Source organism: Girardinichthys multiradiatus, chromosome Y (genome assembly GCF_021462225.1).
Source record: "Girardinichthys multiradiatus isolate DD_20200921_A chromosome Y, DD_fGirMul_XY1, whole genome shotgun sequence".
Lineage (NCBI taxonomy): Eukaryota > Metazoa > Chordata > Actinopteri > Cyprinodontiformes > Goodeidae > Girardinichthys > Girardinichthys multiradiatus.
The window spans coordinates 37,696,773-37,768,063 of record NC_061818.1 but is presented as its reverse complement, the minus strand read 5'-3'; the positions used below and the strand labels follow the sequence as shown (position 1 = coordinate 37,768,063).

At 41.7% G+C, this 71,291-nt stretch overlaps 4 protein-coding genes and 1 long non-coding RNA gene across 7 annotated transcripts in view; 4 read left to right on the top strand and 1 right to left on the bottom strand.

The window, feature by feature from the left end:
* Positions 1–1,654, top strand: part of LOC124864257 (phosphatidylinositol N-acetylglucosaminyltransferase subunit Q-like) — a 25,786-nt gene extending 24,132 nt beyond the window's left edge. For all 3 annotated transcript variants that reach the window (XM_047358950.1, XM_047358949.1, XM_047358951.1), the window contains one exon: positions 1–1,654. This exon is cut by the window's left edge and continues 616 nt beyond it. The gene's annotated coding sequence lies outside the window, so the exon portion shown is untranslated.
* Positions 1,655–7,388: 5,734 nt separating this feature from the next.
* On the top strand, positions 7,389–26,122 carry LOC124864590 (ras-related protein Rab-40C-like). Its single transcript, XM_047359427.1, has 6 exons — positions 7,389–8,496; positions 18,148–18,208; positions 22,340–22,400; positions 22,487–22,564; positions 25,469–25,691; positions 25,848–26,122. Exons 1-6 carry the CDS (start codon positions 8,355–8,357, stop codon positions 26,120–26,122), a joined length of 840 nt encoding a protein of 279 aa, XP_047215383.1. The 5' UTR covers positions 7,389–8,354.
* Positions 26,123–31,098: 4,976 nt separating this feature from the next.
* On the top strand, positions 31,099–35,431 carry LOC124863663 (zinc finger protein 83-like). The gene is made up of 2 exons (XM_047358081.1): positions 31,099–31,522; positions 32,496–35,431. The coding sequence occupies exons 1-2, from the start codon at positions 31,327–31,329 to the stop codon at positions 34,397–34,399; spliced, it is 2,100 nt and encodes a 699-aa protein (XP_047214037.1). The 5' UTR covers positions 31,099–31,326; the 3' UTR covers positions 34,400–35,431.
* Positions 35,432–44,636: 9,205 nt separating this feature from the next.
* LOC124864183 lies at positions 44,637–70,944 on the bottom strand. The gene is made up of 8 exons (XM_047358847.1): positions 70,801–70,944; positions 68,710–69,198; positions 60,686–61,197; positions 59,385–59,487; positions 51,661–51,862; positions 49,066–49,154; positions 46,573–46,680; positions 44,637–45,230 (listed from the first exon to the last, which is right to left on the bottom strand). The coding sequence occupies exons 2-8, from the start codon at positions 69,180–69,182 to the stop codon at positions 44,738–44,740; spliced, it is 1,980 nt and encodes a 659-aa protein (XP_047214803.1). The 5' UTR covers positions 69,183–69,198; positions 70,801–70,944; the 3' UTR covers positions 44,637–44,737.
* Positions 54,319–59,335, top strand: LOC124864199. The gene is made up of 2 exons (XR_007037273.1): positions 54,319–58,616; positions 59,122–59,335. It is a non-coding gene; the product is annotated as an uncharacterized LOC124864199 (long non-coding RNA).
* Positions 70,945–71,291: the final 347 nt, after the last annotated feature.

The window sequence follows — 71,291 nt, the reverse complement described above, 5'->3', positions numbered from 1 at the left end:
TTTTCACTGGAACACTGAGAGATTGGTACCTACAGCTTTTTCCAACTGTTTGCTGCTTTTCCATCATTCTGTCCTCTTCAACTCGTCTCAGCCAATCAGAGGCCGGGAAGGCCTGGTCATGTGACACTACACTAAACTTTTTGGAACAAATCAGTGAGGTTCATGAAAAAAGTAGTAAAAGTTCAACTTTTAATTTGCGTAATTTTATTCAGTGGAGGAAAAAAATCCTAGGTTACAAATGACCTGTTAAATAGTTACTGGCAACCTTAACAAGTCCTCTATTTATAATTAAGATGATCAGTGTGTCTAGGAACTTTTAACTATTGATCCCCAGGATATAAATATGACGTGGCGCAGAGCCCCACGTCTCTTAGCCACTGTTCAAGATGGGAAAGACAAAAGAACATGCCATTCCAGTAATTCAGATGTGTGTTGATCTTAATGTGAAGACATGGTTAAAAGAAAAAAGCCACTCATCTAACACCTGCCCAAATCTAGTCAAAGCATTCATTAAAAAGTTTTTAAAAACTTCTGAGTTCAACTTGGCATCATGCACAGTGAGGAGGAACTTCTCTGAAGCTCACTGTTAGAGCAAAGAGTGGCGTCTTGGAGTCACAAAGTCTCCATAACCACTGTTGGATACACATGCTTGCATGGAAAAAAGCTATTCCTGGTGGAGGATCTATGATGCTGTGGGCCTGTTACTCTTCCAAAGGTCTTTGTAACCTTGTTAAAGTTCATTGCATCATGAACTCTTTAATATAATCATTTAATATCAGGAGATTTTAAACAAAAACCTGGCGTTCTTTGCTAGAAAACATCCACTTAGAAATATGTTTACATGCTCCACAATAAACTAAACACAAAACATTTTAATAAACCAAGTAAAGTAGTCTTGTCTGTCGAAAGGGGATCTGTAAATCATTGTGGACCCGAAACATAAAAATGGTCTCAGAGCTGGCCCGTTAAAAAACAGCATAAAATGTCCTAAATTAAAAATTAAAAGCAAAAACATGGTGGATAAAAGGTGAACACATTCTGTTGCACCTTATATTTCCCATTTTAAGAAGATTTTAATTGCACTCTGACATTTTTTAGGCATGTATCTGCATCAACTTCTTGTACTGTGGTCGAGGTCTGCAAATGGCCCCCGAGCCACACCTTGGACACCCCCGATCTAGAGAGATTGTACAAAGAAGAAAGGTCAAAGATCTCTCTGAATGCTCCAACCTTATGAAATGTTATACAAAGAGCTAACCTGTTGTACAAAGTTATATCAGCAGTGGGTGTGGCGCCAGTGGTGTTGCGAAATAAGATATGGGATTTATCTCTCCACTGGTTAAATATTCAGATAAAAAGTTGGATTTTCCATATTTTTTAGTTTGAGATTATCCTGCTGCAATAAAGGAGAAATGAATAATTATTAATTGTAATTGATTGTAGTTGCAAAACATAAAAAGGGTCGGGCATACAGGTTCCTAATTCTTGGGGTTGTTTTCTTAGCCTGAGTCTGTTTCTGAGTAGAAGTTCCTGGATGTTTGTGGATCTTTTTATCTCTGCTGATAAATGCAGAAACCTGGTTGTTGTCTGTGAAAATGTAACTTAACGCTAAGTATTAAAAGTTAACAGACTTCTTGCAAGTCAAAAGCCTTAAGTTTAACATTTGTTCATTTGCATCGTTTAATTTTTTTACTTTTATTTTTCTTCCATTTTAATTGTTTGCTTTTTAAACCTAAAAATTTGAGTCAGGAACTTTCAGACGAAGATGTGGAGGAACCCTGTGGTAGGAAAGCTGCTCTAAGACCTGTTCTGGTTCATTCTGCTGCGGATGGGATGCAGGGTTGCTGCATTATTTCTTAAAAGGAATGATGGTTGCAAACATTATGTGAAAAGGACTTCCCTCTGCTCCTGATGTTAACATTCAGGCTGTTTCAGGGGTTGGTTTGGAGTGAATACACTAGAAAACCTCTGAAACTGATGCAGAGAAGAATCTGTGGAAAGACATGCTGGTTCTGATGTTGAGCTCCAGTAAGAGGTGATGGAAACCTGAAGGATTTTTCAGTTTATCTTTCAGCTGTTAACTGGAATCCAGAACTTGTTCATTTGTGCATTTTTCTTCTTTGAACTCCTAGTTTGCTTTAAATGATTTTTAAATTCGTTCCCTCATCTTCATCGAGTAGCACCTGCGGTTCTCAGCCCTCCAGGTAAACAGATGTTAACTGCTGACAGTAAATGAAATATTTTAATTTATTTTACTGAATTATAGAGCTGAATTATATAAGTTTACCTTCTTCAGATTATGCAAAGCTTGTCCTCTTTGGTGTTGTGTATAATTAATCAATTACTCTAACGTAATAAACGTATTTTAAATAAAATGTACATTTTTGTCTTGTTTTTCTATGACTAACAGTTATTATCTTGGTAAATTACTGTTACAGAACAAGAAAAATCATCAGGAATCAGAAGGCAGAATCTTTTTCTGCCGCCTTCTGTAATATGAGTGATATGGCTCACCATCCAGGGTAGCACTTCTTCACAGGGTGGCATGAGTCTTTGAAAGAAAAAAGTTATTAATTGCACCCGGATCATTTTTTCTGTTGTTGCTTGTTGTCATGACCAGTCTGTGGGATTCTTGCACGAATGCTGCCTTTCCATCTGCACCTGATATGTATTCTTCGGATAGATGTTCTGGGTGCAAAGCCAGGGGCTCATCCAGGGTGGCATTTATGTGAGAGCCTGCAAAGTAGTAATCAAAGCAAAGGGGGGCAATTTGGAAAATGATAAAAAATATTTTCAGTTATTTCTCTATTTTTTGTTTGCTACATAATTCTACATACTTTTGCTTCATAGTTTTGGTTTCTTCATTATGTATCTACAATGTAGAAGGTAATAAAAATAAACTACTAAATGACAAAAGTGTGTCCAAACATTTGACTGGTTGTGTACAGGTCCTTCTCAGAATATTAGCATATTGTGATAAAGTTCATTATTTTCTATAATGTAATGATGAAAATTTAACATTCATATATTTTAGATTCATTGCACACTAACTGAAATATTTCAGGTCTTTTATTGTCTTAATACGGATGATTTTGGCATATAGCTCATGAAAACCCAAAATTCCTATCTCAAAAAATTAGCATATTTCATCCGACCAATAAAAGAAAGGTGTTTTTAATACAAAAAACGTCAACCTTCAAATAATCATGTACAGTTATGCACTCAATACTTGGTCGGGAATCCTTTGGCAGAAATGACTGCTTCAATGCGGCGTGGCATGGAGGCAATCAGCCTGTGGCACTGCTGAGGTCTTATGGAGGCCCAGGATGCTTCGATAGCGGCCTTTAGCTCATCCAGAGTGTTGGGTCTTGAGTCTCTCAACGTTCTCTTCACAATATCCCACAGATTCTCTATGGGGTTCAGGTCAGGAGAGTTGGCAGGCCAATTGAGCACAGTGATACCATGGTCAGTAAACCATTTACCAGTGGTTTTGGCACTGTGAGCAGGTGCCAGGTCGTGCTGAAAAATGAAATCTTCATCTCCATAAAGCTTTTCAGCAGATGCAAGCATGAAGTTCTCCAAAATCTCCTGATAGCTAGCTGCATTGACCCTGCCCTTGATAAAACACAGTGGACCAACACCAGCAGCTGACACGGCACCCCAGACCATCACTGACTGTGGGTACTTGACACTGGACTTCTGGCATTTTGGCATTTCATTCTCCCCAGTCTTCCTCCAGACTCTGGCACCTTGATTTCCGAATGACATGTAGAATTTGCTTTCATCCGAAAAAAGTACTTTGGACCACTGAGCAACAGTCCAGTGCTGCTTCTCTGTAGCCCAGGTCAGGCGCTTCTGCCGCTGTTTCTGGTTCAAAAGTGGCTTGACCTGGGGAATGCGGCACCTGTAGCCCATTTCCTGCACACGCCTGTGCACGGTGGTTCTGGATGTTTCTACTCCAGACTCAGTCCACTGCTTCCGCAGGTCCCCCAAGGTCTGGAATCGGCCCTTCTCCACAATCTTCCTCAGGGTCCGGTCACCTCTTCTCGTTGTGCAGCGTTTTCTGCCACACTTTTTCCTTCCCACAGACTTCCCACTGAGGTGCCTTGATACAGCATTCTGGGAACAGCCTATTCGTTCAGAAATGTCTTTCTGTGTCTTACCCTCTTGCTTGAGGGTGTCAATAGTGGCCTTCTGGACAGCAGTCAGGTCGGCAGTCTTACCCATGATTGGGGTTTTGAGTGATGAACCAGGCTGGGAGTTTTAAAGGCCTCAGGAATCTTTTGCAGGTGTTTAGAGTTAACTCGTTGATTCAGATGATTAGGTTCATAGCTTGTTTAGAGACCCTTTTAATGATATGCTAATTTTGTGAGATAGGAATTTTGGGTTTTCATGAGCTGTATGCCAAAATCATCCGTATTAAGACAATAAAAGACCTGAAATATTTCAGTTAGTGTGCAATGAATCTAAAATATATGAATGCTAAATTTTCATCATGACATGATGGAAAATAATGAACTTTATCACAATATGCTAATATTTTGAGAAGGACCTGTATTTCCTGAGATTTTTCTGCTCAACACAGAACGTCTGATTCATTATTTGCTCACTCAGAGAAATCAAACAGGTTTGTAGAGTAAATAATAAAGCTGTTGCCGATCTAACTGCAGCTTAATTCCTATATTTTCCTTCAACAGTCTTGTTCAAGCTGCTGCTGTCAGCACAGGTTTGCATGGTTTATTCATTATGTGTGTAGGTGTTCTGGCAGAGCTGAAGGTAGAGAGATGAGTCATGATGATATAAATATTGATTGCACACAGGTGGAAGCTAACGCTCCATGTGGGACCACCACCAGCAGGTAGGTACGTTGAGGTCGGGTGCTATCTGAGCTGGGTGGCTGGCGAGGGCAATGAGCCTGGGCATGCTGATTCCCCGCCATCATAATCTGGCTCTACAAATATAGGGTGTCGGCTCACTGGCCACAAATGAGCTGGAACAATGTGTGAAGTTAAGAGATACCAACTTGATTGGAAAGCTGAGGGGGATAGTGTGGAAGGAACATTCTGAGCATCTTCTTAATCAATCTCTTCTGAGGAGAAGGTAAGAGTTAACACTATGACAGCGGATCCTGAGGTGTTTTTAAAGCTCTGTGGCAGAGCAACAACAGTACAGGAGAGCTGCCTGTTGTTACATTGGCCACCTTCAATGGGACTTAGAAGGTTAAGGCAAACAAATTAGCTTCTGATGTAGAGCTAATAACTACTCAATACCCAAAAAGATGAGATTTACAAGAAATCAATCTTTGTCTGTTGAGAAGTATGGTGAGAAAACTGCCATTAGGAACTGAAGTAGGTGATCCCATCAGAATCAGCTTTACTGGCCAAGATTTTGTGCACAAGTGAAGACTTTGACTTCAGATTCATGTGCTCACAGTGTACAGCCATTATGTATAAATATATAAACTTTAGAGGAAATAAAATAAAAGTTTAAAAAATATGTACATGTATCTGTATGTATACCCAATGTTTATTTTCCCCTTTTTTAAATAAAGACAGGTTGTGGTACACAGCAGATTAGCTGACTACTCAGGCTATAAGTAGTCTGGGGAGAAAACTGTCTCTGTGGCAGCTGGGTTTTGCAAACAGAGCTCTGTGGCGCCAACCTGAAAATAAAAGTCTAAACTTTGTGTCCGGGATGTGTGGGACCTGCAGAGATGTTAGCTGCTCTATCTCTGACTACCTGTACAAGTCCTGGATGGAGGGGAGGTCAGCCCTGATGATCTTCTTTACAGAGATAATTAGGTGTTGTAGTCTGGACCTGTCCTGTTTTGTGGGTGAGACAATCTACACAGTTATGGATGTGTACAGGACAGAATGAAAAATCTGGAAATTGCTGGACTCACACCTAGCAGCACATGCTTGCTGCCTAAGCGGCTCAACAAAGTGAGCCAGACTTAGGAGCATGTGCTAATGGTTCGTTTATGATGCCTTCATTTACCTCTGAAGTTGGAGCTTTTTGTCAGGAAGTGACATCGGACCCAACTAAACCAGGGTTAAAAACCTTAAAACCGGAAGTTTCCAAGGTAGGATGAAACCCCAGTGGGATGTGTTAACCATGCTAACTACTATTAGCAATACAAGCTAATAACATTGAATTTCTCTGATTTTTGTACTACTCAAACATTGTAGCAGCAGTTTTCCTAGAGGACGTTTTCTGGTACTGTGTGTGTGAATGGCTTAATTCAATGCAAACTAGTATGGCTGCTTTGCATCACCTTGCATAGGAGCCATGCAGTGCATATGGATAAAAAAATATATATATATTTGCTGTTATAACAAGCTTACAAAGTCAAAGCCCTCTTGTAGCACTACTGAACTGTTACATGGTGGTATACATACATAGATACAGACAGACAGACAGACAGACAGACATATTAATCATATTTAATATTAATTAAATAATCCAGTTCTGTGTTATATTAAAGAGCTGGTGATTCCATGTGTTCCTAACAGAGCACTTTGCTCCTGTATTGCAGGTTTACTATTGGTTCCTTGGTGAGCCACATGACAGTTAATCGTGGATCCGGTTCTACAGGAGTTCTAAGGGAGTCATTCCTCCACACTGTCACCCTGTTCTTGCTCTAGATGCTAAATTGCAGATGAGGCAAGATTCAGTGCAATTAACCGGTTTTTATATATAGGCAATATTTGACTAACTGGGCTGAATCTGATTCTTTCGAATCTCATTTTTATTTATTTGAATTTGAGTTTTTTATTGGATTGAATATGAATGTGACTCAATTAAATTTTTTTGGTTGCAACAGGATTTGAAAGGGAACTGTTTGTTTTTATTTTATTTTATTAAAACGCTCTGTGATCAGGCACAATAAAAATACATTTAAGGGAATTATGATCTCCTTTGTTTAGAATTGATCATATTTGCTCATTGTGATAATGATTATTAAAAGTAGATAGTTCTTTAATGAGCTGGAATCAGAATCAGAATCAGAATCAGAAAAGCTTTATTGCCAAGTACGTTTTTGGACATACAAGGAATTTGTTTTGGCGTAGTCGGTGCAAGAAAATGAAGAATGTTTAGAATAAAATAATCTAAATAGGATCCTAAATGACCCTGTAGAACATCATGTTTATCCACATGATGAGATATCTTCGTCTTTGTTCCAACAGCATTCTGAGAAGAATGGAGCATCTTTTTGTCCACATACCCTCTCACCATCTGCGCATTGTTGACAACAATGCGTGATAGACATACCGCTTAGCCAATGGACGCGGCTGTGTGTTTCCCCCGCGAACTAAGCGTCCAATCACATGCAGGAAAGGGGCGGAGCGTTTGTTGCGAGTAGGCGTGGTTAGAGTTGTGTCGGGAGAGCGGCGGAGCAGCAGTGTTATTGTGGAGCTTTGAGGAGGAGGAGGAACATCTGTGATTATGACAGAGAACCATGAAGAGAAATGGAAACATCGCGGGCTGAGATCACCGACTGCAGCCACACGGATTTAAACTGGATGCAACAACCCTTCGGCTGCATGATTTCCGGGCATTTCTCCGGCGACGGATTGTTTTGTTCTCGGACTAAATGAAGAGAAGGGGGCCTGAAATTATACAGACGTTGGGGGAAGTTGGGCTAGCTGGAAAAAAGCCGAAATAGCGCTGCTCTAAGTCTTTTAGATACATTTCAGAAGCACATTTGAACTCATTAAGTTTCTTATCCTGAAGCCGTCTTTATGTAAATTTAATTTTGATTTGAGAGCTGCTGTGGCAGAGCTAGGCTAGCTCGCTAGCTCCCACGCAGAGCTAGCTTCTTGTTGCTAAGAAAGCGTCTCTTAAAATGAAAAAAAGACGACTTGCTTCTGGTCTGATCGCTTTCAGCCGACAGTGAGAGGCGTTTTAAAACAACGCCTATGAGCTTTGAATCGTCACAAAGCTGTGACACGTTTATTAAAACTGCAGACATGTTTTTGCTCCTTATATAGAGTTTCGGACTGGATTCACAGAGTAATTATCAGTTCCTTCAATCGGTATTTAAAGGCAGACTCAGCTTCAGTTTGTGATTACATAATGTCTTAATCATTAGTTGTTTGCATGGGATTTTTTTTTCTCCCAGTGTGCACTAGTTTAAATCAAGCTTCACAACATTGAGCTCATTTATGACACCCGCTTTATTTTAAAGCTGTTGCCAGAAATATCGAGCTGTTCAGCGGGTAAAACAGAGCCTACCCCTGCTGGACCCATATCCAGGTAGTTCATGGCATAACAGACTGTGTTTTGGATCAAGCCAGGCAGAAGGAAAGAACATATAAGGGTGGGAAGTCTGCCTCTTGGGCTTGGAGGTGAAGATGGGCAGCCAGGGAAGCCCGGTGAAAAGCTACGACTACCTGCTGAAGTTCCTCCTAGTGGGAGACAGCGACGTGGGTAAAGGGGAGATCCTGGACAGCCTGCAGGATGGATCAGCAGAGTCTCCGTATGCTTACAGCAGCGGTGAGTCACAGCTGGATCTCTGTTGCTTGTTTACCCTCATTTCTGATGTGTCATGCTTCAGGAAAAAGTCCTGAACATTCGTGCTGTGTGTGGAGATCACAGCAGGTTCTCCTGGCTGTCTGTATAAAGTCACATTCAGTGGTTCACAGTGGGGAAGTCATTGACCCATGATGCTCATGTTGGGCAGCTGCCTCTGAAAGACTTTCCTCAGTTGCTTTAACCTGAAAATTACTCTTCAAAAGAGGGTGAAATTTCCACCTGATCAGAGTCGGCTTTATTCACTGAGTTTGTGACACAAACAAGGAATTTGACTTCAGTTCCACTTTTATCTTTATGAAGACAATTTAAATACAAATGTATTTAAAAAGGGACATCATTTTTTTGTAACTATTTATGTACATGGCTGATTTATTGCAAACATGCATGGTATCGACCTGGGACGGTTAATTGTTCTTCAGAGGGATGAAACGGTCCCAGTGGCGACTGGTACAAACCCGGGTCTATGGTTGCAATCAACCCAGAAAAGACAGATGTTCACATTGTTTAGAGACGTATCGCGAGTTTGTCAGCATGAAATTCGCAAACTTTATTAGATATCGAATGTTTTCCTGTTGTCATAAAAATATGATGATAGTTTGAACTAGTTAGTCCAAATAAGACATAAAATCATGTAAATCATACATTTTATAATTCAGACGAGATCACTTAGACCCAGGCTTTTAAATATCTGTTGGCTGATTTTTATCAGGAAAACTGGATGATATGATCCTTCTGGCAGCTCAGAAGGCAGGAAAGCATTCAGGAATGCAGTGAGCAGCTGGAACACAGCTGGACAAACACTCAGACTAATTAGTCTTAATTCCTCCTCGTTAAGTCACTGATGTCAGAGTTTTAGGTGCAGAAATACATGCCGACTCCTTATGGTTTAGATGCTGCTGCAGATGAGTCATTCTTCAGATTCCCCTCTCCTCCTTTCAGCAACAACAGCAACAGTTTATAAAAATACATCAGTCAGCAGGATGACCCCTTTTTTCTGCAGCGATGAAAAAAGGGGTCATCCTTTTTTCAGCCGAGGGGTTAAGCTGCCTGTTGGCACAAGGAAGCTGTGTGGAGACCCTCCCTCAGGTCCCGTGTTTGCACACACAAACACACACACGTTTTCTGGAAGCGCAAACAGCGTCTGAACGTAGAAAAGGCCTCAGCTGAACTGCTCTGTTTTTTCAGGCTACTGCCTCTTTGTTTTTAGTTTTGTCAGGTAATCTGGTAGCCTAAAATCCTGAGCTAACAGAGGATTATACTTCAGGCTAATTATTTTATGCTCATTTATTATGAATGATGGTTTGAGTATGATTGATAAATGCTCAGTCTTCAGATTAAACTGTGACTCACATGTGTAGCACTTTGAAAGTGTTTTCTTTTGGTTACTATTAGAGAAAATTCCTTAATAAAGGGAGAAGATATTCCTGTTTCCAATCTTTTTAGATAAAAATACTGAGTATATGTCGCAGATAATTTCGCCCTTCCTGTGTTTGCATTTCATATGGAGTTCAGAAAGTTTCTGCATAATTTCCCTATTCCAACACATAACTAAAAGTACCAGAACAGAAACCAGATCATCATCTAAACCCAGCAGGAAGCAATGAGATCAAACTGAACGGATCGCAGCTGAGCACACTCACAGAGGCGCTGGTGCAGGCATCATCTCTCCACCAAAGAAGGTGTGGGTGTTGGGAATCCGTCTGTGTACCCTGAATATTTCAGGACAGCAGATTCTGATTGGTTGAGGCTATGACTGGGAGCCAGTCAGAATTGGCTGAGACGTGTCCCTCTAAGCATTGAGTGCTTTATTGATTATTGATCAGTGCCTCTGGGTTGGTGAAAACATCTTTGTTGCAGAAAATAAGACACATTTATTTTTTCCCCCAGCCTCAGTGTTATTTTAAAGCTGAGGAGGCTTTAAAATATTAAAGCCTAATGTTAAAATGTTTGAAGATGAGTCGTTTCTATATCATTGCTAATAAGATGTTACTTAGAGATGCACCGATCAGCCTCTTCCTGGACCATACTGATTTCTCAGGTCTGATCTGCTTATTCTGGTATGATTTATGCGCTGCAGTGGATTTGATGGCGATACTAGTTTTAAATCCAAAAGAAAATGAATGGAAGGAAAAAGTTATTCCTATTTATGCATCAAATAATATGTCCCTAACCTCTGTAATAAACTCCAGGGAGGTGCATCAGACTGTAGGACTGAAAATGGTTGATGGCATTTTTTTTGTTTTTGAGTCGGCAGTCACCAATCAGAGCCGATCGAGACTCAGCCGGCCAATTCTGATCACTGGCCAGTTAACTGGTGCGTCTCCAGTGTTAATATGTTTCCAGAAGCTCTAAAGTCAGTAATGTTTTACTCTTAAACCATTTTTACTGTGTGTTTTAATGTGAAACCCAACGCTATCAATTGATACAAACTTTGTCTTTCTTTTAAAGTGGTCTTGATCAATAATTGTTCTGGTATTCTGAACGTTTTCCAGTCTCTATTTATGCTTTAGTTTCTTTTCAGTCCTTCTACCTGAGCTTTTCTTCAGAAAGTCTTTGAACTCCAAACCAGAAACCATTCAGAACCTTCTTCTAAACTGAAAAGGATGAACCAGTGTTGTTGACACATAACAAACCAGCCTTATATAGATTTCTTGTTCTCGTTTATCATATTTCTAATTTCTTTACTTGAATCTTTGTAAAATCCAGAGATAATTTTGTGACAGAAATAAGAATTTAGCTCCAACACTAGAAGCTCTCAAACAGCCTCAACCTTACTCTCCTTTGAAATGGTCCAGGTCTGATTATTTATAATACTTTTATTTTTGGCTGCAGACCAGATTTTGATCCATCTTGGAGCCTCCAGACTTGGTATTGACAACGATGTGGATGCAGCATAAACCCTCACTTTATCAGAAGACATGGATTCAACCAGGTCGTAGAACATTCCTCCGAGGTTTTGGTCCATTTTGACACACCTGCTGCAGATTAGTCTGCTCAACGTCCAGAATCCCCTGTTCCACCACATCTCAAAGATACTCCTTTGGATCTGGATCCTTTGACTGTGGAGGCCACTGGAATATGGGAAAGAAACCAGTTTGAGATGTTTTTAACTTTGTGACATGGTGCATTATCCTGTTGGAAGCAGCCGTCAGAAGATAGACACACAGCATCAGACTCAGACAGGCTGTGAGGTTCAAATGATGCTCAGTTGGTACAACGCCGGCCCAAATGTGCCAAGAAAACATTTCCCACACCAGTTCACCACCAGCAACCAGAGCTGTCTTTACAAGGCAGGATGGATCCAGGCTTTACACCAAATTCTGACCCAACCATCTGACCTGGCTGCATGAAATCAAGCAGCTTTTTTCTGATCTGTTATCTAGTTTTGGTGAGCCTGTTTGAATTGTTGCCTTACTTTCCTGTTCTAACAGCAACTAACAGCAGTGGCATGTGGTGTGGTTGCCTGCTGCTGTAGCCCGTCTGCTTCTAGGTTTAACGCGAGCTGCAGTTTCCTTTTGATGATCTCTATGCTTGCCTGACTTCCTGACACCAGGATGGCATTTTTGTCCACACAACTTCTGCTCACTGGATCTTTTTCTGCCCACAGTCTGTAAACCTGAGAGATGGTTGTGTGGGAAAATCCCAGCAGACCATCAGTTTCTGAAATATGCTATTTGCTAATAACCCAAAGCAGAAGGTAGAAACGCTTTCTAAATATTTATCTATTTATCGCAAGTCTTGTCATCATCGCGCATTTCTCCAACGTTATGACATGTTTCCTGATATCATGCAGCCCTAATCGAAGACCCTCTCTCCCACATTCCGATGCTTCGTTTGGATTTCAGCAGGTCTAGTTACCTGAACGCACCGAGTTGCTGCCATGTGATTGGAGCAGTCGGTTATAACTGAGTGAAGGTCAGCAGTCAGAGAGGATGCCTTATAGACACATTAGACAACTATCAGCAATGAATGGAATTTATTAGAGGTCACAATGTTGGGTTTGTATGAAGCTGACTACAGTGGTCTGATGATGGAACCAGTAGGAACATGGAGGCATCTACCCAGAAGCTGTCAGATGCTTGGGTAGCTGCCTGTTGTAAATGGCTCCACGTACGCCCTCTGGTGGCCATTACAGGATCAGTTCATCCACATCAGTGGTCTGTGGACCAGATTAGATCCAAATCAGAACTTTCTCAAATATGGATGCTCATGTTTTACATCTGTGTGGCCTGAAACTAACCAGTAAATGTTCCTTCAGGCTTTCAGCAGCAGAAATAAAATATGTTCAGTTAGTTTCCTACAAAAAATAGCTAGCACCGCCCCAAACTGCTCCAGGAAACATCGATCAGTATGATGCAGTTAAACACAATATTTTTATGATCTCTCCCAGTGATCCCGGTACAAATACTGTTCATAAAGGTAGATACGTTAGACACTTTTCAGTTTACCTGCTGCAAAAAAGATACTAAGATTCTATGTGTTCCTGGTGCATACCGGCAAATATTCCCTCAGGGTCAGCTTGGCTTGGTGCTCCGTTGTTCAGTTGTAGATTGAGATGTTGCTTGGTGGCATTTATCGCTGGATGCTGGCCCACTCACCAGTAACCCCCCCATACTGCTGTCCTGGAGTAAAAGAGGGGCTTTGGTGGGTTTAATTGAGAGCTGGGAGTTAAATCAAAAGCAGAACGTGGTCTAATCCTCTTTACAGATGCAGCCAACAACACACCGTCTGTTCTCAGTTCAGCTGTTTATGAAGTCGCTCCACTTTTCCTCCTTTTCTGCCTCCATTTCTTTTCTTTCTTGACTTTCCTGAGAATCTGCACCGCTTGATTCCAGGTTTTGTTCTTCAAGATAGACTTCTCAGGCTGTGAAGAGCTCCATCCTGTTCACATGGAACATTGATTTAATTTATTACCACACATGGTGGAGGCAGAAAAACCACAGAAGACATTTCTGTACTGGGGTTCCTGTTCTATAGAAAAGGCAAAAAGGATTATCCAGAAATGTATATTTTCCTCATTGATTTCTGATGAGAAACATTAATAGGTTGATAAAATCATAACATTTTGATCTGTTTAATCAAAAGGTGTGCCTAATAAAAGTATTTAAATCAAATTACTTGCATTTGTTTTCCACTTCAGCTACTGTACGTCTAGAGTTGTAAATCAGTGGTTTTATTCATTTCCATGCAAATGAAAAAAGTGTCAAACGTTACGTTAGGAACAAAACGCCATATTCTAATAACAAGCAGTTGAAACATTAGTCTGGCCACTCAAACTCTTTATCAGTTCATCTATGGTTTCTCACAGCAACTTGTTATTTAGCACTAAATGTCACTTCAAGCTAATGCTACACATGTGCTGGTTGGAAGGGGAAGTTGAGATACTCCCTGTCAGATTCCAGTATCCAATCAGAAAATATTGTCTCTTTTATTTGACACAGAAGAAACAGCCCAGAGCATCTGAGCATGTGTGGTCTGGCTGCTGACTCCCTGCTTGGGCTGTCTGTCATAGCCGTAGTACGAAATTTGTTGCGTCCTTTTCTCTCAGGTTTGTTGTTGTTTCCCTTAAATCCAAGAATCCAGTTTCACATTCCGGGTGCGAAACGTTCTTCCAACAGAGAGTCTACTTTTGGTCATCCATTCAACATATTCACGTCAAAAGTTTATTTTAATTAGAAGAAATAATCATTCTGGGATTACTGTGAGAGTTTTCCAGCCAGTACGTCATTATCCATATGCAAGTACTTTCTGCTTTACCGGAAGCACTTCTTTGGAGGTCTTTAAAATGACTAATCCGTTTTTAAGATAGCTCTATTTTTTACATTTAAAAATGTCTAAAGTCTAAAATAGGCACTAAGTTAAATCAGCTCCTTGCAGATCCAGTCTGAACTCTTGAACTTTACGTTCATCTACAAACAAACGGAGCCTGCCAGCCTCCTGAATGGAAGCAGCACTTTGAGTGAAGACATCAGAGAAGAATATCGATTATCTAGGATTTTTAAGTGAGGTCCGGCATCAAGGGGAAAGGAAGCACTTGGAACACCGCCCTGCACTCACTCCAATTCGATTAGGGCTCCGAGCTCAGCACTTAAAGTCAGTTCCAGCTTTAAGTTGCCTGGAAATTGGAAGATGTTGCTAATGCCATTAACCAGCAGCTGTGACCCATCAGAGCCCGATGCAGTGGAGTTTTACAGTGATTAGCTAAATGTTTGTTGTTGACGTGTTGTTTTTAAAACTCCACTGAATGCAGAGATGGTCTACATACATTTCCAGCTTCTCTGATCTTCCAGTCACCGATCAGAGCCAATCAAGGTCAAATTAACCAGTTCAGATCTGTGACTGGTTGATTGGTTTGTCTCTGGTTAAATGATTACATCCTAGGACACATTGTGACATTCACTTGTTCACTGGCTGATTTGTACTGATTTGCACCAGTTTTACTGGTGCCACTTTTCATCGTGGTCCCTCCAGGGCCTTCGTTATGATTCCTCATGTATTATTACGTTGATATGGTAATAGTTTATGGAGGAAACAATCTCAGGGGATCTGAGGGTTGAACTGACAGTTTTGTACCTTTTTATTGTAGTGGAACAGCAGCTAGCTGCAACAATAAGCTCAGTCAATCTGAGAACTATGAACTTCGTGACGTTTTTCTCCATCAGAGCTGTAGACGTTTGCAACGACCTTCATAATGAAATCTGTTCCCTTTTAGCAGCCTCTTCCTCCAGCCTCATTTAAACTGATAACCCAGTCAGCTCACTTTGGGAGGCAAATTTACCCGTCCTCACTCATAACAATAAATACTAGACTTTGGTTTATCTGAACCTCTTTAAACGCATCAGAGATTTTGTCCTTTTTCTGGTCACAAATTTTGTAAAAATCTGACCTCACTGATTTTCTAGATGAGTTGATAGAACTGTTTTAATATTACATTTATAGCAAAATAAAACAATATATTTTCATAAAAATAGCCTAAACTTACAGTTTTTCGTTCTCCGCGTCACTGGAAATCTGTAAACACGGGATAATCCTCCAGGCTATGGAACAGAGGTATAAAATGAACCACAACTCAACACAGCAAATATAATTTACTCTTTAACAAGATGGATGTTTGCATACATGAAAAATATAAAGTAATATGTACCGTATAACAAGATATGAAGTTTATTTCTACAGAATAAATATGGGTGTTGTCCAGTTCAGCATAAGAGAGGAAAACCCTCTGATTGGTTTTATGTTAAGTTCTTAAATCAGTCGTTCTTTCCTTGTGACCACAAATTGAACTTAAGCTTTTTTTGAATGACCATTAAATACATCACATTGTGTTGTTCATAGAGAGCAGCTGATGTTACACAGCTCTGCAGCTAAACATAAGTTCCCAAATATTTAAAAACAATTACAGCAAGAAACTAACATTAATCTTTTATTAATTAGCACAGTTAGCTTTACTAATCCAGAGTCTGTGTGCTCTTTGGAAGAATAAAAGAGAACATCTTGCTCTCTCACGTTGAAAATATCTGAGTCTTCCTCGCTCTGTTCAACCATCCAAACCTGTTGGGGTTTTTAGATAAACATCTTGTCCCTGGTTGAGGACGGATGCTCTGCTTTGCACCTGTTTATCCTCGGGTGTTAATGCACTTCATAAAACCCGCAGGAACACGTTGGTGTGTGCAGCAGGTGGAGGTGAGGCAGTCAGACAGGTTTAACTGCCTCTGTTCTAATGAGTCAGCAGCAGTGAAAGTTTAGAAGAAGGAAAGCGTGAACATGCGTCACACGCCTGGACAACACGGACATTTGCTTTGGAAAGTGGATTGTTTTTAACATCCAGGTTCCTGTGAAAACTGCTGGTGTCGTCACTGATTGAACTGAAAGGTTTCAGCTTGTTGAATTTCCATCTCAATCTTCTGCTTCTGAACATTTTACGTCATGTTCCAACAAGGTTCTAAACAATGAGAACTGAGCCTAAACTACAAACCTTCTGCCTTGTTGACACATATTCTCTACAGTTCAACTGAAAAACGAGAAAAATCTCATTCAAAACATGACTAAACTAATGCCTTGAGGTTCCCGATCCAGTTTCAGCATTCAGTCCTGTTTGGTTCTAGTCTGTCGGTATCCTACATCTTGACCTGGGCCCTGTTCAGACCAGGTATGCAGAAAATAAAATCAAACTCACATGAAGGTTTTGGGTTCAAATTGTTTATAATTTCATACATCTTGATTAAAACGGCAGATTCATCTGAAGAAAGGCTACCCCAGATGATCATGTTGCTGTTTTTATTGTGGGTGAAAAGTTCTTTTGGTGAATCTTGGTTGTTCTGAAGACATTTCACCTCTCGTCCAAAAGGCGTCTTCAGTTCTGAACATGGTTGGAAGTTATGGGCTTTTAGGTTGGAGTGTCGATACCATGTAAGTTTGTCCCGAGGTGCGAAATACGGAAAACCGCCTGGAGAGACAAGTCAGGGTTGCGGTGTAGGTGTTTAAAAAGATGACATCTGAGGCCACCTCCTCTGTGTAGTGTTGGTTTTTCATGTGTAACATATGCCCCTTTTCCACTAGTACCTCATCTAGTCGGGTTGGTTTAACAAGTGATGTGATGTAGAGACAAAACCAACAACAACAGCCTAGCCTGCTGCTCCGTTTATCACTGTCAGATTCGGAGGAAAAGAAGAGAACCAGAGAAGGTTCTGGGCAGTGAGACTGAAGCACTGTGGATCAGTACAGGAAAGAGAGGGAAGGATGTGTGAGGGTAAGATAACGCTACCTAATGCTAGCCTGCTATAATAGTGCTCATGTACACAATAAGCCCAGCGTAAAACAGTTTAACAGTTGAAAATATTAGTTACTGAATTAGGCTGCGACTAGTGACGCTGCCACCTAACCAATCAGTAGGCGACATCTTCTGAGGTCGCGTTTTCAGGATGACTCAGAACCACAAGCAACCAGGTACCAAAAATAGTACCGATTACTTGGAACCGGTACTATTTTTGGTACCTGGTTAATGGAAAAGCTGAAAAGGCGAGTTGAGCCGTAACGAACCGCTCTGAGTAGGGACTAGTGGAAAAGGGGAATTAAATGGGATCTTCCACTCCTCTCTCAAACCACCCGTCTTCCCAGTCCATTGGTGACCTTAATGGCTCTATTAGTGTGACTGTTCTGTCTACAGTTTATAAGCCTGTTACTTAAAACCAGAGAAGCCGCCTTTTAAATGAGAAACATCCTAAAGAAACCAGAGAAGAAGACCTTTTCCTTCAATTAGTGGAAGGTTGAGCTTACCTAAACAACCTGATTATTCTACCTTTTAATTTAAAAAATCCTTTGAACAGATTTATACGTAGATCTATAATATGCAGAAAGGTTTGAGGTGATTCATCACTTTGTTGCACTACAGCAGCTGGTATTTTAACAGAGGTGTGGACATTTTTTAGATGATTATAGCATCACAATCAGTGGAGATAGTCTTTGTTGTGTCGTTGCTGAACAACCTGTCCTGTTGATGTTTAAATGCTTCTAGTTGATGACGAGTCATTGTTTTCATCTCCTGTCTTCCCGACTGACGTCTCTGCTTTTCTAACAGCTGCTTCTGTCTGCTTTCTTTCCGTCTCTGTTCAGGTATCGACTATAAAACCACCACCATCCTTTTGGACGGCAGGAGGGTGAAGCTGGAGCTTTGGTGAGCACATACAGGCGCTGACTGTTGCTGTTCTGTTTTCAAAACTGCACGGAATGAAGAGGCTGGAAAATGTTCATCAACAACAGTATATATGTTTAGCAAACAGATCATGTTTCTGGAGAAAATATCGTCTCGATCTCTCAGTAGAGGAGCCTGTGATTAAATCACTGTGCCGTTCTGTTTGTGCATACCAACATGGCCCCATGTTAAAAAGTAATTGCCTCTTGTACTGGTTGTGTCACCATTGGAAGCAACAACTGCTATCAAATGTCTGTTATAACTGGCAATGAGTCTTTAACCTCACTGTGGAGGGGTTCTGACCCACTCTGCTTTGAAGAACTGGTTTAATTCAGCCACATCTGGAGGGTTTTAAAGCATGAGGAGCCTATTTGAGGTCATGCCAAAGCACCTAATCGGATTTAACTCCAAACATGGACTAGACCAATCCAAAACCTTCATTTTGATGGTATTTAGCCAGTCAGCAGTGGACTTGCTGGTGTGCTTTGGATCATTCTTCTGCTGCAGAACCCAAGTCTGCTTAAGCTTAAGGTAACAAACTGATGGTGGGTTATTCTCCTTCAGGATCTTCTGCCAGAGAGCAGAATTTATGGTTCCATCAATTGCAGCAAGTTGTCCATGTCCCAAGGTAGAAAAGCAGCCCTAGACCATCACACTACCACCACCATGTCTGACTGCTGGTATGATGTTCCTCTCTGGAAATGTTAGTTGTCCACCAGATGTAACATGACACACACCTTCTGAAAAGGTCCATTTTTGTCTCGTCGGTCTACAGAATATTTTCCCAGGAGTCTTGTGAACCAAGATGTCTTCGGCAGACTTGAGACAAGCCTTTGTGTTCTTTTGGGTCAGCGGTGGTTCTGGCCTTGGAACTCTACCATGGAGGCTATTGTTGCCCAATGTCTCTTTCTTATTGTTGGATCATGACCTCTGACCTTAACTGAGGCAGTGAGTACTACAGAACTGTTCTGGGTTCTTCTGTGGCCTCCTGGATGAGTCGGTGACGAACTCTTGAAGGGATTTTTGTAGACCTGCCACCCTGAGAAGGTTCTCCACTGCTCCATGTTGTCTCCTGGTGTGGATAATGGTTCTCTCTGTGGTTCTCTGGAGTCCCCGAGCTTTAGAAACAGCTCTGTAAACCTTTCCAGCCTGATGGAAGTCAACGAGTTTGTTTCTCATCAGATCTTGAACTTCTTTTTTCATCTTCATCGGTGCATGATGCGTTGCTGTTTACTTTATGTTGTCTGACAGGTTCAACTTAAAGGATTTCTTGATTTTACAGGCTTGGCAGCAACCGGACCTGGGTGAAACAGAACTCATAAAATCATAATTAATTCACAATTTAATCAGGGCGTGTTTACTTTTTCACACAGGGCCGAGTTGGTTGGGCTTTTATTCCTTAATACGTGAATTTATCGTTTTAAAACTGCTTTTTGGATTTCCTCAGGTTAGTTTTGTCTGATATTAATGTTAGTTTGATATGAAACATTTGTGTAGGACAGAGAAGAAAAAATGGAAGAAGTCTGTTATAGGGTAGGAATACTTTTTCACAGCGCTGTGCTGTGCAGCTTGCTAACAGTGAGTCAGAAGGCTCTGATTTGTTTTAATAAACCTGGTGAAACTGCATCTGAATGATGCTGTTTGCTATGAAAGCATAAAACAACTTTATTTAAATGCTGCTGCCCCAAAACCAAGTCTCTAAAATTGAATGAATCTTTTGAGAGCAGGTGTTTGAACTGAACACCAATCGATCAATGATGCAGCGTCGGCCTCCAGAGTTCTGCAGTGGGTCGACGCATGCAGTCAGCCTTGTTTTGTACACAAACCCTCTATATCTGTTTACTTTAGAGAGGCAAAGATCTGCAGAAACGTCTCCCACTTGATCCGTTGAGATTAAAACTCCCTGCAGTTCAACGCCAGGCCTGGTTGGTGTCTGGTTGGGGAGGATCAGCACCTGGTTTTAGGTTAGGTTGAGCCCAGTGTGAAGCAGAATCCTCCTGATTTCTCCTCCTCTTCCTCAGCTTAATGTATTGTCTTTTATATGATTTGTTCCATCATTTGTCCTCATCTTAATCTTCCCTTTATTCTCTCTTTAATGACTCAGACGTTCAGTCTCCGAGGCAAACAGACAGACATTAAAGGATATCTGAGCTTTTTTATTCTATTCACATCCCATAATGAGTCAGAGTCATTCATACTGACTCAGCTCATTTTATTCCACAGATTAATATAATCTGTTGCTTCCTTTTATAATTACTGTCTCACGTAGAGCCAGAGAAATAAAATCTTCTTTTAATTTAAGCTGTGAAATGTTTGTCTGTATATATTAAAGTCTGTTTTTGGTTGGGGAGTCGCTTGGTGCAGCGTCTCTTGGTGCAGCGTCGCTTGGTGCAGCGTTTCTTGGTGCAGCGTCGCTTGGTGCAGCGTCGCTTGGTGCAACGTCTCTTGGTGCACGTCGCTTGGTGCAGCGTCGCTTGGTGCAACGTCTCTTGGTGCACGTCGCTTGGTGCAGCGTCGCTTGGTGCAGCGTTTCTTGGTGCACGTCGCTTGGTGCAGCGTCTCTTGGTGCAGCGTCGCTTGGTGCAGTGTCGCTTGGTGCAACGTCTCTTGGTGCACGTCGCTTGGTGCAGCGTCGCTTGGTGCAACGTCTCTTGGTGCACGTCGCTTGGTGCACGTCGCTTGGTGCAGCGTCGCTTGGTGCAACGTCTCTTGGTGCAGCGTCTCTTGGTGCACGTCGCTTGGTGCAGCGTCGCTTGGTGCAACGTCTCTTGGTGCAGCGTCTCTTGGTGCAGCGTCTCTTGGTGCACGTCGCTTGGTGCAACGTCTCTTGGTGCAACGTCTCTTGGTGCACGTCGCTTGGTGCAGCGTCTCTTGGTGCACGTCGCTTGGTGCACGTCGCTTGGTGCAACGTCTCTTGGTGCAACGTCTCTTGGTGCAGCGTCTCTTGGTGCACGTCGCTTGGTGCAACGTCTCTTGGTGCAACGTCTCTTGGTGCAGCGTCTCTTGGTGCACGTCGCTTGGTGCAGCGTCGCTTGGTGCAGCGTCGCTTGGTGCAACGTCTCTTGGTGCAGCGTCTCTTGGTGCACGTCGCTTGGTGCAGCGTCGCTTGGTGCAGCGTGTCTTGGTGCAGCGTCTCTTGGTGCAGCGTCTCTTGGTGCAGCGTCTCTTGGTGCAGCGTCTCTTGGTGCAGCGTCTCTTGGTGCACGTCGCTTGGTGCAGCGTCGCTTGGTGCAGCGTGTCTTGGTGCAGCGTCTCTTGGTGCAGCGTCTCTTGGTGCACGTCACTTGGTGCAGCGTCGCTTGGTGCAGCGTCTCTTGGTGCAGCGTCTCTTGGTGCAGCGTCTCTTGGTGCACGTCACTTGGTGCAGCGTCACTTGGTGCAGCGTCGCTTGGTGCAGCGTCTCTTGGTGCAGCGTCTCTTGGTGCAGCGTCTCTTGGTGCACGTCGCTTGGTGCAGCGTCGCTTGGTGCAGCGTGTCTTGGTGCAGCGTCTCTTGGTGCAGCGTCTCTTGGTGCACGTCACTTGGTGCAGCGTCGCTTGGTGCAGCGTCTCTTGGTGCAGCGTCTCTTGGTGCAGCGTCTCTTGGTGCACGTCACTTGGTGCAGCGTCACTTGGTGCAGCGTCGCTTGGTGCAGCGTCGCTTGGTGCAGCGTCGCTTGGTGCACGTCGCTTGTTGCACGTCGCTTGGTGCAGCGTCGCTTGTTGCACGTCGCTTGGTGCAGCGTCGCTTGGTGCAGCGTCGCTTGGTGCACGTCGCTTGTTGCACGTCGCTTGGTGCAGCGTCGCTTGGTGCAGCGTCGCTTGGTGCAGCGTCGCTTGGTGCAGCGTCGCTTGTTGCACGTCGCTTGGTGCAGCGTCGCTTGGTGCAGCGTCGCTTGGTGCAGCGTCGCTTGGTGCAGCGTCGCTTGGTGCAGCGTCGCTTGGTGCACGTCGCTTGGTGCAGCGATGCGTGGTTTTCTAAAGGTGCCAACACTGATGATGAACAATTAATTTGTGCTTCTGATCTGAAGCCCCTGGCTGCTAATTCCCCCCTTTAAGTCTTTTGAACACCGTCCTTGTTTCCAAACAAGTGTGTAAATCTGAGCTGATTGCTGATCTCTTCTGCTCTGCACAGGGACACCTCGGGTCAGGGAAGGTTCTGCACCATCTTCCGCTCGTATTCCCGTGGGGCTCAGGTAAGGTCAAGCACCGGCGCATCTTTAACAAATGTTCAGCAGCTGAGATTCTGTGCCGATTTTAGTGTGACTTGGTCTCTTCTCAGGGGATCCTGCTGGTGTATGACATCACTAACCGCTGGTCCTTTGATGGCATCGACAGGTGGATCAGGGAAATCGATGAGGTGATTCTGATCGGATCTGATTAAAGCTGTACCAGTAATCATCAAACCAGTGCTAATGTTTCATGCTCAACGCTTATGTATGGATTATCGCTCATGGGTTTTGGGAAAATTGTGTTTTTCCGACTAAAACGTACACAGTCTCCACTTTCTGGTACCAGTACTGAATGGAGACGAGCATCAATGATGTAAATGTTTCCCGCCTGCTGACCCAGTCAGATACATGTTCCACTAGGGCTGCAGGATATTAGAAAAACAGGCAATCATGGAGAAATGTGTGACAATGATTTTGACCTATGATTAATAAATAAATGAATAATTAAAAAGATTTTCCAGCTTTGGGTTAATAACAAACATAGACCCCAGATAGGGAGTCGTCTGTTCAACAACTAGAATAAAATTTATTATTTCCATCTCAACAAGTTTTATTGTAAAGCGGCGATTGGGCGACGTCTGCTTGGTTGTGTTTTCTCAATGACTTGACCCCCTTACTGCCTCTTTCTCCTGTTACACATTCTTATACTGCTTGAAACAACAAGTCATTAAATATATTACAGGCACACAGAGCCTGAATGCAAGCTGCTTATTTAATTAACTAATATTTACGGCGGACCAGTGGGGAAGTGAAACAGCAATGATGATAAACTTGTGATAAATTATGCAGCCTTAAGTTCAACCAAACATTACTGCTTGGCAGCATTAAACGGCACAAACCGGGACATTCAGGCACTGTTAGGGCAGCCTTTGTGTCCTTCCGCTGACATGGAAACAAAGAGGAAGTCGTGTGTGTGTGTGTGTGTGTGGTATTTGTGGTCTGTGGAATGTGTGCTCCAGTTCTCCTGTTCCTGCTCCACCTCAGCTGGAATGGCTAAAACACTTTTAACAAATGAAATAAAGCAGAAGGTTTCAGTTTTAGAAATCTGGGGGTAAAAATGTTCCATCCACATTAATAATTATTAATAATAAAAAAAAATATTTTTCTATTAGAATCGTTTTTTCTAATAGAAATTTAAGGAAATATCTTATCAGGTCCTATTCTAGGTTTTTCCACATTAACGTGGTCCTGATCTGCAGATCTGCAGGATTTCTGAAGGTGTTTTCTGGACTTCTGATCTTTCCCAATAAATATTGCCTGAAAACACGGCATATCTGAGCCTGATCTTTAAAATCCTGATTTATCTGAACAGGATGGGGATGAAACGTTATAAAAGTTCATCTCCAGCAGATGATCTGGATCTGAAAATCATGTCATAGTTTTGGTATTTATTGAACATCCTGAAATACAATGTCAACAACATTTTAGGTACAAAATGAACATATAAAGTCCCTCATCCAACATGGCAAAAATGAATCAAATGAAGCCTTTTTTGTTTATGCATTTACAAAAAAAACCTGAATCTCCACCCTGTCAATAAAGGTTAAATATGATGAAACTGAACTGGAAATAAAGACAAATGGCTTCAGTTCAGTCAAGAGTTCAGCTCCAACAGTTATGTGACCTGTATGAATTAATCATGGGTTTTTCTGGATTTAATGTTCTCTCCGTAGACATGAACATTATCTCCACCAGAGTTTTCCAATCCTGGTCCTCCAGGCACATTGATCCTGCGTGTTTTAGAGTTTCCCTGCCTCAGAACGCCTGATTCCAAGTGGTTGTAGATTAACGGGCTTTTGCTCAACTGCAGTTGTCTGAATCAGGTGTGTTGAAGCAGGGAAACATCTAAGACCTTCACATGGCTACACAGTTAAATGAGATTAAAGCGAGCTGAAGGAAAATTGATGCAGGTGGCTGCATAAAGCCTCATCCTTCACAAACTTCTAACTTCAGAATGATTTTATCTTTGCTTTCAGCTCATCAGTAGCTTCGCTTTTATGTTGCCTAACTGGATTTTATTCCATGCTTTGAACCCCTTCAGCATTGGAAAACGTTAAAAACCTTTTCTCATCCTGATCATTCAGTCAGATGTGGTTTATCGCCCAGAGTGCCACTCCACCAGGGGGTGGCACAAGCATGCGTGGCGAAGTTCTGCCTCTGTTGGCTGAACCTCGTGCCAACAAGTTCATCCTATTCTAGATTCTCATTCAGCACAGAGTTAAAGGACTATTTAAATTTGATTGAGAGAAGCTTAAACCTGGACTTAATTATTCTGCACTGATTACAGATTCCTTTAAACAATTTATTAGATGTTAGATTACTGAAACTTTTCTGTGAAAAACAGTCCTGTTTTCTTTTTTTTTTTTTATATATATATTTTTAAATATTGTTGATCTTTTGAATCAGATGATTTATCTGCCAGGATGTATCTTCTGTAGAGCCGAACAATGTCTGGAGCCTGATGCACGCAGTGAGGATTAAAGATTTAAATCCGGGCTAAATTCTTCATGCTTGATGTTGATGATCTGCAGCAAATCTCATACATTCCTCTGAAGTTGGTCGAGTACTGCACAAAAACCAATGAAAAAGCAGCCTAAGAACACTGTGAAGGACCCTAAGAAACATGGAGAACTTTTAATGACTGCAGGCAGGTGTGTCTGCTTGGAGGAAACAAGACATGAGTAAAAAGTTTTAAAACCTGTTAGAACGTCTGATTCCACAAACCTTTTCTTCACCTCTGTCTCTTCTGCTGCTGTTGCTTCGTTCAGTCTGAGCCCAGCAGCGGTTCTGAGCGGGAAAAGACAGCAGGCAGGGAACTCGGCGAAGAGGCTGATCAGTGGTGACAGGCAGGCGGAGCGAAGGAGGATCATCATGTTTCTCTCAGTGTTTCAGGACAGATGAGGCTGAATCAGAGAAACTTTAATAACAAATCTCTGCTGGCTGCTTTGTGTGAACAGAATGACTCTGATTGGCTCCATTTGGTCCATCTAAATGTCACCACTGAACAGTCTTGTGATGTTTTCCGCTTTCAGCATGCTCCAGGCGTGCCTCGGATCCTCGTCGGCAACCGTCTTCACCTGGCCTTCAAGCGGCAGGTCCCCACCGAGCAGGCGAGGGCGTACGCCGAGAAGAACGGCATGACCTTCTTTGAAGTGAGCCCCCTGTGCAACTTCAACGTGATCGAGTCCTTCACGGAGCTGTCGCGCATCGTCCTGATGAGGCACGGCATGGAGAAGTTCTGGAGGCCCAACAGAGGTGAGTGGATGGAGGTGGGAAAACCATGTCTGAGGTCTGCGAGCTGACGAAGCTCGTCTGCTGGCAGATGGACGGTACATCCGCAGACAGACTTTGTCAGGACTGTGGTACTGTAATCCTGCCCTGTCATAATCAGCTTGTTTCTCTTCCTCTCAGTTTTCAGCCTCCAGGACCTCTGCTGCAGAGCCATCGTGTCCTGCACGCCCGTCCACCTCATCGACAAGCTCCCGCTGCCCGTCGCCATTAAGTCTCACCTCAAGTCCTTCTCCATGGCCAACGGCATGAACGCCGTCATGATGCACGGACGCTCGTACTCGCTGGCCAACCCGGCCGGAGGCTCCAAAGGCAACAGCCTGAAGCGACCCAAGTCCATCCGCCCCCCGCAGAGCCCGCCGCAGAACTGCACCCGCAACAACTGTAAAATCTCCTAACTGCTGCTGGGCTGGGAGACGGTGGAAAGGATGTTGAAGACTCCAGAGAACAGCTACAGACTCTTTCTCACTACAAGGTGGAGAAACAGACTCCAGAAGCTCTGCTGTCTGTCAGGTTCACTACATGTACAGAAATATCACGGCGGTCCTCACCTGTTCCTCTTCCTCCTCTTCTGTTCCCACTGCTGCCTGTTCTTGTTTCAATGACCCATAAGCTAGCGTTTCAAACACTACAGAACCATTAAACCCAATGGACCCCAGCTGCAGCAGACTCAGGTCCAGGCTTGTTTTTGTGCCTTGATCCAAGAGTTCTTTTGGTTCTTGGAGGACAAACAGGGTCCGGTATTTCAGTTTTAATGGGTCAGACAGGACGAGGTTGGGATTTTAGGTCCTTTCACCTTTTCAGATTTTAATTTCTCAATTAACTGAAGCATCTTGTCATCAGAACCAACCCGGTCAGAGTCCACACTGGTTTCAATGAAACAGAGTTGCTCATATGAGGAACTGGGAATGTCTCGGTTCTTGTTGGGTGGACGGACCTGTCTGTGTGTAGATGATTAGGAGATGATTCTCCTCTGAGACCCGGCAGAGACGAAGAAACGGCTTCATCTTCCTGGTGTCTCCCAGCCGGCAGCAGAAAGCTCAGTTTCACTCACTGTTTCATTTATCGTCTGGATTTCCAGAAGGCGCCCTAAACTTCTGGATCCGTCCTGCAGACAGGTTCTGTTTTCACCCTTTTAGAACTGAACATATTCAGTATTTACAGCTGTAAGCTTTAGAAATACCTCCATGAAAAGTATAAGTTAGCTGCTGGATGAGCTCCCTGCTGCCTCCTGTTTTCCACACATCGACTCTAAAGGGAAATGAAACGGGTCGGAGTAGCTGGACGGGTTCAGACTGAGGCAGGTGTTATTGACGGTAAACTCTAACCCATGTTTTGGTCAGTTTTTTCCTTCATCAGCTCCACTACGAGTCCTTTAAAAGGATCCATATGAATCATTTTAGAGATAAAAGACGGAACCGGCTTTAAAACAGTGAATGACAGATTTTATCATCAGTTTCTTTTTAACCTCAACAATAAACCAGAAACATGAATTAAAATCAAATGAAGCCAAAATAACTGCTAATAATTCCTGTTGATGGTCCATATGACAGAGTTCATGTGCAACTTTCATTTTTATCAGTTCAAAATATTTTTACTTTCAGATGTTATTCTTCGTCCCGTTGTCTACATGTCTACCTTTCATCCTTCTTTCCTTCCTTCCTTCCTTCCTTCCTTCCTTGGCTTCCATCCTGGCTTGTCTTTTCCTTTCTTCCTCCTGCCCTCCCCATTCCAGCAGTCTCTTATTTTTCTCGTTATCTCCTCCCTGCGCTGCCTTCAGGTGCCGCAGGATGTTTCAGTCTCCATCTCTGTGTTTTTCTGATCCAAACAAGTTCATAAACACGAACTTTTCCGAGCCGCTAGTTTTCATTCTCCAAACTGTTCCAAATGAATCTCCCCAGAGACCCAACGCAGCACGTTCTCCTCTTCTTCCCTGTGATCTGCATCGACGCCTCAGCCTGCTGTCCCATGATTCCTAGCTGTTTAATAATAGATGTTCTGCAGGGCTTCGTCTCCATCTCTCCTTGCTGCTCTTTCATCCCACCAGCCTTATTTCTCTGTGTTTTGTTTTCCTTTTATGGTTGAGGTTAGGAACGATTCCTGCTGTTTTTCAGCCCCTTTATTTTCTTTTTATTCAACGTTTTCCTGCAGATTCAGCACAGTTATGGACCTCAGGCTGTTTTAACGTATTTGTATTCAAATCTATTGATTTTTATCCTGGAAAACCATCAGGACTGATCATATTTTCAACAGAACAAATTAATCCTAAAGGTTCAGTTTGTAATTGATTTCCTTGGAATGATGCTGAAGTTTTAAACCATAAATGTGCTGAATCATGGCTCCATGATGGAAAAAACAGCTTAAAAGTTTGGATTTCTGTAAATATGTTTAATTGGTGGGAAAAGTTACATTTCAGGCTCCAGATTTGACTTCTTACACAGAAACTTGTCTCCTTTGTTGCGCCCTTTCAGTCTTACTAGAGATCCATTCTAAACCTCCTGATTGGAAAGAATCTGATTTACTCGGGATGCTCCGGGTTCTGTAAGAATTCTTTATAGTTAAAACCCAGTTTTCTTCTTTGTAGATTAAACTGCCCCGGTCCAGATCTGTTCGTGCTAGAAGCAGATGGCTGCAAAAGTAGCTGAATATTTTATTCTGACATAGAACCAGTAAAACCCGACTTTTCTTTGGGAGAGAAGGGGAAGCAACCGATGGAAATCGTGTTTTCCTAATCCCGTTATTAAAGGTTTTCCCAGGAAAAAAGGAAACTGCAGGTTCTGACTTTTTTTGCGCAGTGATCAGATGCAGAATCATCCAGGTCTCAGTAACCAGAACCACAGTTACATGTTCTGGATGTCTGAATCCAAACCTTTCTGTGTAAAATAAACCTCCAGCTTCATTAGAATCAGTGTCCAATTCAAACACAGTCGCCTTTAACATTCTTCTGGACTGAAATAAATCTGATCCATAAGAAGGTTCTCCCGACCTGGTTCTGTTTCTTTTAGATTATTAGTGTGGGAAAGCATGTGAGCCGGTTCCGTCTGGATAGACATAAGATGCCAACATTAATCTCGTTAAGATTCCCAGTCCTCAGAGTATGCTTGGTTCTGGTTCTGTTGGTTCTAATGCTTAAGGTCCACCAGGAAGCTCAATATTTGGTTTGTTGGGTAAGATTCTGTAAAAACTGACTAGATCCATGAAGTTAAAGATGAATCTTCCTGTTTGTGAAAGTACTGCTGTTCTGATGCCTGGCAGCACCAGAACCAGAGCTTCTGCTCCTCATGTTCCTTTAGTCTGCAGATGTTTTCCCGACCAACCACAGATCACACTATAACCACAGTTTTCCCTCCTGCTCTCTGGGACCATCCCACTGGTTTCTCCTGGTCTTGTCTGCAGGGTTGTGGGTTTTAGCTGATTGTTGGAGGTTCGGACCGTTTATAGGAGAACCAACCTGTAAGACACTATTCCTGTTCATTGCTGTCTTGTTTTCCCTGAAGCTGCTGAGTAATCAGAAACATTATGGTCTTTTTAAATTATTGATTGTACAGTTCAAGGCAATGTGTATGAAGAGACTTTTTCACAATAAAACTTGAATGTCAGAGTTGATGTGTGTTGATTTTACTCTGATCTTACAACAAACTTCATCTCCTGCTACATCTGAATGGACCATGTGCTTCAATGGGTTTATTGCAGAATGCTGCCATCTGCTGGACGCCCCAGGAAGCAATAAATCACAGCAGTTTGAAATAATAGGATTTCTATTAAGCTTCAATAAAACTATCTGTACTCAGGTTTAACTGAATTACAACGTTGAGAGGTATGTTTAATGTCTCAATCGTCGTGATTCTTGCTTACTGCTAATGAAAACCTAAAATTCAGTTTTACAGTAAAATAAAACAAGACTAATAAAAGACTATTCTGTTATGGCCTACATAGAATAGAATAGTCTTTATTGTCGTTATAGGGGGTTACAACAAAATTGAGGGTGTTTGCACTGGGCTACCATACACCACAGTAGGATAAACAAACTAAATAAGGCATTTAAGAAGATTTTCTTTTAAAATAGAGATATGATAGATGAAGTTAAAATATACACTGCAGAAGGCATGATGTGTTCAACAGAAAATATATACTATATAATAGTAAACAGTGAATTTGTGCAGCCGATTATCTTTTGGGCTGTGTTTATGACCCTCTGCACCGCCTTCCGAACCCGAAGTGGAGCCGCTGTTGGGCCTTCTTTACCAGGGCTCTGATATTGTTGGTCCAGGAGTTGTGTGTGGAGATGAGGGTGCCCAGGAACCTGAAGGTGGTGAAAGTTTAAACCTGTTCTCTGTCTATCAGCAGGGGAGTGTGGTCCTGTCTGATCTTCCTGAGGTCCATGATCAGTTCATTCGTTTTGTGGGGAAGGAACTGCAGACTTGACAGCTCTCCAGCAGAGATTCACTAACACCTTCCACAAGAAGGGAAAGCCACAAACGGTCAAGGTAAATGAAAAGTTGAGTGGAGGGAAAAAGTATGGTAGAAAAACGTGCACAAGCAACATGGATAACTGCAGCCTTGAGAGGGATGTGAAGCAAAATCCATTCTAGATGTTAGGGGAGATTCACAAGGTGTGGACTGCAGCTGGAATCAGAGGTTCTAAAGCCACCACGCCTAGATGTATTCAGAACACGGACTACAACTGTTATGTTCCTCATGTGAAGCCACTCCTGAACCAGAGACATCAGAAGTGTCATATCTGGGCTGAGAAGAAAAAGTATCTTGATTCTGGTGCTTTTGGTCAAGATCCAGATCTCATGGTCACAGCTGAGGGAATTTAGATAGTCACCATGAGAGCCTGAATCTGTCTATCCATCTCCCGCTTGAGGGCAAGAGGTAGCCCTGATGGAGTCCAAACCTTGCAGGGAACAAGCTTGAGTATTTGCTGAGAATGTGGACACAGCTCTTACTTTGGTTGTGCAAGGACCAGATAACCGTTAAAAACATCCCTGTGATTTCATCCCGCTGCAGAACCCCCAGATGGTCATTCAAGGGAAAAGATCTGGTACCCCTTCAGGATGGAAGCCACTCTGCTTCTCCTACATCTGAGGCTCAAAGAGGCCAGCAGAACCACATGCTCACTTCCTCGTTGTGCTTCCTGACTAGAAAATGAGTTTTTATAGTAGGACGTGGGAGATGTTAGGTGTGAAGGTGGCTTTTGTTCATATTAAAATGCAGGACCTCACAGAGGATGTCCAGCAGGTCTCTTAACACACACAGGCTCATTGAGTAAAAACCTTTAGAGGAGCTTATTTAAGGCACTTTGTTCCGAAGAAGAAAACATTGGATCACCATGAATCAGGATTTGGTCCAGAGCTTAATTCCCGCCAAGTTTTAAAACTCAGAAGCCACTGAACATGCGTGTCTCCTCAAACCTTTGATGAAGCTCAGTCAGACCAGAGCTACATTCTGTCATGCTCCTCCGGTGCGCTAGGTGGCAGCATAGACCCCAAGGAAAAGCAAGGGGCTGCAGTTTAACGTCGTATTTCTGTTTTACCACCAAGAAAACAGTTTAAAACCTGCAGATTTTCGTCTCGCTTTAAACATCTCCGTCCGCATCATGTCCAGCATCCAGCTCCTCCGGGTGCTGGTTAACGAGCGGCTCTCCGCGGCCGCAGACGAGATCTTCGAGGTGGTGAGGAAAACCATCTCGGGCTACGAGGAGGAGCTGCTGCTCTCCAAACAGGAACTCTACCGGCAGCGTCGGATGCTCCAGGGGGTGGCCGAGTCTCGAGCTAGCCAAGGTGGACACCCAGGTGGGTGAGCTGTCGGTGTGTTTTTAACACAGGCCTCCGGATAGAACTGCGGCTCCGTCTAACTCCCGGCAGCAGGAGGCCCGTCATTGATTTTCGTTTGACTAATGAACAATAGAAATCTGTTTTTAGTTCAGTTTCGCCTTTTGTCCAATTCTTTTAATATGTCATTTAATATCCTGACCAAATCTGACGTTAAATCTCATTACAGAAAGACTTTACTCGTAATGCGCAGATCCAGTCATTACACTGTGGTAAAAATGATCAGTGCTCCAAACTCGATTTAAAAACTGTTTTAAATTACACATTTTATTATCATGAAAACCAAGGAGCACAGCAGACAGGGAGAGGGGAGAAGGTATAAAGCAGGGTTTGGTTCTAAAACAATATCCCATAAGCATAAGAGGTTCTGTTTGCCACAGAAGACGTAGTGAATGTTGATGAAGGCGCTCTGGTCAGCTGAGACCAAACCGTAATGACCTAATGACCCCACAGTGAAACACAGTGGGAGCTGTGTCATGTGTCATCACATGGAGGATGTTTTTCTTCAGCAGCAGAGGGAAGCTGGTCCGAGTGGATGGAGCTAAATTCAGGACAGTCCTGGAAGAAAACCTGCAAAACAGACAACAACACACTTTATTGTCTGTCCCCTTGGGGGAAATTTGTCGTGGACTGCATATGCTACGATAAACATAAAATACAATTAATACACAAATTGCACATTTACACCACAGTTAACTCAGAAAATGCTCATATCGCTCAGTTGTTCAATAACACACATATTGCACCAGAAAACACACACATTCCAAACAACAACAAACCAGCAATCAGACCCGAGGATAACATGACAGAAATGAATCCTCATATTTGATGTCTGCCTTATTTATTACTGTCGTTACTGAAAATGTTTGTAGTTGCAAATCATCAGCTGAATCTGTTTTTGAAGCAACTTTAATTATTCAGTTTTTTCTTGCAGATGAACCCCAGTTGACCTTGTGTGTCTGGGATGAGGACTTTTCCTCAGATCATCAGCAGAAAGAAGAGCGCCAAGAGCCAGACTGGAGCTCGGATTCAAACCGGGATCCCTCAAGTCCCTGTGGGAGGAGTCAGGAACTGGAGGAGAGCAGCATCATCAAGGTCAACATTACGCCTCCTTATGTGAGGAACGTCATCAGTCCAACGGGCTTCAGCGAGGCGGTTGTCAAAGAGGAAGAAGAGGATCCTCTGCCGAGCACCTCGACCCAGCAGGATGTGGCTGATGGAGACCCCACAAGTTGCAGTGAGGCTGACAGTGAAGAGGAGTGGAGGGCCAACTCCAAATCCCACAGCCAGAGTAGCAGCAAGAAGAAGAAGAAGAAGGCAAAGAAGAAGGTTCCTCGTCCCCCAGTGGCCCCCAAACTGAACCCGACCAAAAAGAACAAGTCTCAGATCTGTTGCAAAGTCTGTGGTAGAGCCTTCCTCCTCACCGTGTCTCTGGTGAACCACATGGAAGCTCACTCCAAGGACATCTGCGGGGTGTGCGGGGAACACTTCAACAGCGAGGAGAGCTTCGACGCCCACCTGAAAACGCACGTGAAGGCAGAAAGCTGCAGCATTTGTGGGAAGTGTTTCACGAGCTGCAGCGGTTTAGAGATCCACATGAGGATCCACACTGGAGAGAAGCCGTTCATCTGCAGCGAGTGCGGGAAGTGCTTCACCACCCGAGCCAACATGGTGCGGCACGTCCGCATCCACACCGGGGAAAGGCCGTACACCTGCACAGTGTGCAGCAGAAGCTTCAACGACTACACCACCCTGAAACGCCACCTGTTCGTCCACTCCGTGAAGAACAGCAGCCTCGGGGAGTCTTCGCGTGAAAACGGTGACCGGAAGAGTTCATCTGTTAGAAAACCGCGAGCCGTGTGTAAGGTGTGCAGTATGACGTTCCACTCCGTGCTTTCCCTGTTGAATCACGGCAAACAACACGAGACGGACCTCTGCTGCGTGTGTGGGAATAATTTCAATTCACCGGAAAGCCTTGCAGTTCACCTGGACACTCACAAAAACGGGAAGGTGTGCGAGGTGTGCGGGAAGTGTTTCGACAGCCAGGGACACCTGGAGATCCACATGAGGATCCACACTGGAGAGAAGCCTTTCGTCTGCACTGAGTGCGGGAAATCCTTCACCACCCGACCCCACCTGGTGCGGCACAGCAGGATCCACACTGGGGAGCGGCCGTACACCTGCAACTTCTGCAACAAAAGCTTCAACGACTACACCACTCACAAGCGCCACCTACTGATCCACATCAAAGACTGCAGTCCAGGAAGCCCTTTTGCAGCTCCAAGTGACGACAAGGAGACCGGTTCAACTCCCAAACGTCCACAGGTGACATGTAAGGTTTGTGGGGTGACCTTCCGCTCCACGATTTCTTTGGTCAATCATGCCAAAAGCCACGCCTCAGAGCTCTGCGGTGTCTGCGGCAATCAGTTCGACTCCGAGCAAAACCTCAAACTTCACCTGAAAACTCACATCAGCAGGAGGGTGTGCGACGTGTGCGGGAAGTGCTTCGACTCTCAGGGCCACCTGAAGGTGCACCTGAGGGTCCACACGGGGGAGAAGCCTTTCGCCTGCAGCGAGTGTGGGAAGTCCTTCAACTTCCGGCAGAACATGCTGCGACACGCCAGGGGCCACACGGGAGAGAAGCCGTACGTGTGCACGGTGTGCGGCCGTGGTTTCAGTGACCGCAGCTTTCTGACGCAGCACCGGAACACGCACACCGGAGAGAAACGGCACCGCTGCCAGGTGTGCGGAAAAACCTTCAACCGGAAGACCTACGTCAGGCTCCACATGATGAAGATCCACACCTCAGACAAGTCTCGGAAAAAGCTGGAAGATTAAAATGTTCGACTCCCAAAACTGACAAAACTTCAGATTGGATTTCAAGCATGAATCCAACAGAACAGTTTAGTGAGTTTATGAACCTCTATTGTGTGTACATTACTGATAGTATGTTAATAATTATGATAATTGGTAAAAATGTGTCTAAAGCCGCAGAACATAAGAATGAAGTTATTGAGGAAATCCCACATTTCTTCTTGAAAGGATTGAAGTTTTTTCTGTTAAACCAGGCAAAGATACGGTGTCGCCCTCTAGTGGTGGACTGGCCAAGACCAGCACACGGTCATGTGGGGTAAAAATAAGAAACAAAAATATCCAAAGATGTAAAAACGTCTACAAGACAGAACTGTTGTTGTGGATCAGGATCATAGAGACTGATCCACGAATCATCCCTTTTTAGGGAGGCCCGGTTCTGCCTTAAAGAGTAGGTGAGGAGCTGCTCCTTCTCTGCATTGAAGGGAGTCCGTTTAAGTGGTTCCAGCCTCAGGAAGCCGCCTTTTAGAGGTTTTCTGGGCATTCCCTCGGAAGGAGACTCCTGGGCAGAACCAGAACTTTGATCTAATGACCATAAATTCCTTCTGGCTTGGGATCCCCTAAATGAGCTGGATCTGATGTGATTTTTGGATGAACGGTCGAGGCTTAAAACAGTGTGCTGGGTCCCTGGAACCTCTTTTCCTCTGTGGCCTCCATTAGCCGGCAGAAAGTGATTACAAAGGGACACTAAATGAACAAGTTGAACACTGTGCCCAGAAATGTGCTGAATCTATAAAACCGCTCCCTCACCCTGTCTTCAGCACCAGAAAAATTCAAATCCTACCGTCAGGGTTCTCCTGGCATATCTTATTATCACCGGATGATTCAACGTTAATTCCCCCTTGAGCAAACGGATACATTCCTGCACTAGTAAACGCCAACCAGCAGGGGACTCTGAGTAGAGCCGCTGCTGCTCCTCATCGAAGGGAGTCCATTTAGGTGGTTCAGGTCGTGTCTTTTTCCAGGTTTTCCAGCCTATTAAAGTTTTCTGAAATATGATTTCATGTTTTTTTTTTTTTTGTTCTTGGAGTGAATTCAGATTCTTTTAAATGCATCCCAAAAATAATCTGTTATTTTATTCTTGATGGCTGAAATAAAAATTATTTGAAGAAAATTCTAAATGAAACAAAGTAAAGAGGCAAGAGCAGCCGGGTCGAGACCGCATCCTGGACCGACCCGTGGTTCTGCTGTCTGAGCTGTGCTGAAAATGTTTTCTGAGGCAGTGTTGGTTTTATTTTAACTTCAGTTCCATTCATTGTATTTTCCAGATGTTTGTCCCACCAAGGCTTTTCAATGAGGTTGAGGTCTGAACTTTGACTGGGCCAACAGCCTGATCCTTTTTCAGCCATTCTGTTGTAGATTTCTTGCTGTTTTGGATCATTGTCCAGTTGATGATCCAGTTTGGACCAAGCTTCAGCTATCGAGACAGATGGTCTCACATTTGACTCCAGAATATTTTCATTAGCAGTGGAAATCATGGTCCACTCAGTGGCTGCAAGGTGCCCCAATCATCAGCCCTCCACCGCCATGCCTTGCACTTGTTATAAGGAGCTGCAGCCCTGAGTCCTGCTGCCGTGTTCTTTTCAAACAGTAGTTCTGGAAACTTTTCCAGTGAAACTGTGCTGGTTCAGTGTTTTCCTAATTGTCCTGTCATGAACATTAACGCCCGTCATGCTAACCGATGCCTGTAGAGTCTGAGATGGAGCTCGTGGGGTTATTTTTTGTAATCTCTGAGCTTCACGCTCTGTCTTTGGGCTGGATCTGCTGGGACGTCCACTCCCTGGAAGACGGGTGGCTTTCTGGGTAATCTTTCTTTCTGTACAACGATGGACTTCAAATAGTTTGGAAATGGCCTAACACTCCTTCCCAGATTGAGCAACATTTTGCCCATAAGGCCATTGTTGCTGTCTGTCCATTCTGGATGTTGTTATTCTGTGATTCAGGGCAGCAATCGGACCAGAGGGGCCATTTAGCCCAGCGGAGTTTCCAGTCCTGCAGGTCCGTATCCACCACAGTGGATTCAAATGGCAGAGGCCTGCTGATGACCCACCTCATCTGAAACATGCAGGACGTTGATCCTTGAGGACACCACCTGCTTCAGCCTTTTCCACAGAAGTAACTGATTCAGGTCAAAAACACCAAGACAAGTAATTAGTTATATTTAACTTGACTTAGAAAATAGAAGTTACCAAAAAAGTGTTGTTATAATTCATGTAGGTCCTATAAAGTCTTAAAACCTGCTGTCTTAGACCTGTTTGTGAAGATCAAATGGAGACTTTTAAATGCGATTGTTGCCCGGTCATTCGACCCACTGGGGGCAGACCCAGCACCCCCTGAGAGGGACTATACAGGTCCTTCTCAAAATATTAGCATATTGTGATAAAGTTCATTATTTTCCATAATGTCATGATGAAAATTTAACATTCATATATTTTAGATTCATTGCACACTAACTGAAATATTTCAGGTCTTTTATTGTCTTAATACGGATGATTTTGGCATACAGCTCATGAAAACCCAAAATTCCTATCTCACAAAATTAGCATATTTCATCCAACCAATAAAAGAAAAGTGTTTTTAATACAAAAAACGTCAACCTTCAAATAATCATGTACAGTTATGCACTCAATACTTGGTCGGGAATCCTTTGCAGAAATGACTGCTTCAATGCGGCGTGGCATGGAGGCAATCAGCCTGTGGCACTGCTGAGGTCTTATGGAGGCCCAGGATGCTTCGATAGCGGCCTTTAGCTCATCCAGAGTGTTGGGTCTTGAGTCTCTCAACGTTCTCTTCACAATATCCCACAGATTCTCTATGGGGTTCAGGTCAGGAGAGTTGGCAGGCCAATTGAGCACAGTGATACCATGGTCAGTAAACCATTTACCAGTGGTTTTGGCACTGTGAGCAGGTGCCAGGTCGTGCTGAAAAATGAAATCTTCATCTCCATAAAGCTTTTCAGCAGATGGAAGCATGAAGTGCTCCAAAATCTCCTGATAGCTAGCTGCATTGACCCTGCCCTTGATAAAACACAGTGGACCAACACCAGCAGCTGACACGGCACCCCAGACCATCACTGACTGTGGGTACTTGACACTGGACTTCTGGCATTTTGGCATTTCCTTCTCCCCAAGTCTTCCTCCAGACTCTGGCACCTTGATTTGCTGAATGACATGCAGAATTTGCTTTCATCCGAAAAAAGTACTTTGGACCACTGAGCAACAGTCCAGTGCTGCTTCTCTGTAGCCCAGGTCAGGCGCTTCTGCTGCTGTTTCTGGTTCAAAAGTGGCTTGACCTGGGGAATGCGGCACCTGTAGCCCATTTCCTGCACACAGCCTGTGCACGGTGGCTCTGGATGTTTCTACTCCAGACTCAGTCCACTGCTTCCGCAGGTCCCCCAAGGTCTGGAATCGGCCTTTCTCCACAATCTTCCTCAGGGTCCGGTCACCTCTTCTCATTGTGCAGCGTTTTCTGCCACACTTTTTCCTTCCCACAGACTTCCCACTGAGGTGCCTTGATACAGCACTCTGGGAACAGCCTATTCGTTCAGAAATTTCTTTCTGTGTCTTACCCTCTTGCTTGAGGGTGTCAATAGTGGCCTTCTGGACAGCAGTCAGGTCAGCAGTCTTACCCATGATTGGGGTTTTGAGTGATGAACCAGGCTGGGAGTTTTAAAGGCCTCAGGAATCTTTTGCAGGTGTTTAGAGTTAACTCGTTGATTCAGATGATTAGGTTCATAGCTCGTTTAGAGACCCTTTTAATGATATGCTAATTTTGTGAGATAGAAATTTTGGGTTTTCATGAGCTGTATGCCAAAATCATCTGTATTAAGACAATAAAAGACCTGAAATATTTCAGTTAGTGTGCAATGAATCTAAAATATATGAATGTTAAATTTTCATCATTACATTATGGAAAATAATTAACTTTATCACAATATGCTAATATTTTGAGAAGGACCTGTAAATCCCTTCTGGCCTGCGTGTGAATACACTGAGTTCCTCCAGGAGGCGCTGGAGAGTATTCCTGAGGAGAAGGATGTCTGAATTTTCCTCCCGGATCTGTAGCCTCCATAAGTTGGACATGCAGAAGATAAACGGATGGATGGGTGATGGAAACATGAGTGCAGAGAAAGAAATGTCATCTTTGACTCATGATGCATTTCTCAGGTCATTTGAGTTTTAAAACTAAGCTGAGGCAGAAAAAAAAGGTTTGTGTGTCATCGGATGACATGGTGGAAGAAATTAAACCATCAGTCATCATCTTTGCTTGTTCAGCTGAAAACTAGATTCAACAAGTGATGGAAAAAGCATCAGACCTTATAAATATGGGACTAGAACATTTGTGGGCAGAGCTACAGACGTTCTTCAGTTACAGCAGAAAATCCTTTAAAACTATTAGAAGAGGATGTGAAAGAAAACCCAAATGAAGTTTAAAAGGTGTATCTGCTAAATACTAAAGAAATATAAGTTATCTGCTGAATTATTCTGGCACAGGGGTCACCAACCTTCACAACCCTGAGAGCCATCTTCACTTTTGGTCCAGCAAAACATTTGTTTAGATCTAAAAAAGCTACATTAAACAAAATAGCTTATTTTAACAATATCTACTATAGGAAATTGATTTTATTTTTAAATTAAAGAGCAATTTTATTTTTTAAATAAAGACTTCTACATAAAGTTAATGAAAACATTTTCTTCATTGGACGGTTCACTATATAAATACACTGCTGAAAAAAATAGAGGGAACACTTAAACAACACAATATGACTCCAAGTAAATCAAACTTCTGTGAAATCAAACTGTCCACTTAGGAAGCAACACTGATTGACAATCAATTTCACATGATGTTGTTCAAATGAAAAAGACAACAGGAGGAAATCTTTGGTGATTATCAAGACACTCAATAAAGGAGTGGTTCTGCAGGTGGGGACCACAGACCACTTCTCAGTACCGAGGCTTTCTGGATGATGTTTTGGTCACTTTTGAATGTTGGTGGTGCTTTCACACTCGTGGTAGCATGAGACGGACTCTACAACCCACACAAGTGGCTCAGGTAGTGCAGCTCATCCAGGATGACACATCAATGTGAGCTGTGGCAAGAAGGTTTGCTGTGTCTGTCAGCGTAGTGTCCAGAACCTGGAGGCGCTACCAGGAGACAGGCCAGTACACCAGAAGACGTGGAGGAGGGCAACGACCCGGCAGCAGGACCGCTACCTCCACCTTTGTGCGAGAAGGAACAGGAGGAGCACTGCTAGAGCCCTGCAAAATGACCTCCAGCAGGCTACAAATGTGCATGTGTCTGCACAAACGGTTAGAAACCGACTCCATGAGGATGTTATGAGGGCCCGACGTCCACAAATGTTCACAGCCCAACACCGTGCAGGACGCTTGGCATTTGCCAGAGAACACCAAGATTGGCAAATTCGCCACTGGCGCCCTGTGCTCTTCACAGATGAAAGCAGGTTCACACTGAGCACATGTGACAGACGTGACAGAGTCTGGAGACACCATGGAGAGTGATCTGCTGCCTGCAACATCCTTCAGCATGACCGGTTTGGCAGTGGGTCAGTAATGGTGTGGGGTGGCATTTCTTTGGAGGGCAGCACGGTCCTCCATGTGTTCACCAGAGGTAACCTGACTGCCATTAGGTACCGAGATGAGATCCTCAGACCCCTTGTGAGACCATATGCTGGTGCGGTTGGTCCTGGGTTCCTCCTAATGCAGGACAATGCTAGACCTCATGTGGTTGGAGTGTGTCAGCAGTTCCTGCAAGATGAAGACATTGAAGCTATGGACTGGTCCGCCCGTTCCCCAGACCTGAATCCGATTGAGCACATCTGGGACATCATGTCTCGCTCCATCCACCAACGTCATGTTGGACCACAGACTGTCCAGGAGTTGGTGGATGGTTTAGTCCAGGTCTGGGAGGAGATCCCTCAGGAGACCATCCACCGTCTCATCAGGAGCATGCCCAGGCGTTGTAGGGAGGTCATAGAGACACGTGGAGGTCACACACAATACTGAGTCTCATTTTGACTTGTTTTAAGAACATTACATCAAAGTTGGATCAGCCTGTAGTGTGTTTTTCCACTTTCATTTTGTGTGTGACTCCAAATCCAGGCCTCCATTGGTTAATAAATTTGATTTCCATTGATGATTTTTGTGTGATTTTGTTGTCAGCACATTCAACTTTGTACAGAACAAAGTATTCAATGAGAATATTTCATTCATTCAGATCTAGGATGTGTTATTTGAGTGTTCCCTTTTTTTGAGCAGTGTATATTGCATGAAAGCACCTTGGAAAAATTGCTAATGCATTTACATTTTTAAACATTCCTCAATTCTTTAGTATTAAGTTATTAGGAGTCAGATTTGAGGGTCTGAGGAGCCACAGGTTCCAGGCTCCTGGTCTAGCATTTATCAAATAGAAATAATTTGGTACTCATTACTAACCTACAACAGGTAAGTTTAGTTTTATTTAGGGTCGGACAGTGAAGAAATAAAAGGTTATTTTGTTTTTATATGTCAGAGTTAGACATAATGATAAACTCAGAGAAGGTATGCAATGAAAACAAGCGAGTCAAAGTTGTCTTTGGCTGCCAGGGAGAGCCAGTCCATCCTCCCAGAGGAGCTGCCCTGAGTCACAGCTTTTGTTAAAGAAAGGAAAAAACACTCATGTTACAGCATTGTAGGTGTGGCTACACACAGTTTCACAAAAACAAGTCCAGCTGAATAAAACTGATTCTGGCCAGATACTGATACAGCCCACACGTCCACCTCTGGCACTCAAGGACACGTAGATTAGATGGGAGGCGAACAGACTGCTTCCCAGAACTCCACACACGCAAGTTCCTGCTCAGTCTGCAAAGCAACCACCCAAATGCAACTCTAAGACAAGATGACAATTCTGTTAATAGTTCATAAAAGTACTTCAAAGATAAATATAAAAAGTATTCAAACCACTTCTATCAAAGTTCACCCAACTAAATAAATGAAAATGTCTTTTAATGATAAATCATAAGGATAAAGAATCTTTTTAAACTTAGCAATGATAATTCATGTACAAATCTTCCAACTTTATACATCCCTGCTCCAACACACCTGAATTCACTCATCAGCGTTCAGTCAGTCAGCTCTGCAGAGGCCTGATAAGGAGCCATTCACTTGATTCAGGGACGTTGGAGAAGGAATGCATCTAAAACCTGCATGATAGTAGCTCTCCAGCTCTTTATCCCTGTTTTTGCCACGTCAAGAGAACAAACTAACTGAGATGTTTAAATCTATGTTTGAGCCCCACAGCACAATGTTGCATTTCCTTGTCAGTGTGACTAACGATCTGCCCCTTGAGTCTGGCTTCTAATGACCCCTTGACTAGAAAAACGTCGGAAGAAAAGACCAGAACAACCAATTAATCATAAAATGAAATAATTAAAGTTTTATTGTAATTTATTTTTGAGTCATAGCCTTAACGGATAATAATGGTGCATATTATTGCTAGAATTATAGGGGGCTTCAGCTTGCCTAAAACAGGTTGCAAATCCAAAAGACAAGAAGGAAAATGGAGACTGCCACGAGGCCGACAGAAACACTGAAGTAGCTGCAGGTACTTCCACGCATACTGACCTTGTTTTACATGTGACAACAACATCCTGCATTCTTCACATTCCTCAGAGAAGGAGACGGGTTGTAAGACAGAAGCATTTTATTCCAAAGGAAACATTCATACGTGTCTATAATCTCCCACAATCTTCACAAAACCCAATGATTTCTGTTGGTTTACCAGTAAAATAACTGAATTCACAGCAGGGCTTTACTGTCAAAGTGGTGGGCCGAATGTTGCTGCAGATTTGGTGGTTTTCACAGCAAACATCATGCATGTTACTGCAGATATACAATGCATTATGGGAAAATTCTACGCTGCTATAATTTAGATTAAAATACCAATAAATCTGCAGAATAAACCAGCCAGTGCTCAGTCTCTGTAACGTTTACTTTTTGTTTTGTTTCAGTAATCCTTAAAGCTTGTTATACTTCTATGAAGTCATAATCGAATACACTTTCATAAAACCCTATCTTAATATATAGATGCACTTGCTTTTTCAATAGAACTGTAACATCAGATATAATTATTTTTAACAGTTTATGCTGTAATTTGTTCCTCCGTAAGTATCTAAGTTACTGTTTGATTTTACAGTACAACTGTTTTTGCTAGCTGTGCATTACTGATGCCCTAATGTACTTTAGTTTACCATTAAATTTAGTGCAAAATTAAAACACAGGAGCTGCTGGATAATTGTTAGCAGTTAGTTATTGTTTAATGGTTCACGGTTTTGTGGAAGAATGTGCCACTAAACAAGGTGACAAGACTGAGCCTCACGTAAAGAACATCCTACCCCCTGTGAAACATGGTGGTCGTATCATTATGTTCTGGTATTACTTTTCTTCTGGTAGAACTGTTCATAACTGAAATAATGAACAGCTCCAAATATGAATCACTTTTGACCCAGAACCTTCAGGTTTCTGCTACAAAGCTAAAGATGAAAAGGATTTAAATTTTTCAGCATCAGTGAGTCCAAAGCATAAAACCAAATCAACTAAATAATAACTAAATAATTGTTTAAGGTGAGGAAAGTTTTGGCATCATCTAGCCAAAGTCCAGAACTAATTCTCTGCTTCCATCTGAAGAGGCCTGTGGACAAAAGACTTCGCCACAATCTGAGTGATCTGGAGAACCTTGCATTTCATTTTACCCAGTGCCTGTTTGGCAGTGATGTGGGGCACCATCACTGGGAGCCAAAGGTCACCCGACAGGAGCCCACCAGTCCAGAACGTGGCCCACACAAACAGCACCACACCAACTGGAGAACTTTGTCGAGGTAGAATGGGCAACTATTACCATGTGGGACGACTCCTACCAAAGAAGACTGAATTCCCAGTCAGAAAAGCTTCAACAACGTTCTAGTTTATGCAACTAGGTTAATGCAGCTTCTTAATTATTTTTTTTCCATTTGTTTTTAAATTAAAATATATCAGATAAATGTCTCTTAAATATTCTCTAAATGATCTAATAGTAAAAGGTTCATAAGTGTGTTTAATGGTAATTTGTAGTATAAAAAGTGCAGAAGTCTCTCTGACATACATGTTTTGAACCTGTGAAAAAATCTTTTTATTAAAGTGTTCAGGGTCAAAGAAAAAAAAACGTCTGTTAAGCCAAATAAATGTGATAAAATATCTATAAATTATAGATGCGGCCTGAAAATAAATTAAACACAGAATAGAAAAGACATTCAACTTTTTGTAAAAATAAATAGGAACTGGTGTGAACAGGATGATGTGTGTGTTGAGAGGAGCATTAGTCTAACTGGGAAACACCCAGTGTTACTCTGAGCTGAAGAGACATTTCAAACTGGAGCAGAACTAAAAGCACACGACAAATTTTGATTTCCTGCTCATTCATGTGAGCAGCGCTTTGATTCAGAATGAGTCATGGAGTTGATGACCTGTTCTATATTAAAACTGTTCAAACGACAGGAACTTCAAGGATGTCGAAGCATTTTACTGATTATCTTTCCAGTCTCAGGAATAAAGTCAAACCAAGGCCTCAGGGTGGCTTAAAAACCTGATGGGAACATTAAACAGACACTAACATAAAGATTTCAGATAAATCTAATTGTAAGTTCACAGAAAACTCAGATTTTAATTTTAAAACGTGATGAACTTTTAAAGGATTCAACTTCAATTATTAGAAAGGAAATAATTCAGCACATTTTAGGATGATCAGTTGGAGACCTTGAGTAGGTCCTTATTGGACAAAAAGGTGCCACATGGGTCCAACTTTTTTCTCCCTAAATTGGCACTCAGTGTAATTGCATGAAGGAACACATGAAACACTCCTTATATGGCCCAATTTTTAGCCTGTTTCCTACCTGTTTGGGCCCCATATGTGAATGTTTCCCACAACAAACTGGGAGTTATGAGGAATGGTTTGGGAGTTCAGGAGGTGAGTCTGGGTGGGGATATATTGTCTCTTTATAATAAACAGCAAGGCCGATGTAAAACATAAGGAGGCATTCAAGCTTTTGAGTTAAGATCTTGGCTAATACATTTTTATAATAATGTATTTTACATTCTTTTAGCTATCAGCAACAACACTTTTTTAGTTTCAGTGTCAAAGACTGATGTATTTTAATTTAAGAATAGAGTCACAGCTTTAAAGTCTTTTATTTTTCAGGTCAAAATGACAAAGAGTACAAAATTATTTTTATCCAAATATATCAAAATATATTTGATTGTAGAAATGTATCAATTACATACAATAGCCAGGTTGGACTGCAGTGGGTCTGATGAACTGTATGATCTCAATTCGACTGGGATCCCAGACGCAGTTTTCCTCCAGGCCACTCTTCACCATCCCACAGTTGGGCGGCACCCAGGCGGTGTCGTATCCCTTATCATGCCAGGTCTTCTGCAGAGGGTGGTTCTGGTAATTGATGGCTTTCACCTTCCCCACATTGACCTTAACCTTGATGACCACCTTGTCCCACTCAGGGTGATCAATAGGATATCGACTGGCTTTCTCCAGGTCTCTGCTGAGGTAGACCCCAGGACCAAGCATCCCACCTTGAGATTGATGGAAACCATTTTTAAGGATGCCCTGAGCACTGGTCTGGGTGGTGCCATGATACATGATGTAGGTTCGGTTGTCATCCGGCTGCGGGGTAAGCAATCGAAATGCTCCAGGAGGAGGATCGAAGTCAGCTTCAGCCCACTGTAACCTGCTCATGTTGCTGTCAGAATCCCTGCAGGAAAAAAGGTGAAACATTTAAGGCTGAATTTATTCCTGTATTTTAATGTCAAAAGTGTTGCCAATAGTTTTCTATTCTATTGTTTAATCAAACTCAGCAACAGTTTTATTTTATCCCTATTTTATACCAATGTTGCTCCAAAAATGTGTTTTTAAAGTTTCAATTAAGTACCACTAAATGGTACAATTCTGCCAACTGCTGACGCAAACTGGTACCTGCAGTGTGCTTTGAGATCTTTGTCAGCAATGTATTAAGGGCAAAGGTTGTGAAATTTGGCCAAATATTACAAATCCCAGAATGCTCTGCTGGTGCACTGGGGTGTCAGTCAGGACCCCTATGGATGTCCCCTCTGTTGACATCCATTAGGCCACCCCTTCAAAAATATCCAAATGAAAGGCGGAAAACAGAAGCTTTCTGGACAGGTGGGAACCAGAACATCTGCTGAGCCAACATATCTGTAGCTAAGTAATATAACGTAAAAATCTTTTCAATAAATATCAACAACTTTGTCCAAGTCTTTAATTTTGGCCCAATGTGTTTTTGAGTTTTAAAACCCTGCTTTATTCTGGATAAAGTTAGAATGAAATCATACTGCTTCATACACTGAAAAGGGTGTTGAACTTCAACTATTTTAACTTTTAGTGCTTCTTGAGTATGTAACGTTTACCAAAATTAGTTGAATTCTGACTAATTTTCATGAGGTAAAGAAACCCAAAACTTAAACTTTTTAGTATTATGTTTTTAAATTGCTGATTTATTGTTTTAAAATACTAGAACATTTGAATAATTTAAGTGTTAAGAATTCACAACCCTGCAGATTTCTGTTGTACAGTGCATGGTGACCATCACAGGCATTGATTCTTCTGTTGCTTTGAATAAAGGGAAGTTTTATTTAAAACAGGCAGCTGCGATGGGAGGCTGCATTAAAGACAGGATATGGGTAGTCTGAAACACTTCCTGTTAGGCTCTTTGTATGAGCTGCTGCAGGTTTTAACCTTCTGCTGTTCTCGTCCATCTTCTCACCTTCAGCCAACAAGGCCACGTAGGTAAACAGACATATCGGACGTGATGCACCTGTCACCTGATGCCAATGAACCCAACCGAATTCTCACAAATATATAAAAACATTTTCCTTTATGCCTCTTACATGGCTCGGTAACTTTATTAAGTTATTTTCAGATTCAAAAAAATTAAATACACGTTTAAAAAACATTTAATTTGGTCTAAAGTTTTTTTAGAGCTGAATTTGATCTTGTGAAAGTGAATAAAAACATATTGTCTTTGTTTCAGAAAGCCCAAAGTTTGCAGAAAATGTTTTAGGAAACTTTATTAATACCTGTTGAAGAAACGGAGCCTTTTATCTATCAGTTTAATCCAGTTTCGCTTAAATTCTAATAAAAACACAGATTTCAGCAGATTTTCTCTTTTCTCTAACTCAGTGGAAAAGTTTCATTGTTACATCCTGTAAACGACAACATTAATCTGTTTTTATCTTTCAGAAAGTTCACGGTTGATTTTGAACATCTGCTGATCATATTTCCTGTTTAAATTCAGCCGTTTTAGAGAAATATTAAAGTTTGTGGGACCCTGACTTACCTCTGGCTGCGTCCACCTCAGAATGCCGCCTGCATCTCATCCTGCTTCTTATTAAAACCTTCAGGAGGAAACTCCAAATATGGACTTATTTTGTTTCACTTTTGTTTCTCCTGTTGTCTACTCTGTAGGTGTGGCTGACCCAACTGTAGTTTTCACTTCTGCCTGCCGGTAATTTCATAGATAGGGTGGGACCCTCAGGACTTTCCAGATTTCTTATACCAGTTAGACGTATTTAAATGTTTCTCAATGTGCTGCAGCAGATAAGATTAGTAACAGTAAAAAAATAAATAAAATCCACAGAAAATCCTGTCCAATCAGATTTCATGTATATTTTAAGTTTCATTTTCTATGAATCATGCCAATGGTCTGCTCAGAAAATGGTCTGTCAGAGTTATAGGACTGGGGCCCCAATATTTACACATAAATATTTGAGCCTGTATGAAAAATTTGAGCCTCTGTGATTTAGAGAAAAAACTAAATTAATCCTAAATGTTGATGATAATTTTTAAGTCATTGCAGTGTAAACATTACACCCTGGAAACATTGATTTGAACCCTGATGGCGGTTCAAATCAATGTTTAAAACATTATGACCTTCATGCTCATGATGAGAACATCTTGCATCTGTTGAACCAACTGCTCTCTTCTACATTTTCCATATCCATGTGTGTAGACTCTTCATAGGTTAGGGTACACGGTATAAAAAGACGAATGACTTTTTATTTCTCTTTCTGACATTAAACCAGCCCAAACGTTTCCTGTTTTAGGTCAGAGGATTACCAAAGCTATTTCTATTTGCTAAATAGTCCCAAGAAAACAGATACAGTTTAGTCTGAGTGAATCTCAGTAAATGAGGAGAAAAGGTTATGTTTCTTAAAGAGGAACTAAACCCCTAATCAACTTTTTTTTGCAGATAAATTGTATAAACCGGGCCTTAAAGGTACTATCTTTATATTACTGTGCTATTTTTCTTAATTTCATGTAAACTTGGGTGCGGCTGCCCTGGGCCCACTGCTGCGAAGGGTCCCATGCTGCCCACCGCCAGACTGATGGTAAAAAAAAAAAGTAAAGTCAGTTTCTTACTGCTGTATTTGTAAGGATGTACAGTAAGTGTAAATAATGGGGAAATATCAGTCCAGATCAGAGCGTTTCTGAGATAAGATTAAGCGGTAATGTGACATCATACTTGCCATGTCAACCTCTCTTGTGCTGTCTGGCCATCTTTATCTCACTCACTGTGCATTTATGTGCCTTTGACAGAAAGTGACATCTGACTGAAGTGCGCAGTCATGGGTGGTCTTTTTCACGGTGGTCTCTAAGTGTGTAGTCAGCCTTAGTTAGTTACTGTGTGTTGGCTTAAAAGGCCTAATTATGAAAAAACACAAATCGGGCACACTAAAACAAAAGGAGCAAGAGGAGAGGAAGAATCTTGTGGCCTCATGTGTTCTGCTGACAAATTCCTTCCCACCAACTCAACCCTTCATGTCTGGCAAGTGTCTTCCTGCTGCTAGCTCCCGCCAAGCAATGGGAAATGTTAGCGCAGAGTATGCATGTAGCTGTTTAGGAAAGCAACGGTAACAAAGAGGAAGAGGGAGAGGATGATGATGGCAGTGGTGCTGGTTATTTTTGAAGCCAAAGCCATTCATTCAGTCCCTTTGTGGCAGCGAACAAATACAGCTCAGATCCTCTCTCTGTATTTTTTAGCTTGCAAATAATCCTGCCTTGTGATCACATTTCATTTGTACAACAGGTGGAGATGAAAGTAAATAGTGATAAAATAAATCAACATTCATATTTATGTGCTGCCATTGTTATGCTGTTTTACAGCTTTGATGCAGGCAATAATTACACACACGTTTGACAGTTAGAATGGTTTATTATGAAACACAACTGGAGGACTTCAGTTTTTCTGCACTGTATCAGGACGAACTGTAAGGAAAGAAGGTGAGTTATTGTTGAATGTGGAAAAGGATGAACGATTGGAGGTGTTGCTGTGGATGAAGTTAGAAGTCCAATGAAGGTGAGTAACGCTCTGAGTCTGAGGTTGACAGGTTTGGGGTGTCTGAGAGGCTTGTGCTGGCTGAGCATCTGTTTTGTCTTTCTCCAGCGTCAGACTGATGGGAGCGCCACAGCAGGCTGAGGGTGGACAGGCAGGTGAGCGATGGGTTGCCGAGCCACAGGGTAGCTAGGCAGTAGGACAGCCGAGGAGCAGCGAGGAGACTGAGAGCAGTCACCTGAGGAAGGATCTTTCCAGGAAGTCATCAAACTGGTGGAACACCAGCCACCGAGGCAGGAACCCGATGCTGGATGTTGTGACAGAACCCTGGAAGCAAGGAGGTAAAGGTAACATCAATGATATTCTCTATGAAGGAGTCAGCAAAGACCTGGCCTGGTTACCGCACTCTGTGAGCAAACAATCTGTGTCAGGGATTCTGGCTCCTCTTAAACACCTCCCGGTGATCCTGATGAGCTACAGCTGCGGGGACTACCTGTAGCACCCTGCTGAAGAACAGAGAGAAGACAACAGAGAAGCACTACACAAAGCTGCGCACAGCTCAGAGTGCAAAAGCAACTCCGACCTCAACGGACACCTCCTGGTGAAAGTCCAGATGTTAAAGGAGTGGAACGCTCGAAGTCTGTAATGAGAGAAGGATCTAAAATAAAAGACCTGGGAACCCATGAGCGTTCTTCTGGTCCTTATCCTGAATGTCAATCCACAACACGGGGGGGTGGAGGGGATTTGGCCAGAGGGCACAGAGAGCTGGAGCAGATTTGATCTTTGAGACATGCAAGGTAGGATGGATGCGGAGGTTTGGCAGAAGCTTGAAGAAAACAGCGGACAGACTGATGACAGATTCAATTTTATACGGGCCAAGGTATTGAGGGAACAGTTTTCTGAAATGTACTTTAAAGGGAAGGTTCTTGGATGAGAGCCAAACTTCCTGAACAGGTGAGTAGGTGGGAACTGGAACTTTCTTATTGTCTGCAATTTTTTTTATTTTGTGCAGAGGTGTGTTCAAGTGCAGTCTTAGTTTGGTCCAGACTTTGCGATGGTGGAGTCCGAAAATTATGTTGGGAGAAGTGAAGGTTGGCAGCCCAATGATGCTTCAAATGGAAAAAGACCAGATGCAGCAGGGAGTTGTGAGAGTACTTGACATAGATGAGATTCTGGCTTCAGGAAGTAGGGTTGTTGGTGCAGATGCAGCAGGAAGTGTTTTCTAGTTCTTGATTTAATCGTTCACATTGATCCATGGTTTGTGGGTGGAATCCTGAAGACAGGTAGGATTTAGCTCCCAGGGCTTCACAGAAGGGAGGCGGAGAAGACGCTACGCCGTGCTCTGGGTCTGTCTGTGCCGCAGCCGGATTATGATGATTCCAGGCTGGCGTTTCCATGTCCGGGGACAAGTCCCCTTAGTCGCCATTCATCTACCCCTCCCATTCATCGGGCGGCAAAGCCGTCGTCTTTCTCCCGCCGCAAGAAATGCTGGTGTGGAGTGACTCCCAGCCATTCAGCCGGCCATGGGGAGGTTCCTGTGTCCACTGCTGGGACAGCTGCAGCAATTTTTCCTATGCCTTCGTCTGCCACAGCACCATCTCCCATGCCTGCTGCGATGAGCTGGAGAATCTGCTGAGGATGTATGCTCTCAAACTCAAGCTTTTTAGAAGGACTGTTCTTTTACATCCTTCTCCTTTGTTAGAGGAGGAAGTCAGAGAATTGGAGGAGAATTACCAGACAGCAGTAAGGCAGTTTTTCTGCCAGCCACCTTCATCCACCTCAGACCTCCAGAGCGCTGCTGCAGCCCAGCCCACGTCAGGTCCTCAAAGAAGCGCAAAGGGATCGGGTTCTACCACTTCTACATGTCGCAGACGCCGCCGCAGGCATGCCTCCTCATGTCCAGTCATCGGGGGTCCGGCCAACGCCTCGGCTCCAGTCATCGGTCATCGGGGGTCCGGCCAATGCCACTGAGGGTTTCCTCGACACTTTAGCTCCTGCTCATGCCACTGTTGGAGCATTGTCTGCTACTACACCTCCCATTATCGTCTGCTACTACACCTCCCGGCACCCTCTGCTACAACACATCCCAGCATGCATTGCAGTTAACAGGAAGTTGGTGTTGCAGTTCTGATGTCACATATAAGAACACGTGAGACGTTCCACCATTGCTTTTTCTCGCGCTGTAAATCGAGACGCGGTTACAACGCAAAGGAGGCGCGCATCATTCTGGACAAGAAACTCACACATGGGTTTTATTCATTCTCCTCACTGGCCAAACTCATGAGAAGGGCACACATTTGATGGGGAGCCTAAACTGATCCAGAAGAGGGAGTAGCTCAAGACCCAACCTGACACAAAAAACAGGCACATACCATCACAATCACACATTCACACCCTCATGTGTACACATTAAAACACTCACATCCATGCACCCAACGTAAAGACAAACAACAATGGATGCCGTACACTCACTCACACTCCCCATACATACTCTATACTCCCAGGTCCAGGTGCCGATAAACCATAGGGATAACCAGCCCCCGGACCTAGGAGGTGGTCCCCTTCCCTCCGGGTGGAGACGGGCAGACCACTCATGAGAAGTTCAATGAGCTAAAAGCTTACTAGGATAAGAAGACCAATAATAATAAATAGGAGGTAAGTTATTGCTGAATGTGGAAAATGATGAAGATTGGAGGTGCTGCTTGCTGTTTGTGGATGTAGGTAGAGGTCCGGGGAAGGTGAGTAACACTCTGAGTCTGAGGTTGACAGATTTGGGGTGTCTGAGAGGCTTGTGCTGGCTGAGCATCTGTTTTGTCTTTGTCCAGCGTCAGACTGATGGGAGCGCCACAGCAGGCTGAGGGTGGACAGGCAGGTGAGCGATGGGTTGCCGAGCCACAGGGTAGCTGGGCAGTAGGAGACCCAGGAGCAGCAAGGAGACTGAGAGCAGCTGCCTGAGGAAGGATCTTTCCAGGAAGTCCTCAAACCGGAGGAGCAGCATCCACCTAAGCAGGAATCTGATGCTGGCTGTTGTGACCCTGTAAGCAAGGAGGTAAAGGTAACATCAATGATAGAATTCTCTATGAAGGAGTCAACAAGACCTGGCCTGGTTACCGGGCTATGTGAGCAAACAATCAGGCTTCTCCCCTAGGAATTCCTGCTGGTCTTAAACACCTCCTGATGATCCTGATGAGATTATTTTCCATTTTTTTAAAACCAGTTAAAATAGTGCAAAAGTGCTTGTTGTTTCCAGCAGAGTAGCTGACTTCTCAGGTTTTAAGGTGTTCATTGTATTCATCAGAGAGACAACCTGGGGAAAGTAACTATCTCTGTAGCAGCTGGTTTTTACAAACAGCGCTCTGTATCGCTGAAGGTCAAGGAACAAACCGCTTATGTGCAGGGTGTGTGGAGTCTGCAGAGATGTTGACAGCCCATTTCCTGACCCTAGACCTGTACAGGTCCTGGATGGAGGGACAGGCAGCCCTGATGATTTTCCCTGCAGACCTGTTGTTCATTGCAATGTGGATGTGTCTTGTTTTGTGGATGTGCCGAACCACACTGAGATGGATAAACACAGGACAGACTAAATAATGGCAGTGTAGAAGATGACAAGTAGTCCCTTTTTTAGTTGCTGAAGGAAGTACAGGCTCAACTGGTCCTTCGTCTGAACAGTGTCTATTTGTGACGACCATCTCAGGTCCCAAGAAATGGTAGCTCCTAAGAATCGAAAGTTAAGCAATCAGAAGTTTCTGGAAGTCCACCATCACCTCTACTGTCTTGGGTGGGTTAAGCTCCAGGTGGTTCTGACTGCACCAGTGGACCAGCCGACCTGTATCCAGCTGATAAGTATGCAGACTCATAATTGTCTTGGATCAGACCAAAAATAGTAAGTAGTAAGTAAGTAAACTTTATTGATATACCACCTTCCTGAGATAAAATCACAAAGAGCTTTACAGAGTACAAATAAAATAGAAACAAATATAGACTTAACATAAAACAGAGACAGCAAGAACAGATAATAAAACAATTAGAACATTTAACTTAAAAATTATCTAAATAAAAGTGTCCTAAGCTGCTTTTTAATGGAGTCAACAGAGTCTGCAGGGGCCAGGCATTGCACAGCCTAGGGGCTACTGACTGAAAAAACAGGTTGCCCCTAGTTTTGAACCGGGTCTTAGGGACCTTCAGGAAATTCTGGGCAGAGGACCGAAGAGTGCGACCTGAAGAATGACGGATCAACATTTCGTTGATGTATTGGTGGCCCTGTCTATTAAAAGCTCTAAAAGTCAATACAAAATTTTTTCATTCATTCATCTTGTGGACTTCAGGCAGAACCCAGCCCCACCTGCCCCCATCACCCTCTGTGACTCCACAATTGACACTGTGGAGTCTTTCCGCTTCCTGGGAACCATCATCTCCCAGGATCTGAAGTGGGAGCCAAACATCAGCTCCCTCATCAAGAAAGCCCAGCAGAGGATGTTCTTCCTGTGGCAGCTGAAGAAATTCAACCTGCCAAAGACTATGATGGTGCACTTCTACACAGCCATCATTGAGTCCATCCTCACCTCCTCCATCACCATCTGGTACGCCGCTGCTACAGCCAAGGATAAGGGCAGGCTGCAGCGTGTCATTCGGTCTGCTGAGAAGGTGATTGGCTGCAGTCTACTGTCGCTCCAGGAACTGTACACCTCCAGGACCCTGAAGCGGGCAGGGAAGATTCTGGCTGATCCCTCCCACCCTGGTCACAGACTCTTTGAGACTCTCCCCTCTGGCAGGAGGCTGCGGTCCATCCGGACCAAAACCTCATGCCACAAGAACAGTTTTTTCCCATCTGCCACCAGCCTGGTTAACAAAGCCCGGAAACCACCCTGACACTCTCCCTTTCCCCCACACACCCCCTTTTTTGCTGCAACTCTATGCGTTACATTAACGCTCAGCTTGGACTTCTGCTTTCACCTGCACTGTTGCACCGCTCTCGCATCTTATACTGCCCTACATTATACAGCGGTATTTACTCTCACCCACTAAAAACTGTGCAAATATATTTAGATTTATTTATTTATTTGTTTTTGTTGAGGATTGCTGGGAAAGGAATTTAGCTCTTTATTGTTACAAATTTAACCTTGAAATTTGATCTTCAGGAGACTGATAGAGTATTTTAGATGTAAAGTGAAAATAGATTTTAGAGGCCTTTACTTACAAACCACCACCGGGAACTAACTGCAAAACCAATATGATTAATATGCAACTTATTTTGAGGAATGAATGAACTGGAAAAAGCTGAACAAACAATGATTTATGCACAAAATCAAACATATGGTTAGTGATTATAAGGTTTCTTAAGGATACTGATCAGTGACAGACAGAACTCTGAGAAACTATGAACATTTTTGTGCTACCAGTCGTCCAACAACAACTGGAGCCAGACAACATTTGGCTCAATCTCACTACACTACATGTTAAGAACTAACGGATGAGAAAATAAAGGAAGTTAGGGCTAGGAATACAAATGCACAACAAAGTTCAAATGATAGTAATGGCAATGACACTTTTAATGACTGAAGGTGTTACCATAGATCCCAAGAAAAACTCTGTGTGAAGTTTAACCTCTAACATATTAGCTGAGAATGTAAGTCCAGGAAACATTCTTCAGAAGGCCAGTAGTTAGGAAATGTTTTTTGGATTAGATCCCAGAACAGAGAAAGAGATAATAAGTATATAAAGAACAGGGTTTTGACTTAGAAAAGTTGCTTAAAGAATTTAAAACAAGAACTTGAATAAATGTACAATCCTGCACGACTGAAAGGTTTTTACAGTAAAGGATACTGGATTCTAAGTCTTCGCAAGTAAGTCTTTCACAGATAAATGAGTATTTGAGATGCACAATGGTAGTATATATGTACAAAATAAAATAGGTTTCTTGTTTTCATTAAACAATGGATTTTATCAAATGTTAGTTACTGTAGGGAAACTCTTAGGGAAAAGCAATGTTCCCTTTGAGGCAAAATGTAGCTTTGACATCTCTTTCGCAAACAGAGAAAGTGCCACGTGATCTGGATGTCTTTCAATAATTATATGGGGAACTTTTTGAATGTGTGTACAGACAATAATAAATTAACATAATCCTTGTTAGTTGAAAACAGCAGCGGTGTTGGATGTGGCTAAAAACAAGGTCTCAGAGTGTTAGCAAACTAAGAGGTTTATATCATAGGAGGGAGGAATGAACTGCCTCCTTTGGAATTGGTTATCTTCTGTTTTGATAAATTCCAGGCGTTGTCTCTACAATGCCAAACATCACATTCCTTGGACAAAGCACAAAATTGCAGAATCCATTAAGTATTCGCACCCTGAATACACAGAAGTGAGGGCTAAACACTTGGCATTGAAGTTAAAACTTATCTTTTAGATAAGAATGTGTGAAGGAACCAACCCTAACGGAAAAGGGATCTCTGGTACTGGAGGCCAGCGGTTAACTGAAGGGAAACTGACAATACTGGCAGGCGAGACAAAGTATCATAACATTTTATTATTTGTGCAGAAGCAGTGGTTAATTAAGTTAGTATCATGAAGATACAACTTTATTCACACATACAAGGACAAAGAATGTCAATAAACAAGAAAACTTTGAATGCTGAAAACTGTCTTCTTCATTTGAAAGTTTGCTGTAACAGGATGACGTTGATTATAGAATATCAGCTGAAATTTGATACATTAACAAAATAGCAGAAACTGGGATGCATCATCTCAAACATGCATCTCTCATTTAAAAACAGCATCTAATATAAAAAAAAGATGCATTTATCTGTGAGTGAGACGACCATTTGAAGTACATAAGTGACAAGGCTCATGTCTTCAGTTAAATAAGAGGGAAACCTGAGCTTATCTATGAAGCCTGAACAACACATCTAAATGTTCTGATGTATCTCTCTGATCAAAGGGGGGTTAAGTCAGAAGTTTATGAGATTGATTTAAGAAAAATAACACATGACGTGAGGTCACACACGGTTTTATAAAATGACTAATTTCTGAATGATAATAAAATGCGCACCAGGCATACTATTTTTAGGCACTGGATCAAATTGAAGACTGTTTAACTTATTTTTACTTACTGTACCAAAACACAGTAGTTAGCAATGTCAATCTATCTCTTTTCAGGATAATGTTTGAGAAATACATAGTTTAGAACAATATCTGTGCTGATAGGGCGAGGTAGAATAGCACTTCATGCTTCCAGGGGAAAAGGTGATTGCTTGAACTATCCTTGTTGACTTCTGTTTCTATCTTTTGCATGAAAACCCTGAGCAAATATAATTGATTATGACTGCTAAAAGGAGCAGTTCAGATCTCTCTATTAATAGCCTTTTAAAGGTGATGAGAGAAATTGACCTACAGAACGTTACCCTTCGTTGATGTGGAGGCTGGACCTGGGTTGTCGTTCAGAGAGCTTTTAGAAGAAAGTTCTTTCTGAATGGAAAATGGTTTGACCATTTATTTTATTTTCTTAAGAACTTTATGTATTTTATATTTGCTGCAGCACAATTTTACTCTAGAAGTTTAACTTGTTAAATTTGGGTTCGAAGTTTCATTTCTGCTCATAATTATTTTGTTTTCTGAGATTCCTATGTACTCGGGGCTGGAGTTTGAGCACTACTGTGAAAGTTATCACACCCCTTTTAACGTCATCTTCGCATTGGACTATGATAACGGAGGACGTTGAGGAAATACAGAAAAAAGACACTAAGGAAATACAGAAAAGGTGATGCTACCGATGCAACAACACCCAATTTACATGTGATACTTCTGTTACAACTATGATCTGAACAAGTTCCCTGACGTCTAATGCTTGGATAACATGTATGATGTAGTAACTAAGAGGAGATTAGTAAGGGTTTAACTGCCATTTTTGTTGAACAACATTTTCTCCTGTTTCTGTTAATTTAGGAAGGTAAGATTAATGTATTTGGTTTCAATTTCTTTTATCAGGTGAGGTTTATCCATTAAAGGCAGATCTGTTTGGTTGTTATTTTGGCCTGGGTTAACCCTGAAGTTACAACAATCTCCTTTTTGCACAACTTCAGTTTTAATACCAAGTACATTAGTTGGTTTCATATTCGGTGATTTTATAGGGCTTTGTATGGTTTAGAGGGAAATATGTGGAAGAGTTAAAAGGACACAAACAGTAATCGGACTGTGGAGACATCAAGAAAGGATGTTTAATTAGACATGTGGTACTTTAATGTCACGGGTTAGCAGGATACTGGTCAGTATTCTCTGTCTTCTCAGAATGACGCCAATCCAGAGACTGGCCGTACAAGTAACCTTTTTGGGACTCAGAGACCTATGGACACATGAGGACTTTGTGGGACCCTGGGCCAGGATAAATGCGATGGCAGAACAATAAAGTTGAAAAGACCAATCGCAGAGACTAAAGAAGGTTTCAGGAAGACCAAGGACAGAGACTGAACTACACTGCTTTTCTGCTGAGAATTTTACTGATGTTTTTTCTATTTTCTGTTATAACTTTGAATTTGTCTTTATGTCGCTTTAATGTTCTGAATTGATTCAAGCTGTTTATGCACTGTGATAGAATGGGATCATCCATTCAAGTGATATTCAGCTCCAGAGGTTCAACATGGTCAATGTTTTCTGTTACAAATATTGTGGTGAATAGGAATGATGAACCAGGACCTGATTGGCATGAAAGGTCCATGAAATAGATGATAATGACACATTTTAGATTCAAAACAGAGATCTCTCGTTCAGATTGGCCGAGAATGGGATTTCTCTGAGGCCTCCAGACGTTTTTCCCCGCCTTTTAGGACAGGTGGGTTTTTCGACTGGTGTGACCTAAGCCGACCTGAACGTCCCCTTCATCGATACGTAAGCTTGGGAGTTTGACTGACATGGATGTTTTCCATGGGTGAGTTGATTAGATGTGTTCCTGAAGGAGACTTTTGGGAAGAGCTACAGAGTAGCCGGATTTGGTCTAATTAGTGAATAGGTTTAGTTTAGCAAAGTCAAACACAGTTAAAATAATGTGCGCATAGAAGCTCTAAATAGGATCTTAATTAATTAGTTGAATCTGAAATTTCAGACCTAAACAAGAACAATCATTTAGGGTTGCTTAATATTGTACATAGAGTATCTTCAATTTCTTTTATAATTGTTCACATTTTTATTCGTTTCATCACTTTACTACATCACTTATACTCACAGGATATTTACAATATGAATATAAGACCTCTCTCAGCTGTTAATTAGCTTAACACCTAATTAGGGGGGATATGTGGAGGCGTAAAGCTCTGTTTAATTAGACAAAAGTGTTATTATTGTCTTTACCATAATAAAATAAACTCTGTGATAAGTTCACTCTGAGTGGAGACATGCAAGCTGGGAAACAGATTACATTAGAGGAAAGTTCTTGGCGAGAGGAAAGACAAATTAACTTGTTATTGCAGGCAACCAGGAAAACTGGTGAACAATGCCAGATCAACTGACCTAGCAATCTTAATAAAGTCATGAGTTATGTGTTGTCACGTACGCCAATCTAATGTTTTCCAGATGTTGGGCCGGAGTGTATTCTCTGGAAAAGTAGAGATAACAGTGTGAATGTGCCAAGGAATGTTATGTAAAGGAGAAGAATGATTTCAATTGGTTAAGAAGGCCCAAATACACACCAATGCTTTGTATCTGTATAAAAACCACCCTGCACAGACTGGAGGCCAGGGTGACTTCTGGAATTTGTGATGGATATGACACTGTGCGCTTTTTGAAGAATAAAAGTACCCTCTCGTGAGTATTGTTTGAGGAGAGAATATTTCTGAGTACTTTTTTAATTATTTCGGCTCAGAGATCCGACCGCTTCGCTCCCAAACTCTCCATTGCAATAACTTTGAAGTTACGAGTTGCAGCAACATGTACATAATTTATGCTATTTGGTTTATTGATGTTGTTTATTTTACACATTATTGTCACTACTTTTTGTTTATTCTAGTACATGGTAACATCAAAAAAAAAATCTGTCTCTGTGTCATTAATTACTGTGTAGATTAATCTAGTCTTCTGTGTTTTAGCCTGTGTATTCAGTGTTTATTAGTATAGCAGTGTAAAAAGAAGATTGGGTGCTACAACATATATTAGGGCTGAACGTGTTTTGGCCTCCATTAGTGACAAGTAATGTATAAATGTTGCTGAAGATATGTCTGTAGCATTTTTCATAAAAAGTCATTTTTTACTAGAGTGTAGTACTTAGTAAAGCAGAAGTAATTATGTATTCTTATTGTTGAAACATTTACAGTTAAATCTCATTGAGTAGCACAACTCTGCATCTAGCTGCAGACCAGGACCAGAATCTCAACCAGACACCAGAAATGTTTAAAAGTCATTTGTTTCCCACTTCACTTCAAGTCTCGTCTTTGAGGGGCAAGTCCAAGTCAAGTCTCAAGTCTTTCGCCCCAATTCAGAGTCAAGTCTCTAACAACTGAAATAAACATTTCTTATCAAATCCACAACATGAAGGCCTCCTCTGACCCTGCATTTCTCTAGGGTGGGAATACAAACCTGTACTGTTTGTCCTGTTTATGAAACCACATGGAGTCGAGTTGAGACGTTCTGAGCCACTTAATCTTAAGAGGGTTTAATGACTGGTGAGGCACAGACTCATCTGGAGTTGGATGTACAATGATACAATAGAGGCATTTCCACTGGCAGAGTCTGGAGCTTAATAATGAATGTGACAGGGCATGTATTCACATGTGTGTTGTAGAAAAATTGGTTTTTACCAAGACAGAGACCGATGATTGTCACTCAGAATCAGCTTTATTATAATCTTGCAAGAGAGAAGGATTTTTTACAGCACTGGAGATGCGCTCAGTAGTGCTGCCAAATCGTTCTGACCAGACAAAGCAAAGGTTCTCCTTATAAGCTACAACAGTTTTCAAGGTAACCCTCATGAGACCCAGAGAGACGAGGTGAACCCTGTTGCCCTAGACATGTTGACAATGGAAATGGAACCTTACACAGTGTGGCATACATGTTATCTCATACAAGTGAATAGGAGAAGGTTGAAAAACCATCTCTGTAAGACTAAACAGAACCATCTGTCCTAACCCAGGAGGCAGAAGAGAATAACACAGAAGGGTTTGAATACTTTTATCAGATCCTGCAGAGTAGCTAGTAAAAAAGAAAGCAAGGCACTAAAATTTTCCATAACACGTGTTTTAAAAGTAAAAATGGAAACAATTTAGTCTTTTCACACCTGACTTTTTAGGGACTATTAACCGAGCCATGGGATGTTTTATAGCCATTAGTGGGATGCTTGTTGTTGTGACAACCTATGATTTAAAGTAAGAAAATCAGCACAAAAAGGATCCCGGTATTGACACTTAACATGATTGCATACAGTAGCACATGAAACATCCCTAATGAGGCCCACATTTTAGTCTGTTTCCTACCTGTATGGGCCTCATACGTGAATGTCGGCTGGATGATTAAAGTGGTAGATCCTGTTGAGACCAACAACTATGAATAGTGGAAATATATAGAGCAGAGACTTTAGTAAATTCCCTTTGTAATGAACAGCAAGGCTGATGTGAAACATCAAGAAGGATTCAGGCTTTTGACTTTTGATCTTGCAGAATATAATTTTTATAATGTATTTTACATTCTTTTAGCTATCAACAACTACATGCTTTTAGTTTCCGTGATGTCAGAGACTGATGTATTTTAATTTAAGATCAGAGTCACAACTTTAAAACTTTTATTTCTCAGGTCAAAATAACAAAGAGTACAAAATGATTTTTATCCAAATATATCAAAATATATTTGATTGTATAAATGTATCAATTATAGATTGTTTATACGTGTAACTATGTGAAGAATCTGAAAAGCCAGCTGGACTGGGTTAACAGTGGGTCTGATGAGCTGGATGATCTCGATTCGACGAGGATCCCAGACACAGTTTTCCTCCAGGCCACTGTTCACCATCCCACAGTTGGGCGGCACCCAGGCGGTGTCATATCCATAATAATGCCAGGTCATCTGCAGAGGGTGGTTCTTGCGATTGATGACTTTAACCCTCCCCACATTGACCTTAACCTTGATGACCACCTTGTCCCACTCAGGGTGACCAATAGGATATCGACTGGCTTTCTCCAGGTCTCTGCTGAGGTAGACCCCAGGACCAAGCATCCCACCTTGAGATTGATGGAAACCATTTTTAAGGATGCTCTGAGCTCTGCTCTGGGTGGTGCCATGGTACATGATGTAGGTTCGTTTGTCAGCCGGCAGCAGGGTAAGCAACCTAAGTATTCCAATAGGAAGATCGAAGTCAGCTTCAGTCCACTGTAACCTCCTCATGTTGGTATCAGAATCCCTGTAGGAAAGAAGGTGAAACATTTACGGATGAATTTATTCCTGTATTTTAATGTCAAAATGATGCCAAAATAGTTTTTCTATTCTATAGTTTCATCAAACTAAGCAACATTTTTTATTATATCCATATTTTATACCAATGTTGCTCCTGAATTTATTTATTTTTTTTAAGTTTCAATTAAATACCAGTAATTCAGTGGTGTCCAAACTTTTGGGCCAAATTAAAAAAGTTCACACTTTGATTTTCTTTTTTTTAATAATAATTTTGTGATTTTTTTTTACCTGTTTAGCAGTAAATTAAACATGCAATATTTTAATAAAACAAACAACATAGTCATATTTTTGAAGGAAAAGGATCAGTGAATCATTGTAGAAACGTTAAAAGGGTGTCGCAAGTTTGCTATTATTCTCATGAACCAGAGTCTTTCTTTCTTAAACAAAGTTGTATTTTGCTTATGTTCCATTTTAAGAAGTTTCTGTCATTTTTGTGAAAATCTCCCCCTAAAAAAACAGAAATTGTGTCCATCTGCAACAAACGCGGTAGTGGAGGGCCACATTTGTACCATTCTTGAATTTAGGTTAGTTCCAAGGGCCGCAAATGGCCCTAGGCCCCCACTGAACTAAATGGTACATCTCTGCCACCTGCTGACAGTACAGTTACCTGCAGTCAGCTTTGGATCAGCACTGTATTTATTTAGGGCAAAGGTTGTGAAAGTTGGCCAAATATTACAAATCCCAGATACTCTGCTGGCGCGTTGGTGTGTCAATCAGGACCCATATGGGTGTCCGCTCTGTTGACATCCATTAGCGATTTCAGGCTACTGCCACACATTAGGCCACCCCTCCAAAAAATGTCCAAATGAAAGGTGGAAAACAGAAGCTTTCTGGACAGATGGGAAGCAGAACATTGATTGTGCTGAGCCAATATATCTGTAACCAAGTAATATAACTTATAAATCTTTTCAATAAATATCAGAGGCTTTGTCCAAGTCTTTAATTTTGGCCCAATGTGTGTTTGAGTTTTAAATCCCTGGTTTAGTCTGTATAAAATTAAAAAGAAAAAAAACTGCTACATGTGCTGAAAAACGTCTTGAACTTCAACTGTTTTAACTTTCAGTGCTTCTTCAATTTATTTATTCAGGAATTTTCTGTACCGCTTCTTTCATAGTGGGTCACGGGGTGACTGGTGCCTATCTCCAGCAGTCTACAGGTGAGAGGCAGGGTACACCCTGGACAGGTCACCAGTCCATCACCAGGCAACAAAAAGACACACAGGACAAACAACCACTCACACCTAAGGGCAATTTAGAGAGACCAATTAACCTAACAGTCATGTTTTTGGACTGCAGAAGGAATCCGGAGTACCCAGAAAGAACCCACACATGCACAGGGAGAACATGCAAACTCCATGCAGAAAGACCCCCGACCAGGAGTCGAACCCAGGACCTTGTTGCTGCAAGTCAACGGTGCTACCAACTGCGAAGGCCTCAAATGTATTTACTTTTACCCAAATTAGTTAAATTTTGATTAGTTTTCATGAGTTAAAACACATGAACAAACTTTACAAACAAACAAACTTTATCTTTTTGTTATTATATTTTTCAGTTCCTAATTAATTGTTCAAAATGCTGTAACATTTGAATCATTTAAGTGTTAAGAATTCAGCACCCTGCAGATTTCTGTTTTACAGTGAATCGTGACCATCACAGGCATTGATTCTTCTGCTGCTTTGAATAGAGTGAAGTTTTATTTAAAACAGGCTGCTGTGATAGGAGGCTGTGTTAATGACAGGATATGGGTAGTCTGAAACACTTCCTGTTGTTAGGATATTTGCATGGCCTGCTGGAGTTTTTAACCTGCATTTTAACCTGAATTTGATCTGGTGAAAGAATAGAAACATTTTGCATAAAATGAACAAACTGAAAGCCATGGTATTCTCGCATTCCCTGTCAGAAATTTCTACATTTATTACCACTGTGCCTGGGGTAAACAAATTGAGTTTGTTGCTACTTATAAATAACTAGGCTTTATATTGGATAAAAAGCTCTCTTTTAAAATGCACATTGCAAATTTGGTAAAAAAACAAAAAAACAGCTGAGGGTGAAGATTGGGATTAATTACCGAAATGGATCTTGTTTCTCTCTCAGAGCAAGATAAAAATGTGTCTCAGCTAGCTTTTTGCCTCTGCTTGATTATGGAGATGTTCTGTATATGAACGCCTCGACCAAACGTCTTCCGTCTCTGAATCCTGCTTATCACTGTGCCTTGAGGTTTGTAACCGGCTGCAGATGTCTCACGCATCACTGTGAGCGCTACACCAAAGCTGGCTGGCCTCCTCTGAGTGTACAGAGATGCAATCATTTGATTTATAAAACTCTGCTTGGCCTGGCTCCTTCATACTTAAATGCACTGCTACAAAAATCTACTACTGGCTAACCTCTTTCCTTCAATGTCATTTTCCCTTTGTTTGTTCCACGTGTTCAAACAGGAAAAGGGAAACCGGCATTTAGTGTTACGGCTCCCATAACATGGAATCATCACCAGTTTGAGCTCAAGATAGTAGATCTGATTTATTTCAAACCATTCTTAGAAATAAGCAATAATCTATTAATCAGTGTGGATGTTTTTAATTATTGTATATATTTTGATCATATTATCTTTTAAAATGTGTTTAACTGTGTAACGTTTTTGATGTGTGCTGCAGACTTTCTGCCCAGGTCCCCGTTGCAAATGAGATCTTGACCTCAACAGGGTTTTCATCTAGTTAAATGAAGGAAAGGAAATGAAATGTGGCGACATTAATCTGTTTTTATCTTTTAGGAAGTTTACGGTTGATTTTGAACATCTGCTGATCATATTTCCTGTATAAATTCACCCCTTTTAGAGAAATATGAAAGTTTGTGGGATCCTGACTTACCTCAGAATGCTGCCTGCATCTCGTCCTGCTTCTTATTAAAACCTTCAGGTGGAAACTCCGAATGTGGACTTATTTTGTTTCACTTTTGCTTCTCCTGTTGTCTACCCTGTAGGGTTGGTTGACCCAGCTGTAGTTTACAATTCTACCTGCCGGTATTTTCATAGATAGTGTGTTATTTCTCTGCCCAACATTAAATCAGCCCAAATATTTCCTATTTTAGGTCAGACGATTACCAAAGTTATTTCTGTTTGCTAAATAGTCCCAAGAAAACAGGTAAAGTTTAGTCTCAGTAAATGAGGAGAAGACGTTATGTGTCTTAAAGTGCATATAAACAACTGGTTTTAACTGTATATTGGTGGGAAATTTGAATGATTCTGTCTCAAGTCTCTAACAGCTGAAATAAACATTTCTCATCAAATCCACACTATCTAGGTCACCTTTAACCCTGCATCACTGTAGGATAGGAATATAAACCTGTACTGTTTGTCCTTAGACATAAATTATTACATGAACAGTTAATAATTAACTACAAAATCTTTCTATATTTAGATTTATGTTTATGAAACCACATGGAGTCAAGTTGAGACAAGCTCTGAGCCAATTAATCTTAGGAGTTCCTACCATTGATCCGAAGTCTAATCCCTCCTTTATCATAGTATTTTGCTAAATGTGATCTTCTGATTTAGAGGGTTTTGTTCTTCCAGAGGATTAAAAAAATGGGAGGCATAGCTTGTGTAAAAGTTAATCAGTGTAAAAGTTAAATAAATAGCCTCTGTGTGAGTTATACACTGATAAATGTGGACAAAGGTTAACACATGTGCAATAATTATACAACCATGCAGTAATCAATTTATTATTTACTGTTGTTAAAAGCTAATTACATTCCTGACCTCATTTAATCTAAATACATGGAGTAACTTGTGAAAGTATTCATACCACGTCTTCACATTTTCACTAGAGTTACAGCTACATGTCTGTTGAGTTAGGTCTTCTCCAGATTTGTACATCTAGAGATGTAGATTTTTGCTCCTTCTCCGTAGCAAAATAACTGAAGCTGAGTCAGACTGGAAGGAGACTATCTATACCTTTACACTGGGGTCACAGATGACCCTGACCCCTGGGCCTCTTCATTAGAGTCAACATCAGTCTGCAAAGCAACCACCCAAATGCAACTCTAAGACAAGATGACAATTCTGTTAATAGTTCATAAAAGTACTTCAAAGATAAATATAAAAAGTATTCAAACCACTTCTATCAAAGTTCACCCAACTAAATAAATGAAAATGTCTTTTAATGATAAATCATAAGGATAAAGAATCTTTTTAAACTTAGCAATGATAATTCATGTACAAATCTTCCAACTTTATACATCCCTGCTCCAACACACCTGAATTCACTCATCAGCGTTCAGTCAGTCAGCTCTGCAGAGGCCTGATAAGGAGCCATTCACTTGATTCAGGGACGTTGGAGAAGGAATGCATCTAAAACCTGCATGATAGTAGCTCTCCAGCTCTTTATCCTTGTTTTTGCCACGTCAAGAGAACAAACTAACTGAGATGTTTAAATCTATGTTTGAGCCCCACAGCACAATGTTGCATTTCCTTGTCAGTGTGACTAACGATCTGCCCCTTGAGTCTGGCTTCTAATGACCCCTTGACTAGAAAAACATCGGAAGAAAAGACCAGAACAACCAATTAATCATAAAATGAAATAATTAAAGTTTTATTGTAATTTATTTTTGAGTCATAGCCTTAACGGATAATAATGGTGCATATTATTGCTAGAATTATAGGGGGCTTCAGCTTGCCTAAAACAGGTTGCAAATCCAAAAGACAAGAAGGAAAATGGAGACTGCCACGAGGCCGACAGAAACACTGAAGTAGCTGCAGGTACTTCCACGCATACTGACCTTGTTTTACATGTGACAACAACATCCTGCATTCTTCACATTCCTCAGAGAAGGAGACGGGTTGTAAGACAGAAGCATTTTATTCCAAAGGAAACATTCATACGTGTCTATAATCTCCCACAATCTTCACAAAACCCAATGATTTCTGTTGGTTTACCAGTAAAATAACTGAATTCACAGCAGGGCTTTACTGTCAAAGTGGTGGGCCGAATGTTGCTGCAGATTTGGTGGTTTTCACAGCAAACATCATGCATGTTACTGCAGATATACAATGCATTATGGGAAAATTCTACGCTGCTATAATTTAGATTAAAATACCAATAAATCTGCAGAATAAACCAGCCAGTGCTCAGTCTCTGTAACGTTTACTTTTTGTTTTGTTTCAGTAATCCTTAAAGCTTGTTATACTTCTATGAAGTCATAATCGAATACACTTTCATAAAACCCTATCTTAATATATAGATGCACTTGCTTTTTCAATAGAACTGTAACATCAGATATAATTATTTTTAACAGTTTATGCTGTAATTTGTTCCTCCGTAAGTATCTAAGTTACTGTTTGATTTTACAGTACAACTGTTTTTGCTAGCTGTGCATTACTGATGCCCTAATGTACTTTAGTTTACCATTAAATTTAGTGCAAAATTAAAACACAGGAGCTGCTGGATAATTGTTAGCAGTTAGTTATTGTTTAATGGTTCACGGTTTTGTGGAAGAATGTGCCACTAAACAAGGTGACAAGACTGAGCCTCACGTAAAGAACATCCTACCCCCTGTGAAACATGGTGGTCGTATCATTATGTTCTGGTATTACTTTTCTTCTGGTAGAACTGTTCATAACTGAAATAATGAACAGCTCCAAATATGAATCACTTTTGACCCAGAACCTTCAGGTTTCTGCTACAAAGCTAAAGATGAAAAGGATTTACATTTTTCAGCATCAGTGAGTCCAAAGCATAAAACCAAATCAACTAAATAATAACTAAATAATTGTTTAAGGTGAGGAAAGTTTTGGCATCATCTAGCCAAAGTCCAGAACTAATTCTCTGCTTCCATCTGAAGAGGCCTGTGGACAAAAGACTTCGCCACAATCTGAGTGATCTGGAGAACCTTGCATTTCATTTTACCCAGTGCCTGTTTGGCAGTGATGTGGGGCACCATCACTGGGAGCCAAAGGTCACCCGACAGGAGCCCACCAGTCCAGAACGTGGCCCACACAAACAGCACCACACCAACTGGAGAACTTTGTCGAGGTAGAATGGGCAACTATTACCATGTGGGACGACTCCTACCAAAGAAGACTGAATTCCCAGTCAGAAAAGCTTCAACAACGTTCTAGTTTATGCAACTAGGTTAATGCAGCTTCTTAATTATTTTTTTTCCATTTGTTTTTAAATTAAAATATATCAGATAAATGTCTCTTAAATATTCTCTAAATGATCTAATAGTAAAAGGTTCATAAGTGTGTTTAATGGTAATTTGTAGTATAAAAAGTGCAGAAGTCTCTCTGACATACATGTTTTGAACCTGTGAAAAAATCTTTTTATTAAAGTGTTCAGGGTCAAAGAAAAAAAAACGTCTGTTAAGCCAAATAAATGTGATAAAATATCTATAAATTATAGATGCGGCCTGAAAATAAATTAAACACAGAATAGAAAAGACATTCAACTTTTTGTAAAAATAAATAGGAACTGGTGTGAACAGGATGATGTGTGTGTTGAGAGGAGCATTAGTCTAACTGGGAAACACCCAGTGTTACTCTGAGCTGAAGAGACATTTCAAACTGGAGCAGAACTAAAAGCACACGACAAATTTTGATTTCCTGCTCATTCATGTGAGCAGCGCTTTGATTCAGAATGAGTCATGGAGTTGATGACCTGTTCTATATTAAAACTGTTCAAACGACAGGAACTTCAAGGATGTCGAAGCATTTTACTGATTATCTTTCCAGTCTCAGGAATAAAGTCAAACCAAGGCCTCAGGGTGGCTTAAAAACCTGATGGGAACATTAAACAGACACTAACATAAAGATTTCAGATAAATCTAATTGTAAGTTCACAGAAAACTCAGATTTTAATTTTAAAACGTGATGAACTTTTAAAGGATTCAACTTCAATTATTAGAAAGGAAATAATTCAGCACATTTTAGGATGATCAGTTGGAGACCTTGAGTAGGTCCTTATTGGACAAAAAGGTGCCACATGGGTCCAACTTTTTTCTCCCTAAATTGGCACTCAGTGTAATTGCATGAAGGAACACATGAAACACTCCTTATATGGCCCAATTTTTAGCCTGTTTCCTACCTGTTTGGGCCCCATATGTGAATGTTTCCCACAACAAACTGGGAGTTATGAGGAATGGTTTGGGAGTTCAGGAGGTGAGTCTGGGTGGGGATATATTGTCTCTTTATAATAAACAGCAAGGCCGATGTAAAACATAAGGAGGCATTCAAGCTTTTGAGTTAAGATCTTGGCTAATACATTTTTATAATAATGTATTTTACATTCTTTTAGCTATCAGCAACAACACTTTTTTAGTTTCAGTGTCAAAGACTGATGTATTTTAATTTAAGAATAGAGTCACAGCTTTAAAGTCTTTTATTTTTCAGGTCAAAATGACAAAGAGTACAAAATTATTTTTATCCAAATATATCAAAATATATTTGATTGTAGAAATGTATCAATTACATACAATAGCCAGGTTGGACTGCAGTGGGTCTGATGAACTGTATGATCTCAATTCGACTGGGATCCCAGACGCAGTTTTCCTCCAGGCCACTCTTCACCATCCCACAGTTGGGCGGCACCCAGGCGGTGTCGTATCCCTTATCATGCCAGGTCTTCTGCAGAGGGTGGTTCTGGTAATTGATGGCTTTCACCTTCCCCACATTGACCTTAACCTTGATGACCACCTTGTCCCACTCAGGGTGATCAATAGGATATCGACTGGCTTTCTCCAGGTCTCTGCTGAGGTAGACCCCAGGACCAAGCATCCCACCTTGAGATTGATGGAAACCATTTTTAAGGATGCCCTGAGCACTGGTCTGGGTGGTGCCATGATACATGATGTAGGTTCGGTTGTCATCCGGCTGCGGGGTAAGCAATCGAAATGCTCCAGGAGGAGGATCGAAGTCAGCTTCAGCCCACTGTAACCTGCTCATGTTGCTGTCAGAATCCCTGCAGGAAAAAAGGTGAAACATTTAAGGCTGAATTTATTCCTGTATTTTAATGTCAAAAGTGTTGCCAATAGTTTTCTATTCTATTGTTTAATCAAACTCAGCAACAGTTTTATTTTATCCCTATTTTATACCAATGTTGCTCCAAAAATGTGTTTTTAAAGTTTCAATTAAGTACCACTAAATGGTACAATTCTGCCAACTGCTGACGCAAACTGGTACCTGCAGTGTGCTTTGAGATCTTTGTCAGCAATGTATTAAGGGCAAAGGTTGTGAAATTTGGCCAAATATTACAAATCCCAGAATGCTCTGCTGGTGCACTGGGGTGTCAGTCAGGACCCCTATGGATGTCCCCTCTGTTGACATCCATTAGGCCACCCCTTCAAAAATATCCAAATGAAAGGCGGAAAACAGAAGCTTTCTGGACAGGTGGGAACCAGAACATCTGCTGAGCCAACATATCTGTAGCTAAGTAATATAACGTAAAAATCTTTTCAATAAATATCAACAACTTTGTCCAAGTCTTTAATTTTGGCCCAATGTGTTTTTGAGTTTTAAAACCCTGCTTTATTCTGGATAAAGTTAGAATGAAATCATACTGCTTCATACACTGAAAAGGGTGTTGAACTTCAACTATTTTAACTTTTAGTGCTTCTTGAGTATGTAACGTTTACCAAAATTAGTTGAATTCTGACTAATTTTCATGAGGTAAAAAAACCCAAAACTTAAACTTTTTAGTATTATGTTTTTAAATTGCTGATTTATTGTTTTAAAATACTAGAACATTTGAATAATTTAAGTGTTAAGAATTCACAACCCTGCAGATTTCTGTTGTACAGTGCATGGTGACCATCACAGGCATTGATTCTTCTGTTGCTTTGAATAAAGGGAAGTTTTATTTAAAACAGGCAGCTGCGATGGGAGGCTGCATTAAAGACAGGATATGGGTAGTCTGAAACACTTCCTGTTAGGCTCTTTGTATGAGCTGCTGCAGGTTTTAACCTTCTGCTGTTCTCGTCCATCTTCTCACCTTCAGCCAACAAGGCCACGTAGGTAAACAGACATATCGGACGTGATGCACCTGTCACCTGATGCCAATGAACCCAACCGAATTCTCACAAATATATAAAAACATTTTCCTTTATGCCTCTTACATGGCTCGGTAACTTTATTAAGTTATTTTCAGATTCAAAAAAATTAAATACACGTTTAAAAAACATTTAATTGGGTCTAAAGTTTTTTTAGAGCTGAATTTGATCTTGTGAAAGTGAATAAAAACATCTTGTCTTTGTTTCAGAAAGCCCAAAGTTTGCAGAAAATGTTTTAGGAAACTTTATTAATACCTGTTGAAGAAACGGAGCCTTTTATCTATCAGTTTAATCCAGTTTCGCTTAAATTCTAATAAAAACACAGATTTCAGCAGATTTTCTCTTTTCTCTAACTCAGTGGAAAAGTTTCATTGTTACATCCTGTAAACGACAACATTAATCTGTTTTTATCTTTCAGAAAGTTCACGGTTGATTTTGAACATCTGCTGATCATATTTCCTGTTTAAATTCAGCCGTTTTAGAGAAATATTAAAGTTTGTGGGACCCTGACTTACCTCTGGCTGCGTCCACCTCAGAATGCCGCCTGCATCTCATCCTGCTTCTTATTAAAACCTTCAGGAGGAAACTCCAAATATGGACTTATTTTGTTTCACTTTTGTTTCTCCTGTTGTCTACTCTGTAGGTGTGGCTGACCCAACTGTAGTTTTCACTTCTGCCTGCCGGTAATTTCATAGATAGGGTGGGACCCTCAGGACTTTCCAGATTTCTTATACCAGTTAGACGTATTTAAATGTTTCTCAATGTGCTGCAGCAGATAAGATTAGTAACAGTAAAAAAATAAATAAAATCCACAGAAAATCCTGTCCAATCAGATTTCAGGTATATTTTAAGTTTCATTTTCTATGAATCATGCCAATGGTCTGCTCAGAAAATGGTCTGTCAGAGTTATAGGACTGGGGCCCCAATATTTACACATAAATATTTGAGCCTGTATGAAAAATTTGAGCCTCTGTGATTTAGAGAAAAAACTAAATTAATCCTAAAT

Coding starts and splice junctions, on each gene's coding strand:
- LOC124864590 (XM_047359427.1), top strand. CDS start 8,355: ATGGGCAGCCAGGGAAGCCCGGTGAAAAGCTACGACTACCTGCTGAAG. Junction 18,209..22,339: donor AGGGTGAAGCTGGAGCTTTG/GTGAGCACATAC, acceptor TGCTCTGCACAG/GGACACCTCGGGTCAGGGAA. Junction 22,401..22,486: donor CGTATTCCCGTGGGGCTCAG/GTAAGGTCAAGC, acceptor GTCTCTTCTCAG/GGGATCCTGCTGGTGTATGA.
- LOC124863663 (XM_047358081.1), top strand. CDS start 31,327: ATGTCCAGCATCCAGCTCCTCCGGGTGCTGGTTAACGAGCGGCTCTCC. Junction 31,523..32,495: donor TAGCCAAGGTGGACACCCAG/GTGGGTGAGCTG, acceptor TTTTTCTTGCAG/ATGAACCCCAGTTGACCTTG.
- LOC124864183 (XM_047358847.1), bottom strand. CDS start 69,182: ATGAGCAGGTTACAGTGGGCTGAAGCTGACTTCGATCCTCCTCCTGGA. Junction 51,863..59,384: donor AAACAGGACAAACAGTACAG/GTTTGTATTCCC, acceptor CCTTGCTTACAG/GGTCACAACAGCCAGCATCA. Junction 49,155..51,660: donor CTGCTGTGGCGCTCCCATCA/GTCTGACGCTGG, acceptor CCTTGCTTCCAG/GGTTCTGTCACAACATCCAG.